At 52.3% G+C, this 70,920-nt stretch overlaps 1 protein-coding gene across 1 annotated transcript; it reads left to right on the top strand.

The window, feature by feature from the left end:
- Positions 1–13,916: 13,916 nt before the first annotated feature.
- UBE2QL1 (ubiquitin conjugating enzyme E2 Q family like 1) lies at positions 13,917–54,590 on the top strand. Its single transcript, XM_019450823.2, has 2 exons — positions 13,917–15,312; positions 53,234–54,590. Exons 1-2 carry the CDS (start codon positions 14,500–14,502, stop codon positions 53,363–53,365), a joined length of 945 nt encoding a protein of 314 aa, XP_019306368.2. The 5' UTR covers positions 13,917–14,499; the 3' UTR covers positions 53,366–54,590.
- Positions 54,591–70,920: the final 16,330 nt, after the last annotated feature.

Consider the following 70,920-nt stretch of genomic DNA (forward strand, 5'->3'; position numbering starts at 1 on the left):
GAAATCTCCTTGAAGACGGGATAATGTATTCAGGCATAGTTTCCAGATTTCTCCACTCCTGTATTTCTATTTTAACACAATTTTCAAATCTGGATATATTAATACTAGTTCCAAATCTGAATCTTTTTAAATTTTGCTCTTTTACAAAATTCGGCAGATCTTCGACCTTTAAATAAGTAGCTTTCACGCGTCTCCCTGACCTCAGACTTTGTGACGTCCGCGTATCGTCAGGAGACGGGTCACATTTTCCGCTTTGCACGCGGACTAGTTCTATGTCACAGGCATAGCTTTTGTGTATTACTTTTAAAAATAGCCCCCTCTGGTCGCGTGCCAGCGCTGGCTCCTCGTTTCCTTCTGCATTGGCTTGGAGAGATTCCCAGGCTGGAGGGTCTGTGGAGATGTGTGGAAGCCGGGGGGGGGGGGGGGGGGTGGAGGGGATGGCTGGGGCGGGGGACGGCTGGCGGGGGGCAGCTAACCGGAGGCCCACCGGATGGCTTTTGTTCCCACCTCCGAAGCCTTTCCAAGAGGCCTTGCCATTTAGGAGGCTGTCTCTGAAATCGAGGGTTGGACTAGATGTGTCTCCGGGGCTCATCCAGCAAGGAGCCCCATACATGCCAGCCTGTCCACCCTGACAGGTGCCCGCAGGCTCAGCTGGGCCACGTCCTCCCCACTTCCTTCCCTGACAGAGCCCTCGGGGCCTGGCCCTTGCACCTCTCAACAGCAGTGTGAAGGGACAAGGAAGAAACAAAAATTCTTTTATCTCACTGGATGCATTGCCTGTATTCGGGAGAGAAGGGAGGGAGGGCAAAGGAGGGGCGTGGAGGGAAGGGCAGGGAAGGGAGGGGAAGGAAGGTCTCTGCCCCTCACACTTTCCACTAAGGACACAGCCTCTCCCAGCACAATCCCGAGGTCCTTCGTGAGCCGCTATGGTTCCGGGTGCTCTGCTGGGTGTTGAGGGCTATAGAAGAGGTGGGGTCCCTGCTCCCGGGCAGTTCTTAACCCAGTTGGAGAAAAGAATAAGCAAATCCACCTATTAAAATGATGTGCTTTCAAACAGAGTGATGAAGGACTCGGCTCCCCTCTCCTGCCCCTTCTGTCCCAGGTCCCACCTGGGGTCTCACCCGGAACTCCAGCACCACGTCCTGGGTGGGACAAGCGAAAGGGAAGTTACCCGTGGTACCAGCAAAACAAACAGCAAGCGAGCCCTCTGGGGGTCGAGGTTAAGTGCGTGCGTGCATGCGTGCGAGCGTGTGTCTGCCTGAGGGATCCTGAGATAAAGCGCAGAAAGAATGGCCAGGAAATCGCTCCACATGCACATGTCTCAAAGGCCGCTGGGCACCTACTCGCTGTGCATGATAGTGTTCTAAGGACAGCTCCAGTCTGTGCTCTAGCCGGCTGAAAAGCAAGCCTTGACGACACAGCGCTTCCCAAACTGGCCGGAGACGAAGGTGGGAAGTAGAAGGCAGAGCCATGCAGACTAGACAAGGGACCCGTACGCAACGATGCCTCCCCGTGCACCGCACAGACGCGGGCTCATCCGGGTGGGCTCCTTCAGCAGGCCGTGCTGGTTCACTAGGTCCTGCCGTAACAAAGTGCCATCTTGTCACAGTTCCCGAGGATAGAAGTCCAAGGCGGAGATGTCAGCAGGGTTGATTTCTTCTGAGGCTTCTCTCTTCGGCTTGTGGACGGCCGTCTTCTTCTCTTTTGTCTTCCCGGGGTCTTCCCTCGGTGGGTGGGGTCTGAGTCCTAATCTCCTCTTCTGGTAAGGGCACCGTTGTACTGGAGGAGGACCCACCCGAATGACCTCATTTTACCTTAATTCCCTCTATAAAGGCCCCAGCTCCAAATACAGTCACCTTCTGAGGTCCTGGGGGTTCGTTAGCGCTTCGACCTGTGAATTTGGGAGGGGAGGACACGGTTTATTTATCCAAGTACAGGGGAAATCTGTGAACGTGTGTCTCGGGGTGAGGAGGGACATGGCCTTCGCTCTTCTCCGACCCACACTCACGTACACGTGGCTGAATAATTCAAATAACTAGCACTCCTGCGGGGCCACAGGTAACTGAGGAAGGGGAGCTAAGGGCATCTCAGGGAGGAGTGAGCCCCTCGGGGTGAAGGGGAGGTCATTTTCCAGCATAGAGAACATGAGTGGGCGGTGGGGGGGGTAGTTAGAGAGGAGCAGGGGGTGATGGGGAGACGGACGAAGGCGAGTACGTAGAGGAATTCTGCAGGAGGGCGGGGGCGCTGGGGGCCACAGGTGGACACCAGGGCTGGCCCCCGCCTGCCTCTCCGTTAGCCCAGGACTGGCCCCGCGGTCGTCGGACGAGGCAGGTAGTTTATTCACATCTGATGTGAATAAAATGATACCCGTGGAACAGTGTCCCCACCTCAACTTGAGCGCTTCCTCAGAAAATACAAGTATATTCACAGAAATGCCCTGCCCTTCAAGACAACATTCTACATTCTTCTGTCCCCAAACCACAATGTTGTTTACATAATGAGTTTGAAAACAAAAGGGAAATATTAGACGGCGTCCTTCATGAATTCTGATAAGGGTGTTATTCTGTTCAGAGGCATCCTAATTATAAAGCAACACAATAAGCCTCCATTCCAACAGAGTTATTCTTCTCTATCAGGCAGATGGTGATTGCTTTTTAAAATAATACATATATATGTGTACAACTCGTGGCTTATCTGTTTAAGTTATCTGTTTGGGGGAAGTAATATCTATCTTCTTAAATTGCCTAATTTTTTATTCTGCAGAGGCTAACTCTGACTAAAATCTCTTTTCGAGAAACATATTAGCGCTTAATGAAAAAGCAGCACTAGGAGAAAAGGATATAGTCTCAGAAATGATGAGATTGCAGAGCGATGGCTTCAGAGGGAGGGGGTATAGGTCTCTGCCCGCCGCCCCCTGTGAACGCAGAGGGCAATAGTGATTGTCTTGGCTCTTCTGCCCACAGACACGCCAGGCATGTTGGGAAGGAGGTGGCCTCCAGGCTCGGCCTCGTCCCAGGAGGAGGCAGGGAGGCAGGGGAGACTTCCAGCCATCTTCGGGATAGCCAAGTATTGGTTACGCCCAAGGACTTCCAGGATCATTCCCTTTCTTTAAAAGATGGCTTCACATCGAGGGCCCCAGCCATAGCCCAGAATAATGCTTTCCTGCCAATGAAACGTTCCGTGGAGACAAATATTGTGGTGGAGAGTGGGGGTTACCTTTCGTTAGCGGAGGACGATGTAGGGCAGAATTTTAACACTGTAGGTCAAAGCTGATTAGATAGAAGTGAAGTCAATTTAGCATTTGCTGAAAAATGAAAAGGAGAGACTAGATTAGACCAGATGCACGTAGGGCTTGCACCGAGGGCAAGCGCTATTTGGTAAGCCTTTAACGCTTCCAGAGTTAAATGCCAATTCCATCTGGGTGTACCCTCACCGGTCACCCACCTTCTGGGCACGAAAGGTTAGCTGTCCCGGAGCCATCCAGGCCCAAACCAAAGGCGTTGGAAGGCATGGAAGGCCACTTAGACGCGGCGCCCACACTCACGCAGAAAAGCCCGGCTACCTGGGCTTGCTCGCTCGCCTGTCCCCAGAACACCGAACGGGCTGGTCTTGCCTTGTCTGTTGACTCAGGAGCTGGTTTAGTCTGAGGCGAAGAGAACAGGGTCGTCCCAAGATCATCATGCGCTAAAATCCACCACCCTCCTTCAAAACACGAACATGGGACATTGTAGACATTTCTTAACAGGGTCCACCTGCTTCTAACGGATTCCTATAGATTTGTCTGTCAGTGTGCCCGGGTATGTTACAGCCCACCCACGTATCCCCTGTGTCCAAAACACATGCATTTCCTGCAGAAATGTTTATAATTAAAATTTCCATTTTTAACAAGATGAAGGACAAAAGGAAATCCAAACACGGGTTTAGCCGCGAAGAGGCAGCTCAGAGTCAGCAGCAGAAATCCAAAATTATCATTTGCTCCCGAAATAAATGTACGAAGTCTCAAACCACCAGCACCATCCCCCCGGATGTCTTGCTTTCATCCGGCTAAAAACACTCTTGCACTTTGGGATACAATGGGATCGTAGTGGGATCAGGATTCTAGAATCACGATGGGACAGCAATCGCCATATGCCTTAGTCACAGCCTCTTGTCTTCCACCAAAGCCGCCCTGACGCTGGACGCTGGCTTTTCCCGTCTCTTTGTCCCTCGTTCACACTTGGTCTGAATTAAGTTAGAACCTAGTGTGTTGCTCTCCACCCTCAGCCCTTTCCCCGAGGTGGAAAGACTTCCCTGCCAGGGCCGTCAGTCAGCTGATGTGTCTGTCACCGGCTCTTGTCACACACTACAGATACAACCATTCCCCTAAACCTGCCAGGGATTCCGGGAGCAGAGCTGAGCCCGGTGATCCTGTGGCCTTGCCTTGGTCTTGGCTGTTCAACAGCGATCTCGACAATGCATTCCAGCAACATCGCGTTCCAGTGTGGTGGAATCAGGTGACAGTTTGTGAAGTCACACCCCTCCAAGCAAGGTGAGGGCTCTCAGAGGCTGGCCGCCCAAGGAACCCCATTGAGAATCAATCCTCTTGCTTTCAAAAAGCAAATACAACAGACAGTGGGGGGGGGGCATGTATCATTATGACAACAACCATTAAATGGCATCTCAAGGGGGACCCTCACCCCTCCCTGCCCCTAGGGCCTGGGTTTCTATACAAGGAAAGCTGCAAAAATACATTTCCGGTGAGGCAGCATCACCTGTGGAGATTGCTGTGATCCAGACACAGGCTTTTCTCTTTAAATACTCATTCCTGGATTAATTCGTCTGCACACATACCAGTCATTGAGCAAGAGTGCATTCAGAAAGGCTACCCACTGAAAGAGAGCACACTAAATTTTATCTCACACTGCTTTTGAGGATACTCGTTGCATATATTAAAATCTCCGTGTTTGCTCTTTGAGCATTGTTTCAGATGTCCGTTCTTTGTTTAGGGTTGCTTTCTCTCAAACCTTTGGTGGTGTTCTATTCACTGTGAATATGCGTCTGCTCAGGAATTCCCACCCAAGTCCTGGGGGAGGCTGATTCTGCATTTCTTGTCTTCCATGATTGAGGGTGAGGAGTAACCTCCAGAGGGAGTGAACTCGTCCTGGTCATCCAGGTGAGCAGTTTCCCACCAGTCATGGGGTCTCTAGCTATAGCCACACTTTGTCCTACGTTTGCACACATCTTCCAACGTTGCCTGCTGTTGACACAGCCAGGATCAGCTTGGTGACTGCCGGAATCTGCTTCCTGTTCTGTGTCTCCGCTCGCTCAGAAACAGCTCCGGCCTTGGTGGAAGGGTTTCTGTGCTGTGGATTCTCTGGTCTATTTTCTCCCACAATCTGCTCCAATCCGCTATCGCCTTTCAAGGGCTCCCCCAAATTTCATGTCCACAGATGAGCCTCTTTCTTGTTTTCTGGCAGTGACACAGGCGGGAGTGTTAAGTGGTACAGTCATCTTGGGAAAACGTTCAGAGGATTCTTGTGAAGTTAAACACATGCCTAGCCTTTGACACGGCCATTCCATTCTTGTCATAGTCCCGGAAGAAGTGAAAATACGTGCCCCAAAAGACGTGTACGTGAGTGTGCTTGGAAGCTATACTCACCATACTCAAAACTGGAAACAACCAAAATGTCCTTCTGCAGGAAGACAGACAGACAGACTGTGGTATATTCACACAATGAGTATCAATAAAACAAACTATCACTACCCACCAATAAAAAGAGACTATCAACCCCAGCAATGGCACTACTAGGTATTTATCCAAGGGATACAAGTGTGCTGTTTCGAAGGGGCACACGCACCCCAATGTTTATAGCAGCACCGTCAACAATACCAAATTATGGGAAGAGCCCAGATGTTCATCGATGGATGAATGTATAAAGAAGATGTGGAATATATATACAATGGAGTATTACTCGGCAATCAAAAAGAATGAGATCTTGCCATTTGTAACCCCGTGGATGGAACTAGAGAGTATTATGCTAAGTGAAATTAGTCAGAGAAAGACAAATATCGTATGACTTCATTCACATGAGGTCTGTAAGACACAGAACAGATGAACACAAGGGAAGGGAAGCAAAAATAATATAAAAACAGGGAGGGGGACAGAACATAAGAGACTCTTAAATATGGAAAGCAAACAGAGGGTTCCTGGAGGGGTTGTGGGAGGGGAGATGGGCTAAAAGGGTAAGGGGCATTAAGGAATCTACTCCTGAAACCATTGTGGCACTATATGCTACCTAACTTGGATGTAAATTAAAAAAAAAAAAGAAAGAATCTGGGAAAAAAAAAAAACCCAACAGACTACCAACACACACACACCACATGGACGAATTTCACCATGAGATCATATATTGATTTTACATTGATTTACAGAAGCCAGATATAAAGGGTGCATACTGTATAATTCCATTTATGTGAAGTTCAAAAGCAAGTAAAACTGCTTTATGGTGATTAAAAAAAAAAAAACAAGCACAACAGAGGGTGCCTCTGGTGGAGGGGTGGGGTGGACTTGACCAGAAAGGAACTTTCTGGAGGGACGGAATGATTCCATGTCTTGACTGGCGTGTAAGTTACACAGGTGCATACGTTTTTCAAAACCTGCTGAGTTGTGCGGTTAAGATCCGTGCCCTTCACTGTATGTAAATCAATCTTCCATTTAAAATAATTTTCAGGGGCGCCTGGGTGGCTCAGTCAGTGAGGCGTCCACCTTCAGCTCAGGTCATGATCTCGTGGTTTGTGGGTTCGAGCCCCGCATCGGGCTCTGTGGTGACAGCTCGGAGCCTGGATCCTCCTTAGGATTCTGTGTCTCCCTCTCTCTCTGTTCCTCCCCTGCTCATGCTCTGTCTCTCTCTTTCTCTCCTCCAAAAATAAATAAAAACATTTAAACAAATTTAAAAGAATAAAGAAAAAATAAAATAAAATAATTTTCAAAATAAGAGGCTATTTTCGAGCATGAAATATGCAAGGTTTATTTTTAATCGTATTTTTTAAAGCTGACAGGAGGCAAGAAGACATTTACTTGCTGTCTCACACCGCTGGTAAGATAAACAGTAAAGAGGTTCAAAAGATCCCATTACATCCTATTGCTTCGAAAACGCATAAGATAAATATAATACATGTTCTCAGTTTCAGCTAATTATAATATTCCACTCACCACCCCTCAGCTGTGCCAGGAAACAGCACTGCCTTTCCTTTCTGAGAATACTATATTCGGACCTATATTTAGACCTAATATTTAAGGTAACATTGAATAGAGACGCCACCTTGACACGCAATACCAGCTGCCATCTCACGCGTGCACACAACCAGAAAGTAACTGCCTTTGCCTCGAGCGAAGATGAAAAGGACGGGAGAAATGAGATTATTATCTCTGGAAATCTCTTCACCACGAAGCCGCTTCCTCTTCAGAAAAGAGTGCATGGCTCGCGTCACCACTCAAGCATTCCTTCAACGGCCAGGGAGAGGAATCTACATTTGGTAATTACAAACCCTCCCTCGGACCCTCCCTCCCCTGCCCAGGAAGTGGAGCGGAGCCCAGGAGGAGCCCTGCAGAGATCAGCGAGGTGATGGTGCTGACGGGTCTTCCAGGTGATGCGCCCCTGACTGCCTTTGGGCCAGACCACCTGATGTTGGGAGATCCCGAATTAACCCAGGGGTTGGGGTGTTGCGCTAGCCCCCCACCCCTCTGCAGTGACAGCAGAGGCCGAGCAGCTGTGGACCGAGAGCCCTGGTTGGGGGCGAGGTGGGGGGCGCCTCTGCACCAGCAGAGGCTTCACTTGGGGCCCCTGCGTTCCTGCTCCAGGAGGCGAGCGGCTGACACCTTAGGGTAATCCCCCTGTCTCTTTTGGCTCCTTCGGCACCCCCTTTCTTCTTTTGGTTCCCAAAGACTTCAGCACCCCTGTCACTGATTGTCTAGATTGACCCTCTTGCATGGAAACACACAGTGTGGCTCTGTGTTCCTGATCAAAGCCCGATTAGTACACGGCTGAGGACCAGAAGCAGGTTCGAAGACTGGGCAGACCATCAGCGGCTTTGGGCTTGAGCACAGGGACGGGCTCGACGCCGTGGAAATTGGCAAACTGGTCGCTATGCAGAGCGGCGGGATCACAGTTCTGTAATCGCACCCCGCGTGGCCTGGGACGAAGGACACATTGAGAAGGAAGCCAGCAAGCTGGTGTGCGCTTGGCCATCGGGGCAGGAACGCAGACGCGGTGGGGGCGCGGGACGGCTGCGCCTGACTGCCTGGGAAAGGTCCTACAAGGAAAACAGCAAGCTCGGGGATCGGAACTCTGAGGTCGAGAAGAGTCAGAGCGGGCAGGACACTCCACGATGGCCCTCGAGGGCTACCGGAAGTCTCACGGCCGCAAGACTGGTACCGAAAATCAATCCCCAAATTCGTTCGCGGAGTTGCAGAATTACCTAGTACTTTGAACCCACAGCCTTGCCAGTCCTCTGATGGGAGAGTTAGGGCATCGACTGGGGGGTGACGAGCACCCCGAGCACTGAAATGTGCCCATTGGGTTGACTCGGAAAGCTTCGAGAAGCTACAGGTCTTGAGGACGCCTTGCCAGACGTGGTGTCTCCTCACCTGGTTGAGAACATCAGCTTCCCTTTGCCCAAAGACCCATAATAGTCTTGCCCCAGCAAGTTGCCTTATGAGAGAGTTTGTCCTCAACACTCACCCCCCACTTCCTGCTGCTACCAAACCGGGCCCGGCTCACACCAAGGGGACAGACACCATGTCGGTCGGATCCAAGAGGGTTGCAGGCACACGTGATCCGAAATCTCCATTCTACAGTTTCACTCTCCAAAAACTGAGCTGTTAAAAATCCAACTAGGAAGGTGCCTGTGGTTAAAGACTTCGAAGTGGCTCCCAGAGTTCAGACCTCCCCGTCTCCTTCCAGTGCGTGGAAGTCAGGTGGAAGGGGGGATATGCGTGAAGGCGGTGTATCTAACCTCCAGGACCTTTAATGACAGTCACTTCCAGAGCCAGGAAAAGGCAGCAACTGAAGCCACCAAGGAAGCCGCGTCCCATTGCATGCAAGAGAAATAAGCTTCTTATTTGAGCCTCTGGATTACTTTTTGTCACAGCAACTTCAACCAGTGTTCTAATGCAAGACATATTCTTTTAAAATATAAATACTCTTAGGGAACTATACGTGACTTAACATTTCACATGAATTCGTTTAACCAAGGTGTTTTCTTCCAGAGCCCTTGTAGTTGAGTCTGACAGCCTGGTACTTGGAATGCCACCCACCCGGCACTTAACGGCAGACGACCTTTATTGATGACCATGCTGTCTGAGCCCAACTCGAGTCCTCACCACAGCACTGCTGGCAGCTTCTACCAACTGATCCAAGTTGGCGAGGACATAAAACCCACTTGCCGTCCTGACTTAGGTTTGGATGGGAAACAGCAGACTGGGTTGGTCATTGAAGAGAGGCCCCATGAGTCTAGGACAGCAAATCGTAAAGAATGCTCACGGAACATGTGCTCTGTGGGGACACACCCCCAAGCAAGGTCGGTCACCATCGGACACAAGCGTGCAAGTCAGAGTCCTTGCTTAGCAACAGGAGAGTTGATCAACCAGAAAGGAATGTGCAGATGTCACGCGAAGAGTCTCCAGGATGGTCAGGAATTTGTTTTGGAGGCTACAGAGCCTGAGTGACCCCCAACTTAAATCACTGAACCATCCCAAGGGGGACCCTTCTGCTCCAGCCAATGTACAACCATGAAAATGGAGCCATCGATTCTCAGCTCCAAAGCCCCCCAGGAGTGGCTGCTGCCCTCTCTGAAGGTTGGACGGCTCCCCACCCCTCCCCGGGATGAACCCTCCTTGGTCTCCACCTTCTAACCCCCAGTTCTGCTGTTACGTCAGATGGGCTGACATCTTCATTCGTCTATGCCTCAGCTTACTCATCTATAGTGAAGATAATTGTAGCACCTACTTAGGAGGTACCAACTTAATGAAAATTAAGTGAATGTATATAGTGCTTGGGTGGCACCTGAGATGTGGCAAGTGCCATCAAAGTGTTAGCTTTGACGCTCAATAAATGAACGGCATAACTTGTCGCGTGACGTGGTGACATCAGAGGTCCCCGCTATGCCGACTTAGAGTGTATTCGTCTGGCAGGAAATGGTTTTGAATTTTGATAGTAATCTTAACAGCTTCACTCGAGAGAATGAATAACATGTATGAGTTGGGGGCAGGTACTTTGAGGTGGTCTGGTTGAAACCTTGGTGACTGCAAGATTGGAGCTCCTGAAGAAATTGGACCAACTAGAAAAACTGGGATGTACTCATCTGAGGCAGAGGATAAATGAGCAAACCCCACTTCCGAATCTTTATAAAATCTGCGACTGGAGACCGCTGGCCTCTAGGACCGTTGATTCCAATGCTCATGGGAGAGTCGATGGCAGGTCGAGTGCAGTTCCCAGACGATCAAGAACTGTGATAACCAGCTTCCCTCCCTCCCTCCCCTTCCTTTCAGGGTAGATTGGCAAGGCTCTCTCTGAAGACATTCCCTAACCAGCTGCCTCCCCACCCCATCACTACTTGAGGACAGAGGAGCACGTTTTTTTTTTTTAATTCTTTTTTTTTCCTTAGTTTTTTTTTTTTTTTTAATTCTTAGAGAAAAAGAGAGAGAGCAGGGGAGAAGTACAGAGGGAGGGAGAGAGGGAATCTTATGCAGGCTCCATGCGCAGTGTGGAGCCTGATGTGGCGCTCGATCCCATGACACTGGGATCGTGACCTGAGCCAAAATCAAGAGTCAGATGCTCAACAGACTGAGCCACCTGGGCACTCCTGTCCTTAGAGATTATTTTATTTCACCAAATGCTCTCAATGCAACTGTCCCAATGTAAACTTAATCTTCAATCAGCTAATTTTCAAATTTGCTGACCATTTATTTTCACTATAGCTGCAATAGAGTCCTTTTCAGAATATTTGAAAATCAAATTTAAAAAAAGAAAAACTATATCAATGAAAGGTAACCTCTCTATATTGCTGGGCTCGGTAGGTATCCATTTGTTTCTCTGGGGACGTAGAACTTTCTAGAATCTTCTGGGATGAAAGAATGAGGGAGGTTTACAGACCATACGGGTCTTTCTTCTCACTTCTGCCCCTACCTTCCCGTCGCCGACGTGAATGTTTGGATCCACGGACTGGAGGACCCAGGATACAAGAAGTTGAGAATACCTACCTCTGCTAACATCATAATTGTTACCATTAAAATTATTTTTCTCCGTCGTGTCTTTTTTCCTACGCATAGTTTTACGTAGTTGTAGCTACAGCGTGGATATAATTTTGGATTCTGCTTTCTCGCTTACAACTATTACGTAGATCACAAGTATTTTCATTTTGCTATATAATCCGCATAGCAAGTGTTATCGCTGCCCAATACACCCTCAAGTGGATTAGGTATAACTTACTTACCACGTCCCCTCTTATTGTAAATCTAAGTTGTTTCCATTTTTTCACCAACATTTGACTTCAGCGCTTTCAAGAGTGGATCAGAGACGTGGTAAGTCTGTGGGAGAGGTCATAAGTAAGATGACTTCCACCTTGCGTGTCTCTGGGTTCTTCACCGGCCCTCTTGTCCCAGCAACACACTCTCAAAAAGTATCTGCATCCAGACAATAAGTCATGTGACCACCCCAGTAATAATTCCACCTGAACATAGTTTTACAATAGGTACCTAGGATTTCAGCTACATCATTCCCAAATCACACTGGATGACCTCCTTGCTTCAGGGAGAACTGGTCACTATTGTTGCCACCGATATTTCTCTGAGGCCACACCCAAGGCCAGGTGGCTGTGGCACTGACGGTCACACCCCTCCTGGTGGGGGTTGGGGCTGATACCGAACCCAGAGTCCTGACAGTGCACTGTGCTGTCAGGGGCAGCTGGTCAACCCGCAGCTTGGGGCTGGGAGGCACAGGACCAGGGGGTAGGTCAGAGCACAGGACTGAACCTCTTTGAAAGTCCGTTTCTTCACCGGCACCAGGGGTCAGGTAAAACCTGAGAGGGCTCAGAAGCCACAAAACGATAAAACCTGTAATGCCTGCCCATCCCCACCAACGTTACCATCCAGCGTGTACCCCTCGCGTGTAGATGAAGTGAACACACGGTACTTTGCAAACAGACATCGTCATCCTGCTTTTCGGCCTATCCTTACAAAACACAGCTGGACAAAACGAGGTCAGCAGAAAAGCCCGTGAGACCCGGACCAACAGACCCTCCATCAGTTCTGGCTGACATTTGGTCACCATCACTGGTCTCGCCTGGGCCACGCTGCACTGCCCTCGGTTCCACCCACCTGAACACAGCCTCCTGGAAATGCACTTTCCTCCGGGGTGGGGGTCTGTGCCCCAGGGAGCAGGTGTCCACTGCTCACTGCCACAAACTGGTGAGGACTACGCTAACACCTCCCTTTCCCCGGAGACCACCCCTGAAAGCCCAACCCCACACCCATTCAGTGTCAACTGGTCTCCGCAGGTGGCCTGAGGCCTGAAGAGTTCTTTCATGCCATGAAAACCTTTAATGATTTGGAAATGAAAAAATGAAACGAAAATGATAAAGATGCTTTAAAAAACAAAATCATACTGTGGCACCAGAATGAACGCGCCCTGCTGATGAACTTAGAGACGCCCAAGTTGAAAGTCACGTCGGGAAAAGAGGTGCGGTTTAGAGTCCTTGGCCACTGATTGAGGTTTAGGGGGTAATTTCTCCCCCATTTCAAGGAGATGGGCGCGCCTCTCACCACTGCGCAGTCCGGCCGCACACACTGGAACGCGAGCGGCAGCGCGCTCCCTGCAAATCTCCAGGCTTCCCGGGCTCTCGGGCTCTTCCAGCTTCTGGAGCACCGAACAAGCTTTTTGCTTGAAATTCCCCCCGATAAAAATTATAAGTTTCAGTGGGTGAAAGGCAGAAAGGGAAAAGAGGGATGGAGGTGTCCAGATTGAAGGAGGATCCCCTTCCCTTCCGCGGGCGGACCTGAGGTCCGCGGCGGCTACCAGGGACTCCGGGGCGGCGGAGCGGAGATGGGCGCGCCGTGCGTCTCCAGCACCCGCGGGCGCGGCGCTGGATGCCTCCCCCACCCCCGCCCAGTTTGGGGGACGACTCGAAAGGCAGTGCTCGGCAGTCCCCTCCTCCTCCTTTCTGAACTCAGAACCCTCTGGAGTGGCGGACAGGAGGGAGGCCAGGCCGGCCGGTGGGGGTGACTCTGCGTAACGTTCACCCTTTAAAGTCGTGACTCGGGGCGCGGGGGAGGGGGGCTAGTCTTTAGGGGGGTTGCGGCGGGCACGCTTCCCGCATCGTCCCCGCCAGGCCCCGATCCTTCATTCGGTCAGTCTGCATGAAAGCGTCCCCGCCGCCTGTCCCCCAGTCTCCGCCTCCGCCGGCCGGGGACTGCTGTGTGGGACACTGGGCTCCATCTGGTCCGAGGCGACCAATAAAACAGGTTGCTTTCTACCCTTCCCCGACACCCCTTCCCCTCCGGATTGCGCTAACGAGGTTAAGCGAGGTCGGAGGCTCGCTCCCGGGGGGCGGCGGCGAGCCCGCATCCCGGGCCGAAGGCCCCTGAGCCCCCGCCCCCACCCCCCCGCGACCCCCGCGGGCGCGCGCGCGCGCCCCCTCTCCCGCCGCTGTCCGCCGTCGCCCGGCTTCCGCGGGCCGCTCGGCCCCGCGCCGCTGCCCCGCCGCCCGGCGCCCGGCCAGCCCGCCGCGCGCCGCTGTCTCCCCCCAGCGGCCGTGGCGTGTCGCCGCGGGAGCCGGGCGGCGGGCGGGCGGGCGGCGGGGGCGGCTCGGCGCAGGCAAGCCCGCGGCTCCGCCCCGCGCGCCCCCCCCCCCCCCCCCCCCGGCCGGCAGGGCCGCCCCCTCCGCGCCGCGCTCGGCTCAGACGGAGCAGCCGCCTCTGCAATGTCAGCAGCCGCAGCGGCGGCGGCGACGCGAGCGGCAGCGGCCGGGGCCCCGCGGTAGCCGCCAGCGCGGCACGGTCCGGCGGGCGCGCACGGCGCGAGCCCGCGGCCACCTAGCTGCCTCCGGGGCGCTGCGGACGGCTCTGCGCGCCCCGGCGCGGCGCTCGGACTCCAGGCCGGTCCGGCCGCGGCCGCGCACAAAGGACCGCGGACGCCGGGCTCCCGGGGGCTGCGCCCAGGGACCGGCCGGGGAAGGGGGCGGGGGGGACGACCAGCCGCTGCCGCGTCCCCTCCACGCCTCCCCTCGCCTGGCGGCCGGAGCCCGAGCCGGAGCGGGCCCCGTCATATGACAGCGGCGACACCGCGGCCGGCGAGCGCGCGTGCTGCCCACTCGGCTGCGCCACGGCCGCCGGCGCCGGGGGTGGCCCGCGCCGCGCCCCGCTGAGCGCTCGTCCGTCGCCGCCGCCCCGCGCCCCCCGCGCCCCGACTCTCGGGCCCCGGGGGCAGGAGCCGAGGGGAGCCCCCCGCCGGCGCCGAGCCTAAAATGGCCACGCTGCTCCGCAAAATCGGGCTCATCCGCCTGCACAACCGGGACACCGAGGACCCCAAGCACCACCACAACCACCGCGGCGGCGGCGGCGGCCAGCAGAGCGCGTCGCTGCGCGGCAAGGGCGGCGCCAAGAGCGGCGGCCACAAGCAGCAGCAGCAGCAGCAGCAGCAGCAGCAGCACCCCGGGGGCGCGGGCGACGCGAGCCCCGGGCCCGGCAAGGGCAAGGGCAAGCGCGCGGCGGAGCCGGCCCCGCGCGACAAGCCGCCGCAGCCGGCCGCGGGGGCGGCGGGGGCGGCGGGCGCCGGGGGCCCCCGGGAGCGGGCGGCGGGCGCCAGGGCGGGGCCGGGCCCGGCGGCGGCGGCGGCGGCGGCGGCGGCGGCGGCGACGGCGGGCGGCAGCCTGGTGCCCGCGGCGCGCCAGCAGCACTGCACGCAGGTGCGCAGCCGGCGGCTCATGAAGGAGCTGCAGGACATCGCGCGCCTCAGCGACCGCTTCATCTCGGTGGAGCTGGTGGACGAGAGCCTCTTCGACTGGAACGTGAAGCTGCACCAGGTAGACAAGGACTCGGTGCTGTGGCAGGACATGAAGGAGACCAACACCGAGTTCATCCTGCTCAACCTCACCTTCCCCGACAACTTCCCCTTCTCGCCGCCCTTCATGCGGGTGCTCAGCCCGCGCCTGGAGAACGGCTACGTGCTGGACGGCGGCGCCATCTGCATGGAGCTGCTCACGCCGCGCGGCTGGTCCAGCGCCTACACCGTGGAGGCCGTCATGCGCCAGTTCGCCGCCAGCCTGGTCAAGGGCCAGGTAAGGCGGGCGGGCCGGCGGGGAGGGCGGGGGCGCGGGGCGCCGGGCGGCCGCTTCCAGACCCGCCTCCGACGGGGCGACGCTGCGGGGGCCCAGCGCCGTCCCTCCGGGTCTCCGGTCTCCGCGGGCGCTCGCGCGCGCTCGTTCGCTCGCTCGCTCTGCGCGTCTCGCCACCACCGTTCGTCCTGCGTCCCGCTTCCCCGCCCCCGCCCCCGTGCCCGGGGCTCGGCTCCCTTTCTCCGTCCACCCCCCACCCCGTTTCTGCTGCGCCTCACCCCTCCCCGTCGCCCCTCGCGCCCCACCCCTCCGCCCCCTGCCCTTGGCGGCCTTCTCCACTCCGCATCCACCTCTCTCCTGCCCCCTTTGCCCCGGTGCATAGGCCGCATCTCCTACTCCTTCTCCCCCTTTCCTCCTTCCCAGCCCCCCTCCATCTCCCTGACCCCTCTCACTCCCTTCCCCCCATCTGTTTCTCCCCTTCTCGGAAACCCCATAATCTCCTGAAGGTGGAACTTTAGGGGTACCTCACGACCTGAACGCCCTGCTCTGCCCCCAACACACACACACACACACACACACACACACACACACACACACACACATCTTCTCAGCAGCATCTCAGGTGGGTGCTCCGCAGGGGTGTGGGGTGCCCTGCAGAGGGCTGGCCTGCTGGTGAACCTATAGCCCTGCTCTGCCGGCTCCTTCTGACAGGCATCTAGAGCAGAGGTGAAAATACTGCTCTTGAGAAATTTCACTGGAGCAGCCGAGGTGTGGTTTGAGTGGTTCCTTAAGTGCCAAGGCCAGACTCTGTCAAGGAAATGCCTGGCGCCTACCTGCCCCTTCCCGGAACCATCACCTCTGGGGCAGGTGTTCAAGGTCCAGGTCTCTCCGAGACCTGTTTCTTCCCTGGGTTTCCTCGTGCCTCTGCAAGTTAAATCCTTTCTCAGGGCTAAAGATTTTTAACTAAGTAGTGAACTCCCCCAGCGGGTAGGGGCGGGCAGCTCCATGCCTGAGGACCCCAGAGCAAAGAATGAATGCGTCTTCTCTGAACTGTGTTCCCACCTGGCTCCAGACAGGGGCATGATGGTTTTATCTTGCCACCCTGCATGCTCTTGATGATGCTCGAGTTGATTGATATTTTCCCGAATCAATATGAAGCAGTTGATAAGACCGTATTTTTGTATGGGCAGTTGTAGATTATGGAGAATCGTTGTTTCGTTTAGAAGACCCCGGATGACCTCGATTTGCTCATTCTACAGGCAGCATATCAGAAACCATCAGTCCTCTGTCACCTGCCTCTGTCCCTTTCACGGCAGGATCTTTTCACACTAATCAAATAATGCTTGTTCACTGCCAAGTTCACCAGAGGTAGAGCCCCTGGGAGTCTACTCAAATAGCGTCCTGACTCCAGTGGAGGAGCACTTCCTGCTTGCCCCTAGTCTGTTGTTACCAAGTAACCATCCTGCCGGTCTGTCTTTTCTGGGATTCATTCGGTTCCACTTATTTCCTGAGTTAGGAAAAGGATGCATATGACAGCTCTGGAGAGACATCTTTAACTGAGAGAGGTATAATGCTTTTGTGTCAGAGGTTCATACTGACTCCTTTCCGTTCAGCGCTGGCTCTGATGTAAGGTGCCTGAGATTTAAATACAAGCCACAGGAGTGGGGCCGGTGGGGGGAGGGGCCACCTTAGTTTATTTTTCCAACAGGATTTATACAAATGATGTGGAAGAATATTCTGCAAAAAAAAAAAAAAGGCCTTTGTTATCTGTTTCTTAAATCATTGTGAATCAGAACTTTCTGGAAGTCTTTACTTTCATTCTCCACGGTGAGATGACTTTGGGGATCAGGGGAAGAGGAATGTCATCTTATAGAGCCACAGAATCATGACATTTTAGGTTTGGAAGAGATCCTAGAGGTCCCTTGGACCACAGCCTGCATTTTGAAAGGTGCAAGAAAATAAAGATTTCAAATGGGAAGTGAGGACGTTTCTTAAAAAGAGATACATCTTTGTAAATTAAGTGGTTTCCACGTTTAAATTAATGTTGTGCATAATAATTGCATCGATGCCCGTGCACTTCTCTTAAAGTTCCTTGGGTATACGTTCCTTCCCTTCATGACCAAATTGAGCCTTACACACAGTTTGCAAGTTGCAAGATTATTGCTTTCATTGTTGAAAATAATTGTCAACATTTTTACTGATTAATTTCAAACCTCACTTAATTGAAGTCAGGGCCCTCCACCAAACCTGTTGTATTCCTATCCATTCTAAATTCTAGTGTGTAAAATACCTGAACTAAAGGCAAGAACACGGCAATGTATCAAATCACCAGCTCAACACCTTTGCCTTGTCTGTGCTGGCTTCAACACCCGAAAAGACACCAAAGGGGGATTCACGTCAGCTATTCAGAATGCAACATACAAATAGGAGAAATGAAGCCATGATGTTTCAAGATCCTGTGCGGAAAAGGATTCTAACAGTGTTTCAGGGACCTGAACATTAGTGTGCCTTTCCGTTTCGAGGTCCCTGCTTACAGACTGCTCGGTGCAAATACTCTTTCCGTGGTGAAAGGTAACAGGCTTTGGCAAAGCCATCAAAACACCTGATGAGGTATTCGAAGACAGCCAGGACGGCCGAACCAATAATTAGTTTAGAGGAAAGGACCGTTCTACTCTAGTTAAATTCCCCTCTCTGTTGCCATTCCTTTTTTGGATTCGTGTGTCTTAAGAGACAAAGTTAAGAAAGGCTTTTTTCCCACTTGCATAACTGCTCAGCTTAACTTTCCAAATCGAGGGTGTACTAAGTTGGCTTTGTTTCTGCACCTTCGGAGAAACCGTAAGACACTTTTAAAGGTTCCATCGGGAGTGTGAAGAAAAGATTTGCTGAACGGTTTTGTGCATAAAATAAAAAGCTCAGGGTTATCGCAGGATACGATAAATTCAGTCGTGTCACGAGACCTCTACCTAGTGGGCCTGCGTTATCCGATGTCTTGCGTGCTGCTTTATGGATTGTGGTGGTTTTAAGTGAAATCGATGTGCATTTCTTGTAGGATGTGTTCTATGCAGACACAGTGAGACACATGCCCTGCTTGCTTATTGTCTATAACTAAGCCTTGTTCTGACCGAATGGAGACATTTTCAGTAATTCTTTTGGTTTTCCGCAATGAAGTGGAAAATTTCCAAACTTTTAAAGTGAACGGATGAAAATGTTGGATCATAATTTATATCCTTTATCATTTACCGAACCAAAAGAGACGCTCCCTGGCTCCAGGGTAGGATTTGTGACCTTCAGAAGCTGTAAGACGGTCCGGAAGTTCATTGCCGCGTGAGACCTAGCAGGTGGCCTCACACACAAGACTCCCCTTGCCAAGCTTTCCGAGTACAGACTCTGGAGACCTAGGCTCACTAGCACCAGCGTTGGAGGGCCCTGGTCGGGAAGCGACTCGGAGTTCCCTGGCTCACACACCAGGTTTGGAGCCTGGGATCACTAAATGATCGATAGAGACCCTCTCCTGGCAGTCGTTGGGGCAGAAGGGTCCCCAAAAGCCGTTTGAGGAGGCTCTAACTCAGCGTTCTGCTTGCACATCACTTTGCCTCCCGAGTGTCCCCTTTTCCAATCACTTAGACATTGCCAGGGGCAGGGAACCAGATGGCACTTCAAAGACTGTTCCTTACTCCTCCTCTGTTTTCCCAGAGCCAACCACACAGCTCAGCCCAACGTGCAGGCGATGCTCAGGATAATAGCAGCAGCTAACCTCACGGGGTGCTCTGTGCTAAGCCCCGGGCCAGCTCACACTTAGGCTGCGTCACCTCAGTTGGCACTAGTGTTTCCATGGTCCCCGTACAGGTGAGGAGACCGTAGCTCGGCACAGTCGGGGGAAGTCGATACCTCCTGTTCCAATTCTCGCGATGATTGGTAAAGCTCTGGAAACCGAGGATCCTCGGTAGTGAAGGCTGTCACAACTGGCAGAGTCCGACTGGGGGCCGTCTAAGCACCTGGCCGTCTCCTCCAGGCAGCGGTCTGCTGGGTGTGACCCGCGTGATAATCGTTTGTGGCCGCAGAGAACAGAATACCCAGGCAGGCGTCCGCAGAAGAATGAGAACAGCGGGACTGACACGGCCTCAGATCTCCGTGTTTGAACCACAAGCTGGGAAGCGATTCCAGGACAGTGATGTTTGCCTAACAGAGTTAGTTTCTGGGCTCTTTGAACAAAGGAAGCTGGCAGGTGTCTCCACTTGTCGGAACGTGGTGAAAACAGTAAAGCGCCCTGCAATTCAGCGGTTCGATGATCCAGGGCATCTCTGAGCTCGACCTTAGGACTTAAAGCTCTCTGCATCGTGCCACTGCGAATTGTGTGTGTGCACGCACACACGCACACAAATACAGCCTTCTTCAGAACTTCTTCTGAAGTGCAAAGTCTTGGAATAGCGTTTGACATATGGCCGCAAAATCTCCAGGTCTTCTCAGAAAGAGTGATGAAGATCAACCACCGTTTCTTTGGGTCCTAAAGTGCTGTGGTTTCTAAGCTGGTGTAATCAACACACGGGGTTTGAAGCCCTATACTGTTGGCCAGGCAGCTGTCAGGAAGCACCGTGGACTGCGGGGCGGTGGGGGGGGGGGGGGGGGGCAGGGTGGCGCTGAACAACAGACATTGGCCGTTCTGGAAGGCAGACGTCTGAAATCAGGTGTGAGCAGGGTGGGGTTCTCCTGGGGCCGCGTGGGAGACTTTCCAGGCCGCTCTCCGTGGCTCTCGGACTTCTCCCTATGTCTTCACGTGCTCCCCCCACCGTGTACATCTGTGTCCTCGTTTCGTAAGGACACCGGTCACATTGGCTGAGAGCCCACCCTAACGACATCAGATGGCTTTGATTGCCTCTGTAAAGACCCTGTCTCCAAACACAGTCACATTCCGAGGTGCCAGGGATTAGGAGTCAGTATGGGAATTGTGTAGGGTCATGATAGCAACCCAGAACAAGCCCAAATGGGGATTTTATAACCAGTTCAACCTCGTGTCTCTAGAGGCTTTTACTGGTTTGCAGAGTAATGTAGGTGAGGCCGATTCCTGTGAACGCAAGGCCACACTGAGGAGGGCCCGGGAGGGCCACCTTGGGATAGAGCCAGTAGCCCTTATAGGGGGAAGTAGTGGGGGCTGGGGGGGGTATGTATATAGAGTGTAAACAGTGATAACCAGGGGGCGGGTAAAGCCACGGGTTCACGAGCAGCATGGATTGGTGGGGAGTGCTAATGAGTCACTCTGTCGTTTTGTCCTGTGCCGAGTGTAGGTGACGGAGATAATTGCCCACCCAGGATGACTCTGCAGCTTGAGGTAGCCATGTGCTTGGCCGTTTGAAGAAAAAATAGCTTGTTCCGATATCAAGTAGGACGGGCAGGAGGACACAGACGGGACTCTGTATCCTAAAAATAGCCCTATGCCAAGTTGGCGGGCTCCCATAGCTGGATCCCTGGCGAGTGCGCAGCGCCGTGGCTGATGGTGCAGTTAAGAATAGTAGTGACTCACTTTACCCTGAGTTGTGGACTTTTGAGAATCTGAATTTGCAGGAAGAGAATGTAAATGCGTTTCTGTGCACGCTTCTGACTTGTGGGAAGGGATGTGACAGGTCTGTGTTTCTCGTTAAGGGACAGGATAATTTTGGGGGGGTTTCGTTCGTTGATGGAAAATGCCAACAAGTAACAACAATTCGAAGTTTGTTTTGAAGCCGGAGGCCCACAACCCAGAGCTCTGCCCTTTTTCATCCCTAGGGACAGGCGTGTGAGAGTCCACGCTTAGAAGTAAGGCGGCCTCGGTAGCAGTACGTTGGGGACAGCTAACAAACCCTCCGAGAGGGCTTCCATGTTTTGTTTGGTTTTTAAAGCAGCCACTAAGAGTGGGTCCTTTGAGCCACATTTCCGATCTCGTGAACCTGAGATGTTTGCCAGGTTGATAAGGTAATGGGGAGGCAAGAAAGAGGGAGGGGGGCAGGTGGGGCTTCATTCTTCTCTGCCAGTGGTTCTCAGCTCCCTCGGTAAATTGGATGCCCTGGGAGGCTTTCAAGGATTCTGGTGCCGGAGCCCTCCCCTCAGGATCAGGCCCTGGGGACGGCTTGGAAAAACTCCAAGGTGATTCTAATATGTGGCCAGGATTGAAAAAGCCACCCTGGGCCACGAGTTGCTCACCTTGTCCACGTGCATTTCCCTACCAGTGGCCACAGCAGGAGTGTCCGTGGCCGTGGAGGTAACTGTCTTACCTTCTCCCCTCCTGCCTTGTTGGACTCACTGTCCTGTGTCCGCCCTGGCTGAGCCCCCTGGGAGCCCTCCTCTTGTAGAGGAGGCCATCATAAAACCACGTCCTTCCTCCCTAAACCGAGGGGAGCATGGCCCCTGGAAAAGGAAGTGTGCTCGAGAGAGTTCACTGACCCATTAGACACAGCCGTGAGGGCTCAGGCACTCGGACTACCCAGAAGTAACTAGTAGGAATCAACCAGTTCCCATGACACAGGTATTGAGTGTCTACTATGTACTAGACAGTTACCGGGCATACAGTGGTGCCTAAGACACGCGTCGAGTGCCTGCCACGGAGAAGTACCCAGTGGGGACAATGACAAACCCATTCACGTTGGCCTTTGGCGTGTCAGGCAGCCCCACAGTCATACCTTGGTTGCTGTTTGGATAAGCGCCCCTTTGTTGGGTATCCGTGGCCCTGACATCTGGCAGTGGCCCATGTGTGCCCTGGGGATGTGGGAGAGGTGGGGTCCTGGGGTCAGTGGGATCTTCGAACGTTCTGTGTGATGTTCTCAGAAGGAGCATTGTCCCCTACAGGTGGGTGGGACTCTAACACTCAGGCTCGCTGCTTTCCTGAATGCTGTTTCATTGCCCGTAAATGGGACAATCAGGCATTCCCAAAACACACAAAGGAGTCATTGTAATGGCAGAAATGTTTCCAGTAACGTCTACGCTTCCCTACCCAGTAAGTCAGCAAGCTAAAAGGATTGTTTGCTCATTTTTCATCATCATACTTCATTCATTTGTTCACTCAGCACCCACCTACTGAGGGTCTACCTTGACTTGGCCATGGCAGCTACGTCACTCTTGGTGTCCCCAAGGCTTCCCTTCCCCATTCTTCATGTCATCCCTGGTCCTCCTCCTGGCCGGCCACTTCGGTGAGTCTAGGAGGGAGAAAGCAGTGTCGGGGGACCCAGGACCCCAGACTGAGAAAGTCGGGGGAAGAAGCAGATTTGGGACCTAACAGGTGGCAAAGGATGGGAAATGGAGAGCAGGGCGTGGCTATGGGAGCCGAGAAGTCACCTGACGAGCCCCTTCCCCAGCCGCAGGCTTGGGCGTGGGCAGGGAGCAGAGAGCTGGGACTCTGCCTTTCGTGTTTTCCCGCCTGCCTTTTCTTCTCCTCCCTGCGCTCCTGCCTCATTAGATGCTTGTCATCTCCTGCTTGGACCCCTGCAATGCTCCGTCCAGCCTCTCTGTCCCCGTCCTTCCTCCCTGCTGCCGCCTCCCTGGCTCCCCCAAGACGTAGGCCTGTCTCCCGCGCCCTTCATGACGCCCCTTATGGAATACCCCTCAAACCCTCCCCACCTGCTGTGGCCTCCTAGAGGTCTGTCCTCCACCAGCCTCTCCCAGCCCCAGCTGGTGGTCCTATACATCCTTGCTTGGCTCCTGGGCCGCGCCCCCCCTCCCCCCCGACATTCACCAGGTGAGGTCCAGCCGACCCCGATGCTCCAATTCCTCTGCAAAAAACCCTCTTCCGAAGCACTCACACTTTCTGGAAGGCACTCATTTCTGTTCTTATCCTGCTAGACTGCGTTTACGTATTACTCCCATTGCACGATACCAGACACATCGTGCGCGCCAAATAAATCGTTCATCACGCAACGTGCTTATCTCAGCAGACATCACAGTCCTTTCGCTTTGCCCCTGTTTGCAACACAACAGTAGGTGAACGTGTGTTGGCTGCTTACCATGGACAGGCTGCCGTGCAGATGCCTTGTGTTGGCCATCGGATTAAATCCTTGCAACAGCCCATGAGTCAGGTGCTATTTGTTCTTCCCATTTTACAGAGGAGGAGACTGAGGCTCGCTGAGGTTGAACCTGTGCCTAAGGCAGATGGCGAGTGAAGGGGAAAGCTGAGTTGCAATCAGGTAGTCCAGTGCCAGGACCGCCAGCTTTCAGTGAGCTGTTGGGTTGGCAAGTGGGAGCCATCCCGGCCAAGTGACACGTGCAGTTTGGTCGTCCCCCATGGGTCCCTGTGCACCTTTTAGAGACGCTTTTGCAATGATACCAAGCTTGGTTTTGCTACAACGCTCAGAATTGATCCACGAGGGAGGGATAACGTATCCAATCTACTGAATTACCAGCAAAGTTGGTCCAAATACGCTCACGGTACGAATTGTCTGAAATAGGAGAATGTTTTACATCTTTCAAAACTGTAGGAGAAAGACCATCGTTGTTGCCTTCCTTCTACACAGAAAAAGGAAAGGCATTTTAAAATTTCTGAAAAACCCGAGAAAGAAATGCTTTTGGAACATAATTGCTACTCCGGTTTAAAAAAATTACCACTTTATTTTTATTTTTTTTTTAATTTTTTTTTTAACGTTTATTTATTTTTGAGACAGAGAGAGACAGAGCATGAACAGGGGAGGGTCAGAGAGAGAGGGAGACACAGAATCTGAAACGGGCTCTGGGCTCTGAGCTGTCAGCACAGAGCCCGATGCAGGGCTTGAACTCACAGACCGTGAGATCATGACCTGAGCTGAAGTCGGCCGCTTAACCGACTGAGCCACCCAGGCGCCCCAAAAAATTACCACTTTAAAAATAAGTTCTGGAAAATGCCATTGCTCCATCACAATATTTGGCAAGCAGTCCCAAGATGTTTTTTTAATTAAAAGTTCTTTGATGAGAGAGGTAAGGAAATACTATCTTATAATGGATTCGACTGCACTTTGGATTGAAATGTGTTCAGCTTACTTGGAAATCGAAGCAAACATTTCCAGAAAAATATCAAGGTGGTGCTTTCTGTCTTTTGATCTTGAAGATCATACATTTCCAGAAATCAGAATATGGAGTAGCAGAATTGATTATTTGTGGGTTATAATAAAAAGCAGCCTTTACCATTTTACAAATTGGGACATTTCGCGCACGTAATTATTAAAACAATTATTTTTACCTTGTTGACACATATGAATTAGGGTGAATTTTGAGTGTCAGGCTGGGTGCCCATTTTGCTCCCCAGGAGACACCAGTCAGGAATTGGTTGTAAATGTACAAAATAAATATTAATTGCTGCAAGGAGTAATCTGGGTTGAGGTCTTTCACAATAATGACATCCACTAATTCACTCTATTTCCAGGCCAGGGAAAAGGAGAAATATTATGGAAGAAACTGGGAACTGAATCTTGTTACAAGCTTAAATTAATTGTAACTAGTGGAATATTACAAGCCTTTAAAATGTAAAACTTTTTAAAAAGTTATCAAACTACTAAATTAATCATTTCTTTAATCTCACTTTGTGCAAGGGGGCTGTTTCTCAGGGAAGCTTCTTTGCATGCAGAGAACACGTCCCTGGGCTGAGAGCCCCCTCCAGGCCCTCCGGGGCGGGGGGGGGGGGGGGGGTGGGAAGCATATCACACGGGTTAGGGTCCTGGGGAAGTGGCCTCCACCAGCCCAGAAGGAAGCCGCCCAGAGTGGCCGCAGAGATCCCCCGGCTCACAGATCTGCTCGTTTATTCTTTGATCACGTGTGCAGTGTATATTAGGAAACATCATAATCTGAGCTCTTCGAAAACAGTTTCTCCAACAGTAGGATCAACCAGTAAAATTATTTAAAGCTTAAAGGAAATTATTATAATTCATAAATCAAACTAATCTAAAAAAAAAAACAAAACGTGAGTTTGAACTCTGCTGGATTGAATTAGGATGATTTTTTTTTAAGTTATTTTATTTAAAGGGAGATCCTGGCATCTGCCTTTCTGTGGTTAGGAGAGATTGGTTATTCTCCCAGATCCATCGGAGAAGAACTGGAGCCCGCAGGAGCCCTTTCTGCCACCTCTGACCCTGACAAGGCCACCTTGAGGACTACACGGTCCCTTGGCATCTGGGGAGGCCTGTGGACCCCTCCTCGGGGCAATTTTTTTAATGCACAAAAGAAAATTCATAGGATTTCAAAGGAAATCAATTACATTTAAGTACAATTACCACATTTTTAAAAGTGATGGACTAAAATAGAAATTAAGAAGCACCTCTTTATGAACATGTTTAATATGGAAATCTAAAGACAGATCTGATGACTCCTCTAATTGGAGGTAGTAACTAACGGCATTTCAAGATATCTATTCCAAAGGTAACGTGATTTTGGTTTTTTTATCTCAATTTCTGTTGGTGACAGAGTCAAGGCTGTGGTTTGTTACCTCCCATCCTAATTAAACGATGTCCTGAGTGGCAGTTAGGAGGTAGTGAAAATAAAGGCATGTTTTCCATCCAAGCTTCTGTACCCTTGTACCCTCATGGATACGTGGCCCCAGTTAAGAACTCCAGGTAGTTCGTGGCTGTCAGTGTTGACGGCTGTCTTGGGAAAGCTCTACAGGTGTATCATGCAGCTCGTGGCCAGAACCACTGGGAATGAGGCTTAGAAGTCCCAACATACAGTCAGCTCTCCCATCGTCCTGTTGGGATAAAGCCGTGGACATCAAGGTGAGGGAAGGGCTCTGATACCATCCGTCTTCCGGAACCTCCTTCCCTGCTGGGCAGGTGGCCACCTCTTTGAGCCTCAGGGACCTCACCCGAAGATGGAAAGTGTAATCCCATTCTACAGGTGAATCGTGACCCAAAGGAAGTGATGTTCCAAGTGCCACGCACAGAGGGGGCCATCAATAGATGTTCCTTCTTTCGAAGAAGTAGAGTAGGCAGTGAAATAAACACACAAGGAAACTGTCACCAAAGACCCAGAACTGACTCACGTTTAAATCCATTACACGAAGGGATAAGCTTTCATAGCTGTTAGCATTTCAGGGCTATGTTGACATCCAGTTGGCTCGAATTTTTTCATATCTGACCACGATTTTACAAATACTCACAAAAGTCTCAGGGTAGCCTGTCTTTTTTCCCCTCGGAGCCGCTGCCTCTTACTGTGTCACTGCCTCTGTTGGCTTTGCATTGTCAAGTCCTTGTACTTTGCCAGGATCTGGTTTCTGACAGTAACCGTGACTCTGTATAGTCCAGCCACAGATCAGAGGCTATTTTTCACCTTTACAACTTTGCTCTCTCAGGAATCCTATTTGTTAGCGTATCTTTACATTAGCTTAATTTTCTTTGCTGCTGCTAAGTCAGAAAATTACGTGTGAGAATATTGTTACTGAATATGTTTACTTTTACCCTATCTCCGCACACACCAAATGGCTTTGTTTAGCCATTAACTATGGCTGAGATGCTTTGATTCATTATGGAATATGATAACTGGGACACTTTGGGGTTACCATTTTCTTTTAAGATGAAGACCTGGCTTAGAAACCAAATAATCACCCGGATTGTCTCAGTCCAGTGTCAGGAGAATTTCACTGTGGTCGGGTATTGCCTTTCTTTCTTTTTTTTTTTTTTTTAATGTTTATTTATTTTTGAGACAGAGAGAGACAGAGCATGAACGGGGGAGGGTCAGAGAGAGAGAGGGAGACACAGAATCTGAAACAGGCTCCAGGCTCTGAGCTGTCAGCACAGAGCCCGACGCGGGGCTCGAACTCACAGACCGTGAGATCATGACCTGAGCCGAAGTCAGACGCTTAACCGACTGAGCCACCCAGACGCCCCGGGTATTGCCTTTCTAGTACCTCCAGGAAAGTCCTTTCCTTGAGTGGAATTCAAGGGAGATCTAGTTGAAAGCTCCAACCTGTAGGACTTCCTTCATTTTCTCAGGAACACCTGGGAGCTGATCCGTGACGTTGTGACAATTGGAGGCTAATCAAAGTGAACACCAGCTCCTGCCTCACATTCCATTAGGACCCTGAGCTCAGGCCCCACACCTAGGGCCGGTCTTCCCGCGTTTGCTTGGAGAGTGCCTGGATGCCTCCAGGGTCCGTGCAAATCCTAAGACTCGGGTGGGTGGGAGCAACATTCCCACGAGGAGAGGGGGTGGCCTAGAGTTCACTGATCCTCTGGCGTGTATAGGCTGAGTGGTGATTTTCCCACAGTTGAGCCATACTGAAATCTGAAACTCAACCTCTGAGGTCATGAGAGGCTCAAGCATCCTCTGCCCTCGTGTTTCTCAGCCCGTTGGGCCCAGCAGCCTAGGGAGGGGTGTTCTCTTGTACGTGAAGTTGGAGTTTGTAACATCTAAATCGGTTGACCGGCGTCAGTGGCTGGGGCCATAGCTGCCTCTTCCGGTGGGCGATGTTTTCAGCATCATAGCCAGCAAATGGAAACAGTTCTGGGGCGTCTGGGTGGCTCAGTCGGTTAAGCGTCCGACTTCGGCTCAGGTCATGATCTCACCGTCTGTGGGTTCGAACTCTGCATGGGGCTCTGTGCTGACAGCTCAGAGCCTGGAGCCTGCTTCGGATTCTGTGTCTCCCTCTCTCTCTGCCCCTCCCTCACTCTCTCTCTGTCTCTCAAAAATATACAAAAATATTAAAAAAGAAAAGAAACAGTTCTACTCACCGTTGCTCAGACTGAGTTTTCGCATTTGAGTCTCTTTTTCTCTCCTGCAGACTATCTAGCTGTCATCAGATCTTTTGGTTGACATCATTTCAGTCACCCTAGCCTAAGAAAAATATTAAAGGACTTCAGTCTGCACCTTGACCCTGACCGCACAGCCCTGAGTCTCTGGGGCTTGCTGGTCCCCTGTTCAGATAAGCCTTGGGCTCTGCAGGCTTTGCTGGGAAGGTCGAGCCCAGCGGGCTGTGCGCCTGCTGTCAGGCAGCCCTCGACGTCATCGCCCTTGACGAGGCCATAAACGGCACAAGGGCAGGCCACACTGTTGAACTTTTAAGGCCTGTGGACGAAGGGATCCGTGGTGCCACCTCAGAAGTGGGTGTGCGTCAGCACCCAATCGGGAGAGACCCTCAAACCCGGACACGGGAGGAGGTACACGAAGGGTGCAGCCGTCTCTAAGAGGCATGAGTGCAGGAGGAGGGCGGGAGGGCACCAGCAGGTGCCGGCCGATGCAGGGTGGGCCGGTGGGGGCCAGGAGCCCCCAGCCCAGAGCGTGGTTTGCACGTGGCTTTGCCACGTCAGAGCACATTCACGTGCGTGCTTTTTGGAGGTCCAAGACAGGCAGGGCTTCGGGCGCGAGGAGCACAATGGGCTCGGCTGGCAGCCAGCAGGGGCGAGGCGGGTGTCTGTTTTCTGGAGCGCCCGTCCGTGACGGGATTGAACCAGACCTCTGCTTCTCCAGCGGGAACTAGGGACTTCGAATTCTGAGGTGCATCTTCTTCCCTCCGTGTGGTCTCATTTTGTAGCATCATCACGTAGGTCTTGTCAAAGATCCGGGTGTGAGAGGCCACTATTAGAAGACGGTCCGGCACAAAGCAGTGGCTCTAGGACTTGAGGGACAAAGGACTGTGCCCTCACTCAGCACGCACTCAGGACACGATGGGCCTCCTCCCGGTGGGCCCAGCCCCGTAGATTCAGTGGAAACTTCCATACTGGACTATTAAATTAAGTTGCCTAAAGGGTTGAGGAAAATTCAGGCTCCTACATCTACCCGGAAAGGCTATTATTTTCTAATGCGTTTGGTCTTAAGAAAAATAATTCAGTAATGCTACCTGGTCTGATAAGGCAGGTATAGTTTGAGTGATAAGAAAGGAGAATTTTTCTTTTTAAAAAATTTTTTAAAGTTACGTATTTATTTATTTTAAGAGACAGAGAGCATGAGCAGGGGTGGGGCAGAGAGAGAGAGAACGAGAGAGAGGGGAAATCCCAAGCAGGCTCCACGCTGTCATTGCAGAGCTTGCTGACGTGGGGCTCGAACTCACAAACCATGAGATCACGACCAGAGCTGAAATCAACAGACACTTAACTGACTAAGCCACCCAGGTGCCCCGAAGGGAGAATTTTTCATAGGCGATCTTTGCTTTCAGACATAGGATTCTCTGAATCATCCGGTCAGTCGTCGTCGGCCAGTGAGTATCTTCCTTTCCTGTTCCCCGTTATGTTGTTCCCATGAATATCGCTACTTTGTATCCCATCTTCTTCTCTCCCATCTCCTGCGGGGATCACCTGCATCTCGCTAGTTTCTGCGGTTCTTCGAAGCCAGTAAGTCACAACACTTACGGGTAGGTAGCATCCTAGAAAATATTTCAGAATATTCTAGAAAGCATCGCTGAGGTTGGAGGACTAAAACCTTTTAAAACCCATTTCTTGCAAACCTTACGCATGTACCATATGTTAAATTTATCACACGGTAATGTGAAGAAAGTCTGGGGAAAGAATGCGGGTTTGGGAATGACTGCAGAGAAAAGAAAGAGCCACTTGGATGAAGAGGAGTGTGGGGTTTGCTCGGCGCGGGCAAACCCTATCTCCTTGCTGGTGTACGTTGTAAAGCTTGTGGGCTTGTTGTGTGGCCAGTACCCCCTCCCACAGTCCGTGGGCTTCAGGCCTTAGGCCACAAGGGGCCAGGAGCTGGGCCTTGATCCACAGGTTTCCCAAAGCCCAGGTTTACGCGCAACATTTGTGCTGTGATTTTACACTGACTCTTTTTCCAGAATAGTCTAAGGTATTTTTTTTTTTTAATTCGTTGAATCACATAATTAAGCAGGGTTGGGAAAAGTAGACGTAGTGAATGAGCTCACCAAGATGTCAGTGACGTTTCTTGAGCTTTGATAACATTGGCATTTCTTTGCCATTTAAAGCAAATTCTCTTCGCGTGTATTATGGTTTTAAATTCCTCGGTGGGAACAACAAAGCTACAGGAGATTGAAAATCCTGCACCAGACAAAATTCCAAAAGTCCTAGGTCAGAGGCGTGAGTTGTTTTCCCGTCAATGGAAAAAGATGAGAAGTAGTTTCCAGCCCATTCCCATAGAACACTCCAGCACACGTACTCGCTGTCTGTCTGTCTGTTCGTAGAGTCCTCGTTGGAAGCACCTGATTTCACTGTTGCATCCGCGAACGTGTGGTTCTCGCCACTGCTGGCCGCCCTTCTCGGGTAGAGCTGGGCCAGGGCCACTGTGTGCAGGTCCCCGGGAAAGAGGCAGGCTCAGCCTGCCCGCGCTCACCCGCCGAGCTCAGAGCGGGCACCCTCCTGGCAGCCGCGGGTCCGGAAAGGCCGCCTCCGGCCCGGGCTCCCTGGCGGGCTGCACAGCACTGCACCAGGTGCACACAGAGGCGTCAGGTGTCCCCCCCCTTCGGATGTCAAATGTCTCAATGACATTTGGGACGTTGATTATTTGGACTGGAGGGCGGCTGTTGCCTGTGCTGGATATTTTTATGTGGTACAGCCGGAAGCATTCGGAGCTCTGAGGGCCACCTGTGCTGGTGTCCTGAGGAGAAGCCACCCCTCCGAGGGATCAATGACATCATCCTCACGCAGGACCCATGAGGGGCAATGCCAGAATCCGGCACTCAGTAAACGTGACCGCCTTCTTAGTTTTCTTCGACTCGTAACAAAGACACTGAAATTTCAGAGCAAAGCGGAGTAGCAGACAGTACTTAGGTTCTGTCTAAATAAGAGTGGCTATTTTAACGTCATAGCAGAAAACCGGGAAATTAGCAAGATATAACTCACCAAATTGCTGTCCTGTGACCGGCGTCAGCCTTGGCCGCCACTGTCCAGGAGGAGAAGGTGCTAGGGAAGCCCATGGGAGACCCTGCACCCCCTACAGTCCCGCTCTGTGGGGCGCTCTGTGATGCTTCTCTGTGCCCACCCCCCACCCTGCTCAAGGACCCAGGACACAGCGGCTCAGAGTCAGGTCAGAGTCAGAGGTGGGGGGGGGGGGGGCCGGCACAGCCGGAGGACAGGAGCCAGCTCACTTCCTGCTTGGGGGTCAGCGTGGGGGGCCAAGACCCCGTCTCCCAACACCAGCTCCCAGCACACCATGGGCCACCTACACATGCTTCCAGAGTTAGCCCGTACCGGGCGTCAGAGGAAACGGAGTCTCCACTCATCATTTCCCCGTTTTCAAACTCTTTTGTTTCTCCTGTGCGGAACATTTATCTAACACGCCTTTTGTGTTATCACCTCCCCACTCACTACCGGTGGCCTCCCTCTGCAGTTCAGGCCCTAGCGTAGCCCTCCCTCCACTCCCCTGTCCTCCCCACTACCCCCCGCCCTCCCCTCCGCTCCCCCGTCTTCCCTCTGCTCCCCACCTGCTCAGGCCCCAGGACAGCAGGGAGGCCGGAGGGCGGTGAGCACCTGACTCTAGGGAGACTGGGCTCAGTGTCTCAGCAGTGAGTCTGCGGGTCCCTTCAGCCCCCCACCCCCTCCTCACACGCTGGAACAGGAGTCCATTCGGCATCCCTGGGAGGACTCAGCGAGCTGCCCCGGGAGGAGCTGCCTTGCCCCTTAGCACCCCAAGGCCAAGTGCCCCATGAGAATCCCAGCATCCATGCAGGCCCCTCTCCGCCTCACCTCCTCCTTGCAGCCTCTGCTCTCCCCCTGCCCCGCACTCTGGCTGAGCAGCTCCCTTCCCTGCGCAAGCCCAGAGCTTCCTGCTCCCAGCTCATGGGGCACATGCTTCCTCACGGGTCCCTGCTGTCTCCCAGCCTGGAGAACCATGTGATCCCCACAGGGGGAGCATCTCCCCATAAAGGGAGCGCCTCCCCACAGGGGGAGCATCTCCCCATAAAGGGAGCGCCTCCCCTCAGGGGGACCATCTCCCCATAAAGGGAGCGCCTCCCCACAGGGGGACCATCTCCCCATAAAGGGAGCGCCTCCCCACAGGGGGACCATCTCCCCATAAAGGGAGCGCCTCCCCACAGGGGGACCATCTCCCCATAAAGGGAGCGCCTCCCCTCAGGGGGACCATCTCCCCATAAAGGGAGCGCCTCCCCTCAGGGGGACCATCTCCCCATAAAGGGAGCGCCTCCCCACAGGGGGAGCATCTCCCCATAAAGGGAGCACCTCCCCTCAGGGGGACCATCTCCCCATAAAGGGAGCGCCTCCCCACAGGGGGAGCACCTCCCCACAGGGGGAGCATTTTGGTGGGGCTCCGTGGGGGCGCGTGGGGCCCACGAAGGTAGCCCTGCCCTCGAAGCTGGCTGTCAGCCGGCAACTGTGGCAGAATAACTGAGGCGGTGACCTTCAGGTACTGCAGGATCCTGAATCATCAAAGAGACTACAGGTGTCGAGTGCTCTGTAAATGTCGGGACAGTGGACGTTTTTAGCAACAAAACGACACTCGATCGAAAAGGCGATTGCCGGTTGACACTAAGCACCCAAATAATTTCACCCCCAGCACCGTGTGGATCCCACATGACTTGTGTTTTCTCTTTTTCTCTAAACGCGAAATCTACCGGTCACGGTGTTTTAGCAAACGAGAACTAGATTTATTGTTTTTGTTTTTAATCATGTGCCCTTGAAATGTCACCCTCCTACTTGCCAGAAAGCACGAGGCAGACGCCTGACAGGCCGAATCTGGGCTCCAAGAGACGGTGAGGGAGGGACCCCGTTCCACTTCCCAGCCGACTGATGGTGTCCCGGTTTGGGGTTCGGTTTTTACACAGTTTTAGCGTGAAGGGTGTGATTTGAATACTTGTCTGCAAACACCTTTTCCTTCATTTCTTCGTGGCCTTGTCCCTGTTGGAAGTTTCCGAGCCACTGTAAATTCACTCCCTCTCTTTCCCTCTCTCTCCTCTCTCCCCGTCTCTCCTCTCCCTCTCTCTCCTTCCCTCTCTCTCCCTCTCTCTCTCCCCCAGCACTCTTCTCCCTCTCTCCCTCCCTCCCTCTCTGTCCTTCCCTCTCTCCCTCCTCTCTCTCCCCCTTCCTCCTTTCTCTTCCTCTCTCCCTCCGTCCCTCTCTCTCTTCTTTCCCTCTCTCCTTCCCTTCCCCTCTCTCCTCTCCCTCTCTGTCCTTCCCTCTCTCTCCTTCCCTCTCTCTCGCTCTCTCTCCTTCCCTTCCCCTCTCTCCTCTCCCTCTCTCTCCTTCCCTCTCTCTCCTCTTCCCCATCTCTCCTCTCCCTCTCTCCCTCCCTCCCTCTCTGTCCTTCCTTCTCTCCCTCCTCTCTCCCCCTTCCTCCTTTCTCCCTCCCTCCCTCTCTCTCTGCTTTCTCTCCCTCTCTCCTTCCCTTCTCCTCTCTTCTCTCTCTCCCCCCCCTCTCTCTCTCCTCTCCCCACTCCCTTCCATTCAGCTGTGACTTTTCTGGTCGGAGCTGTATTCGGCTATATTATTATTCAGAGAATGCTGGGATCACAAGGCACCACAGACAGGTGGCTTAAACAGCAGACATTTATTTCCTCACAGTTCGGGAGGCCGGACCTCTGAGCTCTACGTGTGGGCAAGTTTGGTTTCCCCTGAGGCCTCTCCTAGACTGTCAAAGCCCTCTTCTCCCCGTGTCCTTACATGGGCGTCCCTCTGTGCGGTCTGTGTCCTGATCTCTTCTTACAAGGACACCTGTCACCTTGGACGAGGGCCCACCCGGATGGCTTCATTTTACCTTAATCGCTTCGGGAAAGATTCCGTCTCCAAATACAGTCAGATTCGGAGCTCCTGGGGGCGAGAACATCAGCATACATATTGGGGACACAGTTGAGCCCCAGACAGAGCCTTTCTTTCAAAGCGGGTGTCGGTGTAGACTGTGCTATGGACTTCCAGGCCCAGAACGTGCATTTGCCTGGGGCCGCAGAGAGAGAGGACACCGGGTATGCAGGGGCTGGCATCGGTGGTGTGGCTAATCCAGGAGGACCAGACCGTTGATGGTTTTTTTCCAACACCCGCTGGAGGGTCGGTGGTCCTAGAATTCAGCAGTAGTGGGCAGCCTAAGGTCGAAAGGATAGTGAATATGTTTTAATCCAATTGGTTTTTATGGCGAAACACCCAAGTCGATGCATTTTTTAAGATCAAAAGTTACTTTTGGGGCACCTGGGTGGCTCAGACAGTTAAGTGTCAGACTCCTGGTTTTGGCTCAGGTCATGATCTCATGGTTCATGAGTTCAAGCCCCACATTGTGCTCTGTGCTGACTGCTTGGGATTCTCTCTCTCCTTCTGTCCCTCTCTCTCTCCCTCTCTGTCTCTTCCCCTCCCCTGCTCATGCTCTCCTCTCTCTCCCTCTCTCAAAATAAACTTTAAAAAAAGAAGTTATGGGGCACCTGAGTGGCTCAGTCGGTTGAACATCCGACTTCGGCTCAGGTCATGATCCCATGGTTTGTGGGTTCGAGCCCCGTGTTGGGCTCTGTGCTGATAGCTCAGAGCCCGGAGCCTGCTTCGGATTCTGTGTCTCCCTCTCTCTCTGCCCCTCCCCAACTCGCACTCTGTCTCTCTCTCTCTCTTTCAAAAATAAACAAATAAATAAATAAGTAAACATTAAAAAAAATTTAAGCTGCTTTTGTCATTTTAGATATCCTTATCAAATTTCGATGTAGGATGCTTTCCAAAAACCCTCAGTTTCACTTGTACGGTAATTTGACTCATTGAATTTACAGTTCCGTCAGAAAACAAGTCTTAGTTGTAAATTTTATCGATCACTGGTGGAAACCAGGGTGCCACGGGTTTTGGTGGTCCACCACATCCGTCACGGAGTTTTGGGGGGGGGCCGTTTGCACTTTGCAGAGCAGAGGAATCCATTAAAATATGCCCAAATACCTCCAGTTGTCTGCATCCAGGATGCTGGAACAGGCAGGGGTCCCCCCCACAGGAAGGCTCCTGGCAGAGATAACAGACTTGATGTGTGGAGACGTGGCCTCTCCTCTTGTGCAGCTACGGTCCGCCCTTAACCCCTCCTGCCTTGTCTTCCCAGAAGTGTAGACTCTGGAGCAAACAGCCTGGCTGGGTCACCAGCACTGACAGAGGGTGGCAGTGTGGTCCGAGCCTTCCCTGCGGCTCCCCGGTCATGAGCGCCTTATGTCCGTGCGTCCAGACTCAAAGCTGGCACTGGCTTTCGGCATCTTGCCCACGCCCGACCACAGATGCCCACCCACCCCGGAGGTCCCGTGATGAGAGGGCTTTTCCGTAAACTTCACAAACATCAGGGCCCCCCAAAATACCAAAAGACTAGGTGCTTTATTATATGTATTCCAAGGGTTTTTATAAAATAAAAAGGCATATTCAAAGTGTTTATATAATTTTCTTATTCACATACTGTACCCTTAGATGTTCACGTTTTAATTTCGGGAGGCTATCTCTGACTCTCACGGTATTGTAATTAAAATGGTCTGTAGGGTTTTTTCTTCCACTACGTGCATTTGATGGGGAAAAAAAGCAATTAAATGAAAAAGAAACTGATTTTCTCTGTGTCTGTCGACTTTGATCTGCCTTCTCGATTATAATGATTTTTTAGGGAAGTAGATTGCTCTAATGCGGTTCAATTAAGCAGCATTTATTGAGTAGGAGTCAAATGCCCTTCGGCAGTGAAAGTGAACACGAGAGACGTTGCACATGGACACTCCGGTGAGCCCTGCATTGGTCAGTGGCCATTGTAGGACAATAGCACCAGTGAGGAGCGAGCTGTCCTAGTTGGGGACTGAGTTATAGGTCTGCTTCTGTGCACCAGCACTGCTTGGGTGGCCAAAGCAGACACCACAGCCCGGGCGGCTTCAACAATGTATTTTCTGGGGCACCTGGGTGGCTCAGTCGGTCAAGCGTCTGACTTCGGCTCAGGTCATGATGTTGCAGCTCATGAGTTCGAGCCTCGCGTCAGGCTCTGCGCTGACAGCTCGGAGCCTGGAGACTGCTTCACATTCTGTGTCTCCCTCTCTGCCCCTCCCCTGCTCACATTCTGTCTCTCTCAAAAATAAATAAACATTAAAAAAATTATTTAAAAAAAAAAACCAATGTATTTTCTCACAGCTCTGGAGTCTGTTCCTCTTCCTAGAAGGACGTGAGTCGTCCCGGCTTGGGGACCCACCCTAGCGACCTCGTTAAAGCTTCCTCGCCTCCTTGCAGACCCCGTCTCCAAATACAATCACAGCAGAGACAAAGGCTTCAGTGTACGGATTGGAGGGGAATGAAATTCAGTTCGTGACACATCTTTCACGTGATCTTTTTCTTTGCCGTTTGAATTTTTTATTTTGTCCTTTGCCCATTTGTACTTGGATTGCAATCTGCCTTATTTTCCTTAGGAACTTGGCCGTCAAACTGAGTCCTAGCAATCTTTGTCAGGGGTCTATTGCTACCTAACAAATCAACCCGAGATTTGGTGGCCTGAGACAACAAGCGCGTGCTTGTCTCACCGTTTCTGTGGTCGGGCGCGTCTGGCTCTGGTCTCCCCTCGAGCGGCTGCCAAAAGGTGGCGGGGCTCAGCTTCCAAGGTCTTTCGTGTGGTGCTGCCAGGGTTGGGTTCCTTGATGGCAGTTGACCGGAGGCCTCTTCCTGGGGCAGCTCACAATATGGCGGCTCGTGAGAGAAGGAGAGGGGCCCAGACCGAAGACGCATCCCAGCACTTCACCCTACACTGTTCCTTAGACGTAAGTCACAGGTCCCGTCCACACTCGAGGGAAAGGACGTGGACACCAGGGATGGGGACCGTGGTGGCATTGGTAGAGGCAGCCCGCCCCAGGGTCATGGAGTATTTGCTGATAGTGTCAACGGGCCTTGCTTTCCTCACGTTTTCTAACCTGTTACTATCGATAGATGGGAAAACGATGAAACTCTTGTACGTACGTATATGTTCACATAGGTACGTGAACTCCTACCTCATCTTTATTGACTTTCCTTTTGTCTCAGATGCAGAGAGGTGGGTTCCCCACAGCCCCCCAATCTGTGGAAACCCCTCAGCTTTTAGTAGATGTTCTTTAAGATGCTTGGATCCTTGTAAAGTGTGTAACGTTCTGGGCATATATGTGTTTTCGGTGGTTTAGTGAGCCGCCGATGTAACCGTTTATATTTTTCCTCATTGCTCTCACGCCTGTATTTGCTGCTGCGCACATTGTGTGCACAGTGTGATCGACCGCTTTTACTCATCCCCTCTCGGGGGAAGACCCCAGGCTTCTCTGGCTCTTATCCTCATGTAAATGCTGCAGTTCACCTCCTCAGACTGGCCGTCTTAGGAATGAGTTTTCAGATTCTCCTGGGAGCTGTGCCCAGGCGTGTCTTGTTGGCATAAAACCTAAGCATTCTGACTTTTTCTGGGTATTGCCAGAATCTTCCAGAATGGCTTCCCTGACCAGTCCATGCACCTCCTCAAACACCCTCAGCAATATCCTCCATCCTGAGTTTTGGGTGGTTTCTTATCTCTGTTTTAAAGTATAGTTCTTGGGGCACCTGGGCAGCTCAGTCCGTTAAACATCCAACTTCAGCTCAGGTCATGATCTCGCAGTTCCGCGTCAGGCTCTGTGCTGACAGCTCGGAGCCTGGAGCCTGCTTTGGATTCTGTGTCTCCTTCTCTCTCTGCCCCTCCCCTGTTCACACTGTGTCTCTCTCTCTCTCTCAAAAATAAACATTAAAAAAAAAATAATGATAAAGTACAGTTCTCGCTAATACATTTGGACATTGCCTCCTGAACTCGTCAGCCGTTCAGATTTTTTCTTCGAATAACCTCTTCATATTTTTTCCCTACCCTTCTCTGGGCTTTCTGGTTACCTGGCTTTTTCTTGTCAACTTACAGGAATTCTCTCTGTTTTCCGTAGAAGTCCACCTTCATTCCCCTCCGCGTCATGAACATGTTTCCTTGGCCCCATCTACTGACCCACCTGGCCCTCTTCTGCTGCCTTTTATTATTCCTTTTATCCTGCAACAGGTCCCCATGTAAATATGACTCACTTATCTTCCTGCTCCTGTGTAGGTACTATAGTATCTTTACGAACCGCCTCCTACTCTAACATCAGAGAGGACAACACCTCTTCGTTATTCGTCTTTGCTCTTGGTGAATCATTAACGTCCCATGTAAGTTTTTTCAATGATTTGTCAAGAGTTTTTGTCATCGTGGTGATTTACTTTCTGCAACAGAGCATCCCCTGAAATCTCACCATGACACAGTGAACGTGCATTTCCTGCACACGGTCTCGGGTGGCTTGGCCCCCCCTTTCTTGTAGTGTGTCTGTCTAGAGCATGTGGCCCCAGAGGTCACAGGGACAGGGGGCGAGTATGGGCCAGCACATCAGCTCCTAACTGCCCCCACCTGGAAGGACACGCTTTACCTCTCCTCCCGGTCCACTGGCTGGCACTGGCCACAGGGCCGAGGGCTGGTGGTGGGAGCTGGGAAGCACACTTGTGCTTGTAAAGCACTGACCTGTCTACCACATCAGGTTCATCAAAAACAGCCACATCCGAAACCCACCAAATTGTGCACGTTAAATATGTATGGCTTTTTGTATGTCAATCATACGTCAATAAAGTGGTTTAAAAAACAGCTAAGCCTTTAGGATTTTCTATGTAGGCTGTTGTATCATCTACAAATAAGGAGGTCAGCAGAACACTGCATCCTGGTGGCACAGAAAAGCTTAACAATATCGTGAGAGCAGACAGACAAAACCAGAGCCAAACTATTATTTTTACCACCTCAAATATGAAGGTACGATAAGCTTGATATTTGTATATTTAGATCTTAACACCAGCCAATGTAAATCCCAAATAACAAATCCGGGAAAATTCAGTTGAAAAAATTGTCCTTCTGCCATTTGAAACATCACTGCGAACATGCCCGGGGTCAACGTTGTGTCGCGGGGAAAGGGCGCGTCGATGGATTGCTCCGAACTCCCCTGACATCTAGTTAGCGTGCTCCGTGACAGGCCCCCACGAAAGTTTTGACCGCAAACAGGACAACGTGTTGCAAGGGGTGTTTTCAGTGAACATGAGAGACTTTACCTTGAGATTCCGGTTTTCTGAACACATTCACCTCATTAAAGACACTTATTGGACAGCTGTGATGGAAGTTGAGTGCTCACTGATGTTTCTAGCCACCACCCACCGCCACAGTCTGTGACTTCATGAAGGTCACCTGTCCAGCACAGAGCACTGGTTCTTGGGCTGTTCTTAACGACTAGTGTGGGCGAGGGGTGTTGTGGTGGGAACGGGGTATCCACGTCGGGTAAGGTTGGCATGTCCTGGCTTACGCGGAGTTATTACAATCCTTGGAGCCGACCGGATGCTGGTATGTCTTGGGAACATCCAGTCATAGTTTACAGAGCGCACCATTTCCCAACATTTCGCATCATGGGGTTCTAAGTCTAATTCCAGAAATAGGCTGGCCTTGTTGGGGGACCCTGTCATTTACTGCAGCTGCTGCCACGGAGAAGTCCTTTGCCCCTTCGTTCTCCACCCGATCGCTTGCAAAGTTGGAACAAGGGCACCTCCTGGGTGAGGCGGAGATGAGCTAACGTGTATAAAATACTGAGTGGGACACGTTTTGGGGAAATGGCGACACGTGGGTACTACCTCTGCTTTGGAATTCTAGCTGGGACACAAAGCAGCCTTGAGGTCGATGTCGGTAACTCCGCATGCTTGGTCGTTCGCTCCTCTGGAAGCGTGCGTGAGCACCCACGGGGTGCTGGGTGCATAGCGGCGCGACCCTTGCGGATGAGGACGCAGGCACCCGACGTGACGGGGGAGCTGCCACAGCCTCAGGTCTTCGTCATGACCCGTAGCGGCAGGTGGTTTGCGCAGCTCAACTTGATGCCCTAAATTCAGACGTGTGTAAATTAGAGGTTCACGTTGGTCCCGTTCCTAAAAGTCTGGCGGGGTTCGGTCGGATCTGGGAAGCTGCTGCTTCACGTGTTGGATAATGCGGAAGGGGTGTGTAGGAACCGTCGTGTCCCGGCACTTGCTAGTGGGGTGACCATGCTCCCCGCCCCCGCCCCAGCCAGCCTGTTTCCGCTCCCGTGTCAGGGAAGGCAATGCTTACTCCGCCTGCCTCACCATGGGGCCAGATGCAGAGGAGAAGAAAGGTCATTTGAAAAGGACGTAGAGACTGTCGCAGGCTTTGCAGGGACGGCCCTCGGGCTGTAAGCAGAATTGCCTCGCCTGGCGCTGTAGGGTGGAAGCAACCGCGGGTGCTGCCCTGGTGAGCCTGGCGATTCCGCCTCCGTTGCAACCCCTGCCGCTGGTGCTTTAAGGTGGTCGTTCCGCAGCAAGGATGCGTTGCGTCCTCTGTGGCTGCTGGTCTCAGCATTCCTGTGGGTTTCGATTAAAGGCAAGACCTACCAACCCCCACACGGTGAGTTCACGTCATCACGGAAGGGTCTGTCTCTTTCTTCCCCAACGCTCAGTGCCCTGGTACAGAGGAAGAAAATTTGTTTGGGGAAAAGAGGAAATGAGGCACACGTAATCCCAATTGGGTGGGGCGTGGGGTGGATCTAAGAAAGGACTTGATAGTCCGGTGTAGATAAATAACGTGACCTTTGTTTTTCCAAAAGGGAAAACGGATATATTGCCTAAAAATCTATTTAGTATTTAAATACGATTATGAAATGCTCAGCTGCACCCATATCGTGCAAACCTACGCACGATCTGGGCACGTTTGGGGTGTGGGCTGCTTCAGGGGGCACCCCGTATTTATATTTCCGTCACCTGTTGGCAGAGCGGCTAGGAGCATGGACACTGGGGACCAACCTTGTGAGTTCAAGTTCCTGTTTGACCACCTACCTGCTGTGTGCCCTTGGCAGTTGAACTCTGCCTCGGTTTCCCCACCATAAGGGAAGCCCTTGCAGTTCCTCTCTAGCGAGGACTGAGTGATTTTATACACGTAAAGCCCTCAGAACAGTGGCTGGCACAAACTTTACTTATATTGTAGTACAAAGTACGTAGGGGCACCCGGGCGGCTCGGTCGGGTAAGCGTCTGACTCTTGGTTTCCACCGTGGTCGTGATCTAGCGGTTCATGGGTTCAAGTCCCGCATTGGGCTCTCTGCTCTCAGCACAGAGCCCGCTTCAGATCCTCTATCTCCCTCTCTCTGCCCCTCCTCCGCCATGTGCGCCCTCTCTCTCTTTCTCTTCCTCTCTCTCCCAAAATAAACATTAAAAAAAATAATAAAGTATGTACTGTTTGAAGATCCCCAGTGATGTACGGTATGTAAAAATCACTGATTGAATTCTTTACTCATTGTAACTTTTACTTTATCAGAAAGGGAAGATCCTGTGGCAACACCACTATACCAATAAAAGTGGAAATCAGAACATCCCCAAAGTAATGACCTAAAAGTAATAATAGCCATCCCAGTTGCTTATAGAGCATCACTTTTTAATTTTTATTAGGTCAACCAAAATCAGTCCCTCGGTTTTCTACGCGGTTGAGTCAGAGCCTAGAAATTGGAATTTAGGACCAACTTCCGTTCTTGATTGCAGGCTTGAGACTATTTTATGATAACGGAACACTGCATTTTCCAGAAAGATCCCTGCTCCTTGCTTTCTCAACGCTAAGGTATTTTATGCCATATCTTTGCCCTGTGTGTTCTTGCAAACAGAAAACGTGTGTGCTGGGTCTCATCTACACTGGGGCCATCACCTGCATAACACCGGCAAGTCAGGGAAGGTGGGACAATGGTGTGCAGGCCTGGAATGGTTGGAATCCTTCTATCCAGTTCTGCGTCGCACCCTGCCAGCAGACTCTGAATGCTGAGCGCGCTGAACTGAACGAGAGACCAGTGTTCGGTGGAAGGTGGGGGGTAGGAAGGCAGGGTCAGGTAATGAGGGGTGGGAGCCGGCGGGGAGCCTCAGGAGGCCAGGGGTGGGGGAGAGACTGGAATACAGGGAACAGTAGAGTCCAGCCGTGGGGACAGAATGCTGACGTGTGCCGGGTTTGTGTCCACGGCGCGGGAAACGCACAGGCTTTCCGGAGCCTGCCTCTGGTCTGGGTGCTGGATTTCACCAAGCCCCTCCAAAAAGTGTGGTTGATGAAAATACTCTTCGTTTTTGAAGTAAGTGCATGAGGAGTGCTTGAGTTAGGGGATGAGTTCATCACCCGCCATCGATTGGCAGTGGTCGGAACACCCCAGGGGCCTGGAGTCAGGCTGCTCAGGTGGTGGCTGAGCGTCTGGAGATCTCAGGGGGGCCGGTCTCCCTCACCCTCCTCTTCTTTCCAGCAGCAGGTCGTCTAATAATGGCGGTGGGAGGGGAGCACCTCATTAGCGCCTCATTAACAACCGGCGCACGAAACAATCAAAATTGTGTTCTCAGGGCAAATGTAGCAAGTCTGGTTCAAGCCTACTCTAAGGTGTGTGGATGTTAAAAGTCCTCCAGCACTTTGGGGCGTCTGGGTGGCTCCGTGGGTTGCACATCTGACTTCGCCTCAGGTCATGATCTCGAGGTTCATGAGTTCGAGCCCCGTGTCGGACGCACTGCTGTCAGCCTGTCGGCGCAGAGCCCGCTTCGGGTCCTCTGTCCCCTTCTCCCTGCCCCTGCCCTGCCTGCGCTCTCCCAAAGATAAATGAGTATTTTTTATAAATTTTTTTTTTAACGTTTATTTATTTTTGAGACAGAGAGAGACAGAGCATGAACGGGGGAGGGTCAGAGAGAGGGAGACACAGAATCCGAAACAGGCTCCAGGCTCTGAGCTGTCAGCACAGAGCCCGACGCGGGGCTTGAACTCACAGACCGCGAGATCATGACCTGAGCCGAAGTCGGCCGCTTAACCGACTGAGCCACCCAGGCGCCCCTTAAATGAGTATTTTTAAAAGAAGGTCTTCAGCCCTTGGAGGGCCGACATTCCCACAGGGGAAAGCAGCCCATTTTAAGACGACATCAGGGATCCTTCTGGGTCTCCGAGATGCCCAGCGGGCATTGCTGTCGTAGGGCCCCCTGCATGCGGGGCCTCGATGCGCTGGGTCGTCATGGCGGTCCCATGAGACAGGGACTTTGGGGGGCGGGCAGCCTGAGTCACGGAGGCCAAACCCGCTCCCACATCAGCAATACCTATGTGCCAGCTATTTCCCCGGCAGGAAAACGTACTTTGGATTGTAAAGGCAAACCACAGCTGTCTTCACTGCCTGCTGGTCGCCCCCGGTGAGGACGTGCCGTTCGCAGGGCAGGAGTGGCCCCCTCTAGGGACAGGTAGCAAGTCCCTTCCCCCGGAGTCCAGTGACCCCAGCTCCGGGGACTCGGAAATGCCCGCCGCCCCCGCCCGTCCTCACGGACAGTTTAGAGAATTGGAGCCCAAGTCATGGCCTTTGCACACTTTAATTTTTCCAGAAACTGTATCTCAAGATTCCCAATGATTTCAAAGTCTCGTTGGCTTTATTTAGTCCACGTGGCAGAATTTCCTTCCGAGCTGGGAAGGTCCCGCGGCGCCTGTGTTATGGGGCAGGAGCGGTCTCTGCCGTCACAAGTTACGCTGCCTGGGGGGGTGGTGAGGCTGTGACGTGCCACCATAAACCGCAGACACACACGTGCCTCCTGAAGCCGGAGACCGTCTCCCGAGTCAAAGCGTAAGTTACCTTGGTTGCCTGTGACAGCCTTGGGTTACTTCTTGACGTCATTTGTCCAGTAGAGCCCAGTTTGGGATGGTTTTGTGAGACTCACGGAGCCCCTGCCAGCAGGTGCAGAGAGCGGAGCACGGCCGCCCCCTGTTTTGACAGGTTAATCCCCAGTGACAGTTCCTGTCACGTTTTTCCAGTGACGTTCTCGGGCTCCTCCGTGTCTTTGGAGTCCCCGTCGGTGGCATCGCCGTTGTTATCGTCCGTGCTAAGACAGAACTCTTCACGCGACCCTGATCGATGGGGGCGGGTGGGGGGTGGAGCTGGTTACGGAGGGTCATGACATCAGGCAGACCCCTGGCCAGAGGCGGGTGAGTGACCCCTGCCAGCAGACCTGCCTTCTGTGGGGCAGAAGGCACAAGGTGGGCAGATGGGGCGCCTCGCCACGCTGGCAGCCGTCGGCTGGTTCCCGAATGCCCACGGGCCCCGCCTCCCTGGAGAAGAGGATGACCCGGCCTCTCCCACCAAGCGCCCCCCACCCCCACGTCGTACAGCAGCAGAGAAGCTCCGTGTGCCCAGCACGCGGTCCTTAAATCAGGGCCGTGGGGCAGACAGAAGCAGCCTCGGGCATCGGGGCGCGTGCACTGGGTGGGTGGCCCCAAGTCGGAGTGAGTGGAGTCCCAGCCCCGGAACGGAGGGCTGCAGCGAGGATCGAGCCACCGAGAACGAGCAGATAGACGAAAGCACCGGTGGGCGCTGTGGGCGAGAACCTCGACCCTCATCCTCTTTAAATGTGTCTCCAAGAAGAAGGGCAAATACGGTGCCCTAAGGAAGGCCCAGTGTGTAGGGATGATGGGCGCCTGGATTCCGGCGTGAGAGGTCAAGTTGCGCAGGAAAATGCCACCTTTCCTGCCAGCCGGTCACTCAGCACAGAACGGATGCGGCGCAAGAAGGTGGCCGAGGCTAATGGAGTTAACACGCACCTGTTCGTCCCAGTGGAGCCGGGTCCCAGGGAGGAAGGTTTCCGTGAACCGAGACAGGCCAGTGTGTGGAGATCCAGGGAGTCTGACCCTGATACCAGAGACAGAGATGTGCTGTGGGGCTGGCCCAGAACCCCACACGTAGGCAGCTGGGCTTAGCTCGTAAGTAGAAGACGCTGACGGAGCGGCTGCAAACGGAACACGGGGTCCTCGGCTTGGCCTGTCCACGGGCTCCGTTTGCATTCTGTGTCCAGGAGCAGCGGACGCTACGGTGGCCAGTCGTCTTGAGGAGCAGGAACTGTGAGTAAGCAGGTGTCTCACGAAGGAAGACCTGCCTGCTCGGGTCACACACAGACCGGAGTCGAGGAGGGCGCCAGGGTCCACAGCGCTGTGGCCGGAAGACCAGACGGGTCTAGGTCACTGGCCAGCTCAGGGCTTAAAAGTCTGGTACGTGCGAGATGGCAGAGGTGGAGCCCCATGCGACAGAGAGGGTGCGGGGCGGTTGGCGGCGTTCAGTGACCTCGGCGTGTCCTGAGTCCCACGGGAGAAGGCAGGCTGGGCGGCGTTTCGTGGAGTAGATGGTCAGTGTCGTGTTTCCTTTCTCCTGTATCTGCAACCCTCCTCCATGTGCCTGCGGGCCGGCCTGGCCTTGGGCTTGAGAGCATGGCCTCCAGCACGGCCCTGGAATCTTCTGTGACTCTGACCGCATTACGTGACCTCGCCGTGTCTGCTTATTCATCTGTAAATCAGAGTTGATTATAGCGAAGCCTACCTGGTGGGCTTTCGGGGAGGGTTTGATGCGTGTGTTCAGACCCCATCCCGAGAAGGATGCCGGGCACACAGCCGCCATGACCGCCTTCAATAAGTATGTCAAGCTGTCACTTCCTGTGTTCCAGTGCCGCTAATGAAACCCACGGGGACCCGGCTGCTTAAGCAGAAGTATCAGCATTCGTGGAATTGCCAAAAAAAAATTTTTTTTTGAAATGATTATCTGAGATAATTTAAATTTTTAGGAAAAAGAAATTATTTTTCTCTGCTTGCTTCTTCCAGGAAAATACCATCTGTCTCAAAAAAGAAAAAAGATTCAATAATTGCTAGAACTTTCTTTAAAGTGTAGAGGATGTGGAGATGCTTGTGTTTTGCAAGCTGTGCCTTCGGTGCTGCCAGTGGCTTGAGGATATTTTATGATAACGTTAAATAAGGTAGCTTCAGTTTCATGGCTACTGAATGTTACCCAAGTTTATATAAAAGCCACCTGGCTCTGATATCCTGAGGTGTTTACAAATTTAAGAGAAGATATCTGAGGACATTTGTTACCTAGCCATTGGGAAAATAGTTTAGAAACTGTAATAGAGCATAGGTTACCTGAGCTTTCTCAGTGGAAAATTCTAGAATGTTCCACGAAGTAAACAGTCCTTCTTGAGTGAAGTGGCTTTGTATCCTGGGCGGTGGTCTCAAACTTGGCCCCGGTGAGAGTCAATTCCGCAGGAAAGCTAGTCAGTGGTCCTGGCTGTGCCCGCCAGGCTCCTGGGTTAAGCCTTGCGCCTCTCGCTCACCTGGCCCCGTCTGGGATCTCCAGCAACCTGCACAAGATCTGTTGGGGGGGGCAGGCACTTAATAAATCTTTGGGAAATACAGGTTGCTTTCTTGGAACTTTTTTTATAGCTGAGCTGTCCTTAACAACCAAGCTTGTTGGGTTTTCGTGTGCAGAGATTGCTAAAGCATGAGGCCAAAAGGAGTTTTTCAAGCTCCGATCTGATGACAAATCAAGGAAGCATCTCACACACTGCGGGTGCTCTCCCGGCACTCACCTGCCACCTGAGCGCCAGCCGTGGCTTCCGATGCCCCCTTGCCTGATGCCCGCCCCCTCCCCACTCCCTTCCCAAGACGGTGCCATCGGCTCTGCCATCACCGTGCCCCGGTCGCCGTCAGACATCTTGCCACTGCACAAGGACCAGTTCCCCTTTATCCTTCCCCAAAGGCTCACTCACCCCTGTGGCAGGTGTCCCTGTGCGTAGGACTCGGGTGTGGAGGCTGAGGCGCAGGGAGGGCAGTTCACTCAAGAGCCAGTGACTGTGTCCCCTCCCTCCTCTCTCCCCGCCGTGGACTCTCCCCATGTCTGTGATTTGGAGCCCGCGATGTGAGAGCCCCACGCAGTACATCCGACGGCCCCCTTCAGCCCTGCGTAGCTGCTTTTCTGGTGCGTGTTCCGAACCCGCCGACTCAGAGGACTCAGTGGCTGGTCCTGGAAACCTGTTTCCTCCCGGGTCGGAAGCCTGAAACGCCCTGGGCCTCCTCCGCCACCATAACCATCCTTCCCCAAGCCCTGCTGTCCTGTCCTTTGCTGGACTTAACCGCTCTCCCCCACCCACACTGCCTCCGCCCCAGACCAGACTCCCCTCCCTGCCTTGGCTGGCGCTGGGCAGACTCCCCGACAGGCGGGGGTCTCCCACCATAAACTGACCACCCTCCGGACTGGCTCAGGCGGCCTGGGGCTTCCCCAGCTCAGCCAGGAGGCTTCCCTCAGGGCTGCTGTCGGTCCCCTTGGTGGTCATTTCACTTCAGGGACCCACACATCTCTCCGTGCAGCTTGACCATCACACACAGTCGCACACACAAATGCACACGCGCTCAGGAGACGCCACATACGGGAGAACCTGCGTGCGTGCTCGTGCACACATACACACGTGCACCCGGGCACACATGTGCACTCGGGCACGCGCACACACACACACACACTCTCAGACCCGTGGAAAGTGCTGCAGAACCACATCAGCGTGTCCCCGCTCCCAGCTGCTGTTTGCCGCCTCGCTGGACCGGATCCAGCTCAAGTCCCCCCCCTCGCTGGTCAGCGGCTTGGCGTAACTGTTTCGATTTGAAAACGTGTCTTTGAAGCTGCCTCGTCTGTTGTAGGGTCCTATCTGCGCTCTGGAACTCTGTGAGTTGATCCGCTTTGCACGTTAGACCCCAAAGAGCGGCGGACTCGTGGCTGCCTTCCAGGGTGGACCTCCTTCCAAAGATCTGGGGAGCGTGTCTTCCCCCCACCCATGGGTTGGAAACCCGCGCCGGAGGGGTTAGGGGTTGTGAGCGCTCTCAGACTAACAATTACACGTTCAAAGACTTTGAAAACAAGTGGCCACTCTGTAATTCAGCCCAGGAAATGAGTGAAAGAACCTCAAAACTTCACATGAGGAGTCTGGAAACTCTATTTTTAAAAGAGCGGAAGCCTGTAATTCACGGGCAAATGAAACACAGGAATACCACGAAAGTAGGTTTGTGAAGAAAAATAAAGCGGTAAGAAGAAAAACCTAATCAAGGGAGAAATGCAGAATGAGTGTATTTATCTCATGCACTGTCATGAGACAACAGTGTTAAAACAGACAATATTGAAAAAAGCTGGGAAATCAGCCACATAAATGCGAAATACTAGATTTGCCCACAGACATTCCGTGACAGAAGAAACCAAATCGTGATGTCCGTATGGAAGACAGAAATTTGTGTGTTCTTTTGTTTTTTAATTTTTTTTTTAAGTTTACTTACTTAGAGAGAGAGAGCATGCACATGAGCAGGGGAGGGGCAGAGAGAGAGAGACAGAGAGAGAGAGAATGAGAATGCCAAGCAGGCTCCACACTGTCAGCACAGAGCCCGATTGCGGGGCTCGAACTCACAAACTGTGAGATCATGACCTGAGTCAAAATCAAGGGGCCGCACTTAACCGACTGAGTCACCCAGGCGCCCCTGTGTGTGTCTTGTTTTTCCAAGAGGCCAGAAGGGAAGTAATTGTCAAGGGGTAAGATCCTCTGTGATAGTTCCAAAAATCAAAAGCCCCGTTTGTTGTGGCCACCTGTGCCTGGCACTGTGCCCAGCATTTCACGTGTTTCAACGTAGGAAACCCCGAGAAAAATCCAGTGTCTTGTAACACTATTCGTATGCTTACTTTACAGATGAGGAAACTGAGATTCAGAGAGGTTAAGTAAGTCGCCCAGGGTTACACAGCCAGGAAGTGTTGGAGCAGGGATTTGAAGCCAGGTCTGTTGAATTGTGTACCCTCACCCCAGCACACACACACACACACACACACACACACACACACAGACTCACTCACTCCATGCCCCAGACTCACCAAGTGTCTTTCCACGGTTCTCTGAATACATCAGGCTGTTTCAGCTTCTGCTTATCCTCGCCACCATGGCCTGGAAAACACCTGCCACCCATATGTCAGCTCGACTGTTGTCAAACACAGAAGAAGTCTTTCTCGAGGCACAGACAAGCGGCACTACCCCCCTCTCCCCTCCGCCCCGCCCCCCACCCCACCTGGTCCCCTACGAGGACCAGAATCGTCTCTACCTTAGAAAGCCGTGCGATCCCAGTGACTAGCAGTGGCTAACTTGGGGAGGACTTGTAGCAATCCTTGGCTAAACAGATAGAAAATGAACAGACTCCTTGGTCCGGGCCGTCTTTATTCTGTACTCCAGCTGTGCTCAAAGGGTGTGATTCTACCTCTGAGGGGACATTTGGCAGTGACTGGAGACGATTCGCCTGTCATCTGCTTGGGGGCCACCGCTGCATCCAGCTGCAACGCAGCTAAACTAAACATCCTACAGTGCACGGGGCCACCCTCAGCAGAATGATCGGGCCCCTGATGCCGATGGTACCGAGGCTGGGAGCCCTGACGTGTGCCTTCTGTCTCAGCAGCTACAGCACACCCCCGTTATCTCCCCATAATGGGCTCTCAGCCCCTACAGGCAGGGGCCATATCACTTTGTCTTTTTAGGCCCTGCACCCAACATAATGAAGGAATAAACGCAGAAGTGACAGGGACGCCTGGGTGGCTCAGTTGGTTTGGGCATCCACTTCAGCTCAGGTCATGATCTCACGGTTCGGGTTCTGTGCCGACAGCTCAGAGCCTGGAGCCTGCTTTGGATTCTGTCTCTCCCTCTCTTTCTGCCCCTTTCCCTCTTTCTCTCTCTCTCTCTCTCTCAAAAACAAGCAAAAAAAAATTAAAAACTAAATCAAATCAATAAAATTAGAAAAAAGAAGCGAAAAAGCCACACTGAAATTCAATATGCTCATTGGGGTAATGGAAACCATGTAGGATCAGGGGATTGAACTGAGGACCCGAGTTTGGAGTTGCTTATTAGCTAGATAGAAATGTGTAGCCATATAGAATTTTTCACGTTGAATTATTGTGATTGTGATAGCCCAAAAGCTCCGTGGCCAAAAAAAAAAAAAGTCAAACCAAAGTATCAACTCATAGATTTGTTTGACACACACAGTCCCAGAGAACTGTATTCTCATTAGCACTGCTCGACATCCGTGTTATGGTGAGATTTTTAAGGCAGTTGGGGGGAAATCCTACGGTTGCTCATAACTGCATTTACCGTCTGTGGCTCAGGAGAGAGGGAGGTTACGTACCTAAGCTCTTAATGATGGCGCAAAGCTATCACACTGGGTTGCGTAAACTCCCCTCCGGGTCTTTTTGAGCTAAACACACGTCGAGGTATTTTAGGAGAAACAACAATTATTCAGGGAAACTCTCCAGAAGGGACTCTTTGGTCATCAGGCAAATGGAAACAGACAAGGGAGAAATGTGAATGTTGTAACAATAAGAAAAACAGCTCTTAAGTAATGGTAAGACACAATTTACATTTTTCTGAAGTGCTTCCAAATGCAGGATCTTCTCTGACATTCATAATGATGCTGTGTGGCGAATATTGTTCCCACTTTATCGAGGAAAATACAGAGGGTCAGAGCGGTTGAGCTGAAGGTTTTCCCACAGTCCACCCTCTAGGAGATGGTACCTGGGGTGGGGGGAGTGGAAAATGGAAGGGGGCTCCACATCAGACTGTCGGGGGCTCAGGCATGTGGAATGTCCCCCCTTCTTGATCCAGGGGGCATCGCAGGGGCATCTCAGCAAAACAGCTCAGCCACCCTGGCAGGGCCAGGCAACGTAAGTGGTGTTTCTCAAGCTCGGTATCTCGCTGGGTGATATGTAAACAGCCAATCAGAAGGGGACAGGCCATCTATGAGAAGAGATCTGTTAACTGTAAACTAAGATGTGAGAAACAGCGGACCAGGGGAGAGGTCTCCGTTGAGGGCAGCGAAGGTCCGGAAACCTCCGGCTGGCCGACAACAGACTCTGTTTCCTGGTTGCTGAATTGACTGAGTGCTGGGGCTCTATGTTCATAATATTTCCTGGGAAGAAAAGGAAACAAAGAGCGGTCTGTTCATTTGGGGTTTTGTCTGTTGTTTTTTGTAACAGTTGGGACTTTTCACAGGGAATAGACAAAGTCTATGTTCGTGCCAAGAGTGACAGAATATTCCAAGATATTCGAGAGCTTGTATTTGGCTGCTTTGGGTTCAGAATTCTCAAACCTTGCCATGGACTTCTGGTGTTATAGACAAGAATGATACGAGATGGCTAGAATCTGCATGTTGTGCAAAAGAATACAGCCTGACGTTTGCTCCCACTCCATGTAGAAATTGATGCTGACATTTCTGCAAAGGTGCATTTGCTTGTGTTTAATGAAACAACCTTGGACTTTGATCTCAACCCATCATGATGATGATTATAAATGTATTAGCTTTTCACAGTCCCTTTTTATCAGCTATAACTATGCCACATAAGAAAAGTGGGAAGTTCCAAAATTAAAACCAGGAGCCACATCCCGGAGAGACATGGGGAACTTTCAGGAAGTCAGTCAGTGGCAATTTCCTGCCTTCTTCTTCTCCTGTCCTCCTCTGCCCTTTCAGCAGCTTGTGTGATGGGAACCAAGCAGCAGATTGGATGAGGTGGCCTTGCCCTTGGTGGGCATACGGGCAAGTTCTGCCAGAGAGGTGTCCAGAGGGGGCAGAGCCCAGCTGTACCCGGATTTCTGGCTCCTTCTCTGGGCTTTGGTTTCCATCTCCACCATTGGAAAGACAGATGTTGAACCGTATGCTCTGAATTTAAGTGCACAGAATAGTCTTCCATTCCCAGAGGCTGGTGATTGGGTGCCATTTTCCCTGTGAATTACGAGGCCGGTGCAGCCGTCTTCCCACCAGAATGATTAGTGGGTTAAGACAGCTAAGATTGGGTGGACCTGACCTGCCTGTGGCCACATGGGCCAGGGTGGCTGCCGCCCCGGATGCCTCGTCCGAGGGTCCACTCAGAGGGGCTTGTTAGTAAAGGTTTATAAACATCAGGAGATTGTTGGAAATAGTGTGCATGCTCTTGTTGGTGGGTGAAACTCAACCAGGTCTTTCCGAGGTATCTCTTCCACCCCACCTGCAAAATGTGCGCACGCAACGCTTAGGAAGACACGTAGATCTTCCAGGAGAGGCTCAGGGGGGTTCCTGCTGGCCGTGAGGCGTAAAGGGGGACAGCGCAGCTGGACAAGAGCCCCAACAGGCCTTGCTGACCGATGGTCCGTTGCCCAGGCTCCTCTTTCCCTTCAGTATTCCCCATGATGCCAGGCACACCTCACTCCCAGGGCTCTCTGGAAAGGAGGGGGCCACCTGAGAGGTGGTCACATCAGCAGTGCCTTTGGGTTCCTTCTCCCTCGTGATCCAGAGCCTGCTGTGCCCATTCTAAGGTAGATTAGACCTTCTTGTCCACTGCAGATGCCAACGCCCCACCTTTCCGGCCAGAACACACCTGGTCCCCGTGAGGGGTCGGGCCTCTCCCTGGGATTGTGTAAGGGGGCACCTACCTCTCATCATTCTCCTCTTGGGGCTCAAGGACAGCCTTCCTCTTCCTGGAAAATGGCTCCACCGTCCTGTCCTGAAATGGCTCCCAAGAGACATGAATTACAAGAAATTCACTCATTGTTCCTGGGCTTCACTTTTAAGAGTCAGAGTTTTTTTTTTTTTTTCATTTATTTTATTTTATTTTTTAAATTTTTTCTAATGTTTATTTACTTTTGAGAGAGAGAGACAGAGTGAAAGTGGGGGAGGGGCAGGAGAGAGAGAGAGAGAGAGAGAGAGAGAGAGGAAGACACAGAATCCGAAGCAGGTTCCAGGCTCTGAGCTGTCAGCACAGAGCCCGACACGGGGCTTGAACTCACAATCCGCAATATCATGACCTGAGCCAAAGTCAGATGCTTAATTGACTGAGCCACCCAGGTGCCCCTTAAAGTCAGAGTTTTAAAATGTGTGTGTGAATACGTAAGTGTACACATCCAAATATGAGTCTGTTACAGGAGAGGCTGGAAGTCACAGGGAGCATGTCCTCGGTGGGAGGCAGAGGCCATGGGAGCTGCCTTTCACCCGAGGGACAAGCCAAGGCTTCTGCAGATGCTCGTCTGGTGCAGGCCGGGGCCTCCCGGGCCACGGGGAGCCGGGTGGAGAGGAGCCAGCAGGTGCTTTCCGGGCCTGGAAATGAGGCATCAGGGGGAGCTGGGCGGCACCCCTCCTTCCCTGCAAGCCCAGCACCCCGCTTGCTTGGCACCCGTCTGGGGGTCCCACAGGTGAAGGCAGCAGAAGTTAGCCCCTGTGGGATCAGAGCAGGGGTTCTAACCTGGTTTCCCTTTCCCTCTCTTGCAGGGACGGATCTGTAGAAAGGCCGGCAAATCAAAAAAGTCCTTCAGCCGCAAGGAAGCCGAAGCTACCTTTAAAAGTTTGGTGAAGACGCATGAAAAGTACGGCTGGGTCACCCCGCCCGTGTCCGACGGCTGATGTCCCCGGCGACGTGCGGTAGACTCTTCAGCCACCTGTCCACACACACACACGAATTCCCGACATCTCCTCCTCAACGCCGAGCATCCCCCACCCTTTTCTACTCTGCAGCCGGAACTGAATCCTGAATGCCAAGGAGACGTTTAAGTTATTTATGAACAGATGTGTTTACAGGGAGAACGAGGGAGTGAACGCTGTTCGGGATTAGGTTTCGATTGTAAATGAGCGGCCATCTCGAAGTCACTTTAGAACACATGTTGAGATGGTGCCATCCCCCAGCCCGCCTGCCCCTGTGCCTGCCCCTCGCACTGCCCTTAGCTTCTTCCCAGACAGTGGCCCCGAAGAGCAGGCAGGAGAGCCAGTGCCTGCTGCTCGCCCACTTCCATGTACGTGGTACCGTTCTTGTTTCCTAGGAACGCCCCGCATCGCTGTGCTCTGTGTCTGTTTCTCTCCCCGACAGGTCAGCATAACTTGGAGACGTGTCTTTCTGTGGCCCCGTGTGACAACATGTAGACCTCATTTGTGCTATGACCTTCGGCTCCTGAAAACACGAACTTAATATCACCAAGTTCTAGAGATGGAAAATGACAGATGTCCCCCGGGGAGAATGTGCTTTCTCTGCCTCCGCGGTGGTGTGCACCTGTCCGCAGCGCCCCGAGACGAGAGGCAGGGGTGCTGTGGCCACCGTGGGCGCACAACGGTTCAGATGCCGGGTGCACGCTCCCCGGGGCTCCGACGTTGGGACAGCCTCTTCAGTATTCCGGAACGTTCCTCCAACGCTGCATCGTGCTCCTATCTTCTCTCAGCTCGTCAACCCACCACCAAAAGCAAAAGACAATTTCCCATTCACTGAAGTCATCTGACTCATTTTATTATCTGTGCTAGTGACAGGGAATCCGAGAACCGCCAAGGGTACCAAGTGACCATACGAGGACTTGCATGACTGGGTCTGTTTCCTCACCCTTCAAGTCACTTGTGTGTCCCGGGGAGGGGAGGGGGGGCCGGGCTGCGTGATGCGCGAGCACCCTCGCTGTGATATCAACTTCCTGTTATTTAATCTCCCACAGTTCATTTTTCTCTTCTGTTAAGTTCCTTAGAACTTTCTAAGAAGTTCCATGAAATGAGGAAATACTGTTTATAACAATACGTGGGGAGAGGTTAAAATGTTCATTCCAGGTGGAAAAATCTTATTGGACACATTTTAAATAAAATCATGCATACCTGATGCCCTGCCTCAAGAATCCAATCATTGGGGGCTGTCCTTCCACTTAAAATATTTGATCTGTTTTTAAAATTTAATATTTGAAATGCCACGATGGCATTCTACGGTGAGGTTAAAAAAAAAAAAAAATGAGTCTTAGGGACCCGCGGCCTTTGCAAAAGGAGAAGCAGAAGCTAACAGGAAGCATTAAGGGTTGATTTGACCAAACTCGAGTGTTGCCAGTTATATTTTACCAGTGTGAAGGACAAGAAATCTTTGCCGATTAGGTTAAAATTCTGTGGGCGGTTTTGGCTAACCCGGGGACCTGTTCACTTGTCCAGGGTTGTCAGGGGTCTGAAAGACCTGGCCTCAGAGGACGGGGGTCAGCTTCCAGCACGACTGGCCCGTTCACCAAATCCGCCCCCTTTTTGCTGCTCTTAGTTTTTTTTTTAAGCCACTTCCTCCTATGCCCGTAATTCACACGCGGCGCCCTCTGTCCGGCCAAGATGGTACTGTGTTGAGCATGCGTGGCCGCCTGCTCATGTTCCCTCTGAGTAGTCATAGTCACGAAACGCGATGGCAAAGATCCGAAGCTGTTCTTCCGTCTGATCCTCTCCAGGGAATTCTCCGTCCTGGAAACCTGACGTTTAGCGCACAGCCTTGAGCCTTTGGGCTCCTGTGTAATGGGATTACCTGTGGATACCACAGATGCGGGACAGAAGCGGCTTGCCAGGGGAAGTGCCCGCGCTTTCTTTCCAGATGTTTTCCTCTTCTGATGTGACATGGACGGTAACTTTCTTTTAAGACCTTGTGTATATATATTTGGATACACATAGAGTATAATGTGTATATACACACAGTGTATGTAATGTGTGTCTATGCAGTATGTAACCTATATCTAGAGCCTGTCACTTCCGTGCTGTTTGCTAACTGACTGAAGAACGGGTCCACAGCGTTTCAGGGTATATACCGCAGCCGAGTGCGGTCAGGAGGCTGGTTCCCACCCGAGGGTGGCCTCAGTCACTGCCAATAGCGACCGGGGCCAGGGGGCGGTGGGGGGTGGAGACACTTGGCCCAACGTCTAGCCCTCTGCACACCCTGAATTTTATTTCCTTTGCATGTTATTTCCATTGGGTGTGTTAGAAACTGGAAGCTATGGAAGAAATACTCTTTAGTGAAAGAAATGCCATTTTTCACTTAAATTGGTAAGACTTTGTGGTTTGAAAGCAGTGGAGAGTCACTGAAAACATGACTATTGCTTTCACTCTTAGTTGGAAGAACTCCCTTTTCAGTGACTGGGGCATCGTAGGCAGACCAGGCAGCGTTGGCCAGACGGGGGAGCCTGGCCGTGCCCCGCTGACCCCGCATGAGGGTCCTGCCTGCCACCACCAGGCTGCCTCCCCCCTCTGAACTTGATGCCTGTCTCCAGGTCCCAGGTGGGAGGAAGGCTCTCTCGAGACTCAGCGAGCGGCTGGCTGGGGTCACCCTTCCGCACAGGCCAAGAAATCCCTCTTCAGACAGACAGCAGGGAGATGATTGGGCAGGTGTACAGATATTCATGTCCCCCGGAGACCACAGAGACAAAGAAAAAGTATGAGCTCACACGTACGTCTCCTCCTGCCCAGCCAGCGGTTTTCCTGGGCTGACTGCCGTTCGCCTTGGGGGTCCCCTGCACCACAGGCCACGGGCTGTGGATTAGACCTGCACACGGTTTACTGGCTGTTTGCAAGATCAAGAATTACTTATGCCTCAGGAAGTTCCATGTGAGCAGCAAGGTCATTGCCCTGGTTGCACACACACACACACACACACACACAGACACACGTGCACACATACCCCAGAAGACTCAGTCTCTAAAATCCATTGCTCAGGGAAAAAACAGGGTTTAGACCCCAATTTTTAGCTCCCCAAGTTCACTCTGTCTACCAAAATTCAACCTTATTTTTTGAGAGGGAAATCTAAGGACTATGAGAAACACCCAGAACAGAAGGGCAGAGGCCCCCGTGTCGGTGTGACTGACGCTGGCAGATAATTCCACCCGCTGGAGCCTCAGTTTCCTGGGCTGTAAACTCCGATGGGGTCACTGTGAGGACTGACCTAAGCCATGAGGGAAGGTGTTTGGAAAAACCAGAAACTGTCACCTGAACTTTGTGTATCACTTCGATAGTGTGGGGAAATTGGTGTTAAACAACTGGGTTTAATTAGAACATACTTGGATAAAAGCTCAGATTGAACAATTACAATGATTCAAATAGAATTCACTTGTAACCATATCTGGTTTTCTGTCCCCAATCTCCTACTGGAAGTCAATCAATCAACCGAAATTACCGGCCATCTCTCCACTCACTCAGACATAGTAGGCAAGGGACAGCTGTTAGATGTGTCTCCTTCCCTAGAGGAACTCATAAGACAAGAAAAACATGCAGAAGTCACCAAAAAATGAGTAGAGACCAGACACAGCTACATGCTACACTGCCTTGCAGAAGTTGTAGACGGGCCCAGAAGTTTCCAGGGAAGACTCCACAGAGAAGTCAGGGGTGAGTGATGGCTGAGCAAGAGGGAAGAAGGACAGGTGTAAGAGTTGGGGAGGGCTGAACATGCCCTTGTAGAGGACATGATGTTCTTCCACACTGGCCCTGGAGGGGTCCTCTCTATAGATCTGATTTCAAGAAGCAAGATGTAGACTAAATTTATAGCCTAACATGGCATGGGGGGCTGGCCCCTTCCCTAAGAATTGTATTTCGGTGAGTTTTAAATTTAGTTTTAGTTTTTTAATTTATTTGAAGAGAGAGAGAAATGCAGGAGGGGAAGAAAGAAAGGGAGAGAGAATCCCAAGCAAGCATTGCACAGTCAGTGCAGAGCCCAACGCAGGGCTTGAACTCGTGAACCGTGAGGTCATGACCTGAGTTGAGGCCAAGACTCAGACACTTAACCAACTGAGCCACCCAGGCACCCCAGACATTAATTCAATGTTTTATCTGAACACTTCTAACCCCATGCAAAATATTAATGGAATTCATTTCTAGAGGGACACTCCTTGCTTCCCAGCTGCAGTGAGGATTGAGCCATTGAATCCGGGATGCCACCTAGTCTATCTTAGGACTCTCTGCAGTGGAGGAAACGGGCCCAGAGAGGTTGTGTGGCTCTTCCAAAGTCAGCTGGAGGACTGAAGCCAAGGCCGCCATATTTCTGGTGCTTTCTGATTCTCCATGATGCCTCCCATGGACCACGAGGCAATTCGCATGGCCCACATTCAAGCCACACTTTTTAGCTTGCTGTTGGCTCAACAGAGCCACAGGCCTTCCAGGTTGGCTGGGAAACACCCAGAATGATCCATTACACGATGAAAGCAAGTTGGTGAGAAGGCAGTTTGCCCTCATGAGTGCTCTGGGGAGCTCTGGCTTGGCACTCAGCCGGTGTGATCATAATCAATACTTTTTCTCTCCAGAGACATTATTGTAATATACAGCTCCACTCCTTAGCTTTATGTCAAGTTCCACCTTATCTTTCTGATTTTTACAGCCTCCAGTTTACATACTATTGAGGATTACTCAACCCCAGGGCCCATCTGACCTACAGGATGTGGCCAACAAGCTGGAAAAGCCAAACAAACATTGTTGACATCCAGGAAGGCAATAAGCAATGTTACCTTGGTTCCAGAAAAAACACAGGAGCAAAGTGTGCTGCCCAAAGAGACAAAACCAAGGCAGAGTACTTGAATAGAGTGTAGATATGAAGGGAAGGAAGGTTTGATTTCAAGGCAGAATTCACTGGGAAGAGTCAGGTTCCAAGGTCATCCTCTTGGGTCAGTAAGGCAGTTATGTGTTAAGAGAATAAATACTTGCCCTGCTTTCCACAGCATACTAAGCCTGTTTCTCCTACAGAGTTAAAAAAAAAATACTACTACTACTAATAATAATAACAACAGTAAAGGAGAGTGTGTCCTCATTTCTCCTACTGGAGGTAAGTTAAGTGGCTGTCTGGTTTGTAGACATATAATCACTTTGTATCTCTAGATCTTGGGCAATCGCTGGTAATGTCAGTAAATGAGCAAAAATAGAACCACTGTAGCTGGGTGTGCTTGGTTTACTCCTGCTTGCCTGTTCCACCAAACTGATCTACACATGTGTAGGATTCTGATCTACACATCTTGGGCTCCTGCAAACTTTCAGACTGTCCTCACGCTTCACACTAAGCCATTGGTGAATACTCTTTCTAAAAAAGTTGTCCAATTCTGTGGTCCTCAAAAGGAGGGGGAGGAAACAGGAAGTAGGAAAGAAACGTTGGCTTTTGGAAAAGGGTGAAGGTATGAGTCAAATAATCTAGAGGCACTGTTCTAATGGGGAAAACAATGACTCAGGAAAGCAAGACCCTAAAACCAATAAATGTCTTTGCATGGAATGTTTGTTGAGTCCTTGGGTGGTCTACCTATGTTCAGTATTTCTTGCGGTTTCTCTGGGATTCCGTATGCATCGTCCAATGTGGCCCATTGCAGATGGCTTCCTGTCATGTGGTGGCCTCTGATCTTTTGTGCTTTGCTAAATCAAAACTCTGAAACATGTCACGAGCATTCTCTATAAAAATCAATGAAATGTAACTGAACCAAATCTAATTAAGCCTCACTGTGGTTTAAATTTCTCCTTCAGCTTCCATTTGCATTATGAAGATTGTTGAACATGTTTGCCAAAGAGTCCCATTAAAGTTGAAATTGTGTACTTAGCACAACACTGTGGCCTAAACTAATACTGAATTGCAGAGCTACGTCTCTGGAAAACTGTTATAGAGTAGCAATTCTAGAAAGTGACGATTTTCACACACCCTAAGTTCAATCTATTTAAAAGCGACTATAGCTAATGTTTCACACTAGTATGTAAATTGGCTTTCGGTTTTTATTTTAAGCTATTTATCAGAGGAATTTCCCAGGACTTGTGTCAATATTGGAAATCATTTTTCAATCGAGAGCACGTATTTCTATTAAACCCTGAAAATGTTATCGTTTTAGTGTTGGGTAGGTAGTAGGCGAGGGCTGTGGAATCAGACAGCCCTGAATCTTCCCCAAGTTCTTGTGTACGGATGAGCGTCATAGCCTCCCGGACACTCAGTCTCCGCTTTCTTTCTTTTTTTTATTTATATTTATTTATTTTTGAGAGACAGTGAGACAAAGTGAGAGTGGGGGAGGGGCAGAGAGAGAGGGAGACACAGGATTGGAAACAGGTTCCAGGCTCTGAGCTGTCAGCACAGAGCCCGACACGGGGCTCGAACCCACAGACTGTGAGATCATGACCTGAGCCGAAGTCGGACGCTCAACCGACTGAGCCACCCGGGCGCCCCTCAGTCTCCATTTTCTTAACTAAGCCTGGGACGTTACTATGTCCCGTTGAGGGTGGCTATGACAAGGCAGGTGATGACATAGGAAGCATGAAGTCCATGGCTGGCCTGGAAGTTTCATCCTTTTGGGCGAAGGCGTGGAAGATCCATCCTCCACAGGGCGATGGCTCTGAATATCTCCGGGGCAAGGGAGGTGAGTGTCGGACAGATTGCACACTGTCCCTGCACCGTACTCGGGCCCAGCCGGGTAGGAGAGTTGACTGCAGCAGATTGGGTGGTCTGTGTTCCGGGACATAGGTTTCTTAAGGCACAAGTTGAAGACCCGACAGGATTGCACCTGGACCTTGACGCTAAGAATTTAAGGTGTGGGCTCTGAGTCAGTAGGTAGGGGCGTGGCCAAAAGGCACAAGATGCGTGCACTGGACCTCGGCTTTGTTCGTCTGTTTGTCTTAAAGAGCTCTCTGTTCCTGCCAGAATGAACGCGACATGTTAATGGAAACAAGTTATTTTGCCTTAGACACGGGGACATGAAGGAGACCATGAGGTGGATGTACATACAGTCTGTTTGTCAAACGGCTGGAGCTTGGTCTGTTCAGCCTACAGGTGTAGGGACAGCCATGCAGGCACTGGCCAGCGGAGAGGCAACGGGGTCAGGATACAGTGCATTTTGAAGCCACAATTTTTTTTTTTTTTTTTTTTGGTTTATATGTATCCCAGAGCATTTTTTAAAATGTTTATTCATTTTTGAGAGAGAGAGAGAGAGAGAGAGAAAGTGCAAGTAGGGGAGGGGCAGAGAGAGAGGGAGACACAGAATCCAAAGCAGGCTCCAGGCTCTGAGCCATCAGCACAGAGCCTGATGAGGGGCTTGAACCCATGAACTGTGAGATCATGACCTGAGCTGAAGTCGGACGCTTAACTGACTGAGCCACCCAGGCACCCCTATCCCAGAGCAATTTTTAAAGATTTTGGGGAGGGTCATGAAAGATTTTCTAATAAATAATTTTGAAGCTTAAATCCAATTAAATAATTCTAAATAATAATAAACTTCTCCGTAGGAAACTATTCCTTTTTTTTTCTATGTCTACATTTGCAAAGCTTTTAATTTCTCAAAGACCTTTTAGAACTATGTTCTCACGTCCTCTCCATAGGGAACGCTGTGAGATAGATTTAACAGCCTTTCTGCACCAGGCTTGGAGACAGGAAACAGGCGTGAAAAGTGTAATTGATTTTTCTAATCTGATTTCACTTAAACATGGTCAATTAGTTTCCTGTGTCACTAAAACATTACATGAAGTCAATCCTAAACCAACTTTTAGATCTCTGCCTCCAGGGAATATTTCTAGCTACAACTTTCCAAAGTTTACCCCTTTTAACACTCTTAACTAGACAGTCCTTCTTAACTACTACCAAATTCATGTGTATGCACACACACACACACACACACACACGCCTGATTCATGCAGCCTTATTCTCATTGTTTCGAGGGTTTTCTTTCCACTTTACTGTAGTTTCTACATTTTATGCTGTTACTTTCCCATAAAACATATTAACTTCCGAAACAAGATACAGTTCCAGGCAAAGCTGCCTCCCTCCCTCTTCCGTGAATAGAGTCTCCCTACTAGAGTCCCTACTGTCACCTACTGAGCTTGTGTCCTCGGTCCCTGGTCCCCAGACCCCTGGACTCCACGGCATCCAGGGTCAGACCTTCCCACCACGTTCAAACGGTGGGAATAAAGGCTGTTTCTAGTAAATGACAGCTTGGAGTTGGCTAAGTTGACTGGAGAAAGTGTTGGCAATAAAACCAAAGGCCCCACTCCCAATTTTCATGCCAAAGGTTTATTTAACAAATGAACTGGAAAGGGCCTCCCTGGAAAGAACTCTGTCATTTACTTTGGTTGCGTCTGTCCCAGGCTGGGTCCTCAGCTCAGAGCCTGTTCAAACATTTCCCAGCACACAGACGGTTTCAAACGAGGTGACTCAGAAAACTTCAAATGGTGAAAGAATTCTTTATAACCCAGAGATCTCCTTTTTCAGGAGGTGTTTTAAAGCTCAGGAAGTTACATCCAGACTCCAGGGTCCTCATCCAGTATCTTATAAATCTGGGACCAGAGATGGGGGCCTTGTTACTTCTAGTCATGTTGCCTTACGAGTGTAAAATATATCTACATATGCACATGGCACATAATTCATCCAATAACTAGGACCATCTTAGAATGTGAAGGAAAAAATTATATATATATATATATATATATATATATATATATACATAGTAGTGGGTTGAATAGTGGTCCCCCCCAAAATCTGTCCAAGTCCTAAGCCCAGAAACTGTGAACTCGACCTTATTTGAAAAACAAAAAGTCTTTGCAGATGTAATTTAGGCCAGGATCCTAAGATGAGATCGTCCTGGATTCAGGCTGGGCCCCAAATCCAATGACACGTATCCTTACAGGAGAAAGGCACAGGGAGATTGAAACACAGAGATACAGGGAAGGTGATGTGAATAGGGAGGCAGAGATTGGAGGGATGAGTCTACACCAGGGAGCACCAAGGATAGACAGAAACAGAGCCTGGGAGGGAGGCATATGATGGATTGTCCCTCAGAGCCTCCAGACGGAAGTCTGCCTGATCTGGGACTTGTGGGTTGGCAGGTGATTTGATGCTCTCCCACCAGAGGCTCTCCCTTTGAACTTCTCTCTTTGAATCTCCAAAAATATTTAAGTACCAAGATTTTAGTGACATTTGGTGGTTCCTATGTTTTGAAGTTTATTTATTTATTTTGAGAGAGACAGTGCAAGTCGGGGAGGGGCAGAGAGTGAGGAGAGAGAGAGAATCCCAAGCAGTCTCCTCACTGCCCAGTGCAGGGCTTGAACCCACGAAGCTGTGAGATCCTGACTTCGTAGAGTCAGACACTTAACCGACACTTACTAAGAGCACCCAGGCACCCCTATTTTTTTAAGTAGACTTCACACCCAGTGCGGAGCCCAACACGAGGCCTGAACTCGCAACCCTGAGATCAAGGCCTGAGCGGAGATCAAGAGCCAGATGCTTAACCAACTGAGCCACCCAGGTGCCCCGACATTGGTACTTTCTTAAGGAGCAAAGGTCACAACAGTGTGATAGTGGACTCCAGGAGCAGAAGGAAGAGAACTTGAAAAAGTTGAAGGCTTACAGAGAGCAGCCCCAGGAATCAAGATGCCCCAGGGGAGTCAGCCACACCTGAAAGTGACCCTCGAATGAGTCACACTCTCGTACGATCCCCTTTCCATCATGGGGGCAGGCCGATGGAATATGGAAGGATAATGGGATATGGCCTCTGATTATGTCATGTTGAAGGGCAAGAGGGAGATGAGTCTAGACCTGCCCTGAAAAGAGAGGTTCTCCTGTTGGCCTTAAAGAATAAGCTGCCAAGTCACGGGGGCCACGCGGGTTGGCACAAGGGTCTCTGGGAGCCCAGAGAGGCCCCCAGCCGACGCCAATAAGAAACGGGCCAGTCCTACGGGTGCAAGGGACTAAATTCTGCCAATAACTTCCTGAGCCCGGAGGACGACCCCAGCCTCCAGAAAGGCTGGCAGCCCAGCTGGCATGTTGACAACAAACTGGTGAGACCCTGAGCAGGGGACCCTGCTGCCCCGAGCCTGGACTCCTGACCCACGGGAGTTGAGAGACAACACGTGTGTTGCTATTTTAACTGCTGAAAGTCACACAGCAATAAAAAACGAATATGCCAGTCAGATGCTTTGCCCCCACCCGGAGACGTGGAACTCTGTGGTGAAGAGAAGGTTCCGGTAGAGGAGGGTGGGCCTTGCCCTGATGTGGAGTTGTGGGTCCTTTTGGGCACTTGGCCATTGCATGTGTTTCCTGGGGCTGCCCCAAAGGATCACCACAAACTGGGTGGACTAAAACCGCAGAAATTTAACCTTTCGTGTTCTCGAGGCCGCAAGTCCAAGGTCATGATGCTGCCAGGGCCACGCTCCCTCTGAGGGCCCTAGGGGAGATCTCTCTTGCCTCTTCCAGCTTCCGGGAGCTCCTGGCGTGCCTTGGCTTGTAGCTGCGACCTCGAATCCCTGCCTCCTTCTGTGTCAAGTCTTCCCCTGCCTTTCCTTAGTAAGACCACTGGGCATCGCACGTAGGGCTCACCTTGATAATCCAAGATGATGGCCTCATCCCAAGATTCTTAATTACGTCTGCAAACTACGCTTCCACATAAGGTCACGTTCCCAGGTATGAGGGGGTAGGCCATGCACATGTCTTTTTGGGGGGCCACCGTTCAACCCACTCCAGACGTCACTGTCAACGTGGAAATTTGCACTCACGCCAATATCCTGGCTCTGCTGGCCTTTGGCTCTGGGGCCAAGCCCGCCCCACTCTGTGACCTGCAGATCACCTTCCCCAGAGACTGCCGTCCATGCCTCGTCCCCATACGCGTCACGCCTCCGCAGTGGAAGGTCAGGCTCGTGTCCATCTCAGGGCATCCGGGCGCTGCTGGAGCTGAGGAGCAGACCTGGCCGTGACCTGCCCCATTTAGCACGTCAGTTCACCCACGGCCCTGCCATAGGAAGGACACGTGGGCCCGCAGCTCCTGCAATGGAGACTCTGGGGAGAAGGGAGGAGGAAAGCCCAACGTGGTTCCGCTTGGTCTAAGCATCCGCCGAAGGCGATTCGAGGTCAGCTCATCTCACTAGAAAGCCCCACATTGACTCCTTCGGGGGAGTGAATCACCAGCTGCCTCAGTGCGCCTTTCCTTTAACTGGCTTTTCCTCCACCAAATCAAAGTGCTCTGAGTCATGCGGACCCGTAGGGAGGTGTTCACTGAGTCACCAGCCTATGGCACCCGTTCTGCCGTGCGGTCCTGCGGATGCCTCCCCGCAGTCCCAGCCGGTCGCCTCCGCTGCTTACCACCCACCTGGCTGTGAACAGACGACAACGTGGGGACATTACAGCATCGGGAGAAGGAGAAACGGGAGATTCATTTTGCTATAAAAAGGTAAATCTCCTCCAGGAAGAAAAACGGCCGACTCTATAAATTCATCACCAACACCTGCTGGGAAACGCTGCTGCGCTCCGAGAAGCAAATTTGCCCGAAAGCCCCTTGAGCTCCCTGCAAGCCCACCCACCGCTCGGGCCTCAACGCATTGGGACCCCCAAAGGCGGCACTGCTCGAAGCCCAGAGAGAAGGTCCCCTCCTTTCCCTCGCATTCTCCTGGTCACCTTCTCTCCGCCAGCAGAAAACTCTCACTTGTCCCAGGATGAACCCACACGGATGTGCCCGAACACTGAATAGCCTCATGTTCATTATCCTGATGGCCGTCATCCGGCGTCCCCTGCCTGCCTTGTGCACGGTCGGGGCTGTGAGGCCTGGCGAAGGGTTAATGAGAGAGACAGAACATTTTATAATTAGAGGGAGGTCAGGAATAGAGACCAGGGGAAGAGAGAGAAACCCCCTCCCCTGTGGCTGGCAGTTTCTGAACGGCATGTGTGAACGTGTGGGTGGTTCTAGGCGATGTTAATTACTTGTCTTCCCAAAGCTGATCCAGCCGGGCTTAAATGAAACACTGAGACTGTGGTCGGATCACGTTCTCTCACTGAGATAAGGAGGGAACAACAGCGCCTCCCAAGTTAGAGCTCGTTCTGACAGGTTCCCCTGGAGCCAGTGGTCTCAGGGGCCATGCCCTGGTCTCAGAGTCTCAGGGGCCATGGTCTCGGGGGCCATGCCCCTCGGGGGGGGGGGGGGGGGCCGGGGCAGGGGTGCACTTGGCACAAAGGCCTCGTGACCCAGTGGTGTCTGCTGGGGCCACCGGCCCACAGGAGGCCACCGCCTCTCGACTGCAAGCCTGACGCAGAAGGCTGGCATTTCCCGACCACAGACTGGACACGAAGCAGCCACGGAAGCAGGACCCGTGCGGAAATAGCCGTCCAGAGTCCACCCTGTAATTCCTTGCTCTCTCATGTGGAGAACTGTATTTTCTTTCTCTCGAAAGCTTCCTTTCCTTCCCCGTGACTCTAAGTGCTGGACAGAAGCAGGAGGTGCACCGGGCAAAGCTTCCCGCCCTTGCTGGGGTGCCTGGCACTGGCCCAGAGGGGCCGTCAGAACACGGGCCCCGGCGGAGAGCGAGGCTGCGTGGGCCTGGAAGCCGTAGGTTCCTGCGGGACAGGCCCCCACTGCCCACCTGAGTTTCCTAATGTTCTATTCGTGTGGGTTCTTTTTATTTTTTTTCCCCCATTTCAGTAGGGGGAAAAGCCATAGATTTCCTGTAAATTTTCAGTAAAGGCAAAAAAAAAAAAAAAATGGTGAGAGAGGAGACATAGGAAACTATGTGGTCAGGACGCCACGAGGGCATCTGGGTGAGCAAGGAGGGTAAGGAAGACCTTCCGTGTATTTAAGGCGCTGTGGCTGAACCATGCAAATAAAGGGGGCCAAGGATGGGAGACCCCCGGCCCCCCGAGACTCATCCAGGAGAGCCCCTGCCTCACACAGGTGTGGGGTTAACCACCCGAAGGCCCAGGCCAGCCATGCGTCCGCTGGCCCAAGAGACGCATCCTAAGCGATGAGGAAGCGTGTAAGGACACGGCTTACAGCCTGTGGTCAGCGCTGGGACGGGGTGGGCGGTGGGGGCACACCCATACTACGGGGCCGTCCTAACCCCTCAAATCTGTTACCCTGAGAATTTTCATGGCGAAAGCAACTTTTCAGGTGTGATCCAGTGAAGGACTTCAGATAGAGAGATTACCCCGGATTATCCGGGTGGATCCAGTGTAATCAAAGTGTGGTTTTATGAGAGGGGGCGGGAGTGTCACAGAGGAGATGTGATGACAGGGGCATAAGCAGGAGTGACACAGGAAAGGGCCACGGGCGGAGCAGGGCAGGTGACCTCCAGATCCCGGGAAAGGCAAGAAGTGGGCTCCCCCTAGAGCCTCTAGAAGTAACAGTCCTGCCACGGCCAGACTTCAGGACTGCTGATTCCCAGAACAAGGGGGTGTTGTTTGTATCCGCTGGTTGTGGTATTGTTTCAGCAGAAAACCACACGCCACGCCCCGCCCCCCCCGGGTCCACCAGAGCGAGGGGGTAAGCAGCAGGTGCCCGCAGGTGTCCCGGGCAGCGTTGACAGCTCAAGGAAGGGCCCAGACGTTTGCAAGCCCGGCCCAGGCATGGAGTGGTCCCCAGGCCAGGCGTGTTGGGATAATCTTGTCCTCCAGCCGGGCTCCCAGGAAACAGGGACGTGCAGGGGAGACTGATCCCAGGAGAGATTCAGGGCAAGGGGTAGGAGAGCCCAAGGACAGTTCTGGGACCTGGGTCGAGGGACACCTGAGCTGTTAGTGCACAGGCCCAAGCGTGGGGGAGCAGGTTGGATACAGGGGTCACCATGGACGGCGTGACCTCCTTGTGAGGTGCCCACGCCCCCAGGACACGCCCTGCAAAGCCTTGGATCAAACCTCATCTGCCCAGCGAGGCCCTTCTCAGCCCTTGTCTGTAGCCACAACCCACCTCCACCCCAGCCTCACCCTGGCCCCCTCTCAGCTGCTGTGCTCCTCACCACATGCACTGGGGTTCTAGAATGGGGGTGTGCCCACAGTGCGCCCCAAGCGCCCAGAGCAGGGCCCAGCGTGGAGGAATAACTCCCTAAGCTTCACCTCTTCTCTGCCTCTTTACCTGCGTGGGCTTTCTTCTGTCCCCAACATGGACTTCCTTCTGTCCCCAATGTGGGTTTCCTTCTGTCCCCAATGTAGGTTTCCTTCTGTCCCTAATGTGGGCTTCCTTCTGTCCCCAACATGGACTTCCTTCTGTCCCTAATGTGGACTTCCTTCTGTCCCCAATGTGGGTTTCCTTCTGTCCCCTGTAGGTTTCCTTCTGTCCCTAACATGGGCTTCCTTCTGTCCCCAACATGGACTTCCTTCTGTCCCCAATGTGGGTTTCCTTCTGTCCCTAATGTGGACTTCCTTCTGTCCCTAGCACAGGCTTCCTTCTGTCCCTAGTGAGGGCTTCCTTCTGTCCCTAACACAGGCTGTTCCTTCTGTCCCTAACACAGGCTGTTCCTTCTGTCCCTAACACCTTCCAGGTGTTCGGCTGGTCCTGCCCTTCTTTCCCTTGTCGTCCCCACGCCCAGGCTCTCCTGCCCCAGCCTATCCGGCACCTGCCCGCCCCCCATCATCGGACCTGACCTGGGGGCTACCGTGTCCACCCTGGCAGGGACTGTGGGGGCTCCCACCTGCCAACACACAGCAGGTGTTCAATCAGTGTCTGTTCTGAGAATGAACGGAGGCTGAGGAAGGGAATCCCCACAGGTTCTGATGGGGCCGCAGAGAGGGCTGGCCCTACAGAAGGTCGGAAGAGAAAAGGATCCCTGGATTATTGAACCACATCCCTTCCTACAGGGACACGTTTCCCAGCCCCAGAGTGTTGCAGATCCAGCAAATAAAAACACTGGAAGCCCAGTTAAAGTTTAATTTCAGATAGCAATGGTAATTTTTTAGTGTAAGTATGTCCCAGTATTGCATAGGAAATACTGATACCGAGAACTTACTAAAATTGTGTTTAAATAGGCTTAGTGCCCAATGTGGGGCTTGAACTCACGACCCGGAGATCAAGAGTCCCATGCTCTAATGACCAGCCAGGTGCCCCCAAAACTTTTTTTAATGTGAAGTTTGAATTTACCTGAGTGGCCCGTGTTTTATCTGGCAGTTTGCTTCACCTGCCCCCCGCCCCAGGGCATCCTGGATGATGTGCAGAAACCAGATGCTCTCAGGAGGCGCTGTGACCATGTTGGTCTCCTGACAGTGGCTCAGCACGGGCCCCGGTGGGACAGGAGGCCTGGCTCTGCCCCCATCCCCTGCTCAGGCCTCTGCCGGGCTGACAGTGGAGCCCTGGCTCCCTAGCACCGCAGGAAGGAGGGGGCTCCCCTCCCTGGGAAAGGCCCCAGTGCTCGGTCTGAGGGAGCCCCCAGGCTGGCGGCCCCTTGTCCCCACCTCCAGGCCTGGAGCCCGGCCGCAATCCCGCCCCCTGTGCAGGGACGGGGGCTGGGAGGCAACACAAGAGCCCCCAGCAGGTGGTTGGGGTGACTCAGGGCGGCAGGTGACCCCTGAGGAAGCTAGGAGCACAGCGCCCAGCAGAGCGAACCAGAGTCAGCACAAGCCCTGCTTTCTGGTCACCTCGGTGCTCCCCACGCAGAGGATCCTGAGACCCGGCCCTGGAAGTTGGCGGGAGACGGGACCCCAACTCCTCTGGCACGTCCAAGAGCAGAGCAGCGGAGTCAGGAGCCTGAGGCTGGGTCCCTTCCTGCTCAGGGACAGCACGGTGGCCCTACAGTCCCTGAGCTCAGGCACCCCACCACGGGCCTCCCCTGCCCAGTGCAGCCCCCCACACCTGGGCGTCTACACCCATGTCCACACCTGTGGACGTCTACACCTGTGTCCCTCTGTCCTGCAGACCTCTCAACGGGACCCATTTCACAAGGATGGTGATGGAGTAAAGCTCTCCTAAAGAACCTATGTGTCTGCTCAGAGTCATGCTGGGAAATTTCCAGAATCAGGAGCCGTGGGAGAGGATATCTGGGAACATCAGAAGTGAGTAAGTAAACACCGACTCACTTTCCATGGGGAACTGGCGCCCTGGAATCCCAGAGCACAGTTCTGGACCCCAGGCTGGCCTGTGACCGTTTCTAATGATTTACCAAAGGCCCACGCGGTCATTCAGCCACCCGTCAGCACAACGTGCCCTCCGTGCCTCTCTCTGGCGATGTGTCTAGAGGTAGTCTGAGCCGGCATGGCATGTCTCGTCCCGCGGCATACTTCCTGAGTCTCTCACGATGTCCCGCGGGGAGGGTTAGGGACAGCAGAGTGCACACTACTGTCACCCGTGGAGTCTAAGTGCCGGACTTCCCCCCGCGAGGGTCGATTACTGGTTGGATGTCAGCCCGAAGCGTCCTCCGGGGTCCCCGAGTGCTCCCTAGCCATTCACCGTGTTTCTTCCTCCGGAAGTGGGGGGGGGGGGTGGGGACTTGTCCCCTGAGTGTGGCCGCCCCCAACGCGTCGGCTCGTGGCTGCCGTAAACTACGTGTGGAATGCGAGGGGTTTGCAGGTGTTTGGATGGAGAGCTGGCTGCACAAAGGGCAGAGGGAAGGCAGGGCACAGATTCTCAGGGCACAGCAAGCTCGGACGGCAGGGCCCAGCAGACGCCAGTGGGGCTCCTGCATTAGGAGGACAAGGACCCGGGTGACAGGCCTCCTCTGTGACTCCCTGAGAAAAAAGACCGCATCCAGCCGGAAGATAGCCTAGCTGCCGTGGGCCAATGCAGACAGCTGTCGTGCGGATGGGTCCACGTGTGTCCAGGAGGGGCTGTCACCACGTCTGCGTGGCCACGACCACGCAAAGCGAGTTGATTGTAATTGCAGACCCCATGCTTCTCTGATTGCACCATCCGGGAGATGTCAGACCCTGAAAACTGTCCCGCTCCAACGCACCTAAAAAGCCGTGTTTGTAATACGTGTTTGCGTGTTTTTCAGTGCATGTTTGCACTCATAAGACAATGAGGAAAATCTCAGAAGAAACGAATAAGGCTGGACCCCAAGTCCAGAGAAGTCAGGACGCCCGGAGCCAGAACACCCGGTGGTTCCCGTCCGCAGAGGTGTCCGTTCGTCTGGACACAAGCCCTTGATGAGCCTCGTCGCATGCAGCCGGGACGCCCGGGGACTCACCGCACTAGAGGTGAAGCAGGGAAATCTGTCTACTGGACACGGTGAGAGGCACGTGGGGGCACATGGGGTAGACAAGGAGGACAGATGGCAGGCTCCTGCAGGATGGGGCTGGGGACAGGGCCACAGGAGGACGCTGGGGAATGGCGGCGGGGCCACCAGCAGAGGAGGCCGGGAACCCCGGGGCCACCGCAGGGAGGGATCCCGGGATTGCAGGATGCGAGGGCTCTGTCACCAACGGGCAGGGAAGCAGGCTGTCGGTGGGGCCAGGGCTCACCAGCACAGCAGGGCGCAGGGACGCGGGAGGACAGAGGTGACGGCCAAGTACGATGACACCTCCT

The sequence above is a fragment of the Panthera pardus genome, unplaced genomic scaffold (genome assembly GCF_024362965.1).
Source record: "Panthera pardus isolate Hobbes unplaced genomic scaffold, ASM2436296v1 HiC_scaffold_2, whole genome shotgun sequence".
Taxonomy (NCBI): domain Eukaryota; kingdom Metazoa; phylum Chordata; class Mammalia; order Carnivora; family Felidae; genus Panthera; species Panthera pardus.

Bases quoted from the DNA above. Each gene is read 5' to 3' on its own strand.
- UBE2QL1 (XM_019450823.2), top strand. From the start codon at position 14,500: ATGGCCACGCTGCTCCGCAAAATCGGGCTCATCCGCCTGCACAACCGG. The intron at 15,313-53,233 runs GTAAGGCGGGCG...CCTCTCTTGCAG, and splicing joins CCAGCCTGGTCAAGGGCCAG to GGACGGATCTGTAGAAAGGC.